At 37.5% G+C, this 72,089-nt stretch overlaps 3 protein-coding genes across 3 annotated transcripts; all 3 read right to left on the bottom strand.

Moving 5' to 3' along the window:
• Positions 1–24,141: 24,141 nt before the first annotated feature.
• On the bottom strand, positions 24,142–28,736 carry adra2b (adrenoceptor alpha 2B). The gene has a single exon (XM_067393951.1). The coding sequence runs from the start codon at positions 27,672–27,674 to the stop codon at positions 26,154–26,156; it is 1,521 nt and encodes a 506-aa protein (XP_067250052.1). The 5' UTR covers positions 27,675–28,736; the 3' UTR covers positions 24,142–26,153.
• A 5,365-nt stretch (positions 28,737–34,101) lies between these two features.
• Positions 34,102–38,065, bottom strand: dusp2 (dual specificity phosphatase 2). Its single transcript, XM_067395191.1, has 4 exons — positions 36,767–38,065; positions 35,933–36,063; positions 35,606–35,825; positions 34,102–35,512 (listed from the first exon to the last, which is right to left on the bottom strand). The coding sequence occupies exons 1-4, from the start codon at positions 37,158–37,160 to the stop codon at positions 35,259–35,261; spliced, it is 999 nt and encodes a 332-aa protein (XP_067251292.1). The 5' UTR covers positions 37,161–38,065; the 3' UTR covers positions 34,102–35,258.
• Positions 38,066–52,690: 14,625 nt separating this feature from the next.
• On the bottom strand, positions 52,691–62,569 carry LOC137026560 (izumo sperm-egg fusion protein 1). Its single transcript, XM_067393949.1, has 9 exons — positions 62,074–62,569; positions 61,549–61,623; positions 61,281–61,364; positions 61,157–61,177; positions 55,976–56,065; positions 55,755–55,873; positions 54,686–54,839; positions 54,427–54,592; positions 52,691–53,043 (listed from the first exon to the last, which is right to left on the bottom strand). Exons 1-9 carry the CDS (start codon positions 62,294–62,296, stop codon positions 52,947–52,949), a joined length of 1,029 nt encoding a protein of 342 aa, XP_067250050.1. The 5' UTR covers positions 62,297–62,569; the 3' UTR covers positions 52,691–52,946.
• Between the last annotated feature and the right edge of the window lie 9,520 nt (positions 62,570–72,089).

Here is a 72,089-nt window from a genome sequence, read left to right as displayed (position 1 = left end):
TTTGGTTCCAAATTTTTATCAGTTTTACTGGTAGTGCACTGTATGAAGAATTTTTGGGTATATTATGTCACAATTTACTTTATTTTGCTATCCTCACTTACATAAATTAACTATAGTGTCCTACACCCACTAGTAAAAATGTCTGAATAATTTATAAATAAAACCGACCATGGGGTGAACAGTAGCTCATTATCATTTAAAGGGACATGCACCGAAACGGCTTGCTGTGAACAGAGCTGTTTTTGACAAGGTAAAAAGTTTTTTTTTACACAACCATTAAGAATTTTTAATCAAAGTATGTTATAGACTTTTCATGAAGACCCTAAAGAATCATACTAACTTGTGGAAAATTGGCAGCCGATGTCCCCCGAGTCCATAAGTTGCACTTCGGCTGACCCGAGTTCAAATCCCGTTCAAATTCCACTTCATTACCTATCGTATTAGCAAAAATAAATGTATAAAAAAGAAAAGTACATTTTTATCAATATATTAATCTACATTAATATAATTAATTTACTTTAATTTGTATTTTGCTTTGTTTTTTTTTTGCTATTTTATTATTATTTATTTTATATATAGACAATTAAAATAGAAACATGCAAAACCGAAGCATTTTCACTGGTGGTCTCAGATGTTTGGGCCACACTGTATGTAATAAAGTAGGACTAATAGATTAAATCTTACAGGGGAGCTTGTGATCGGAATCACAAGCACAATAAAAAATAATTTGAAAATATCAGTTCTTGGGCAGCAGATCAGACTGTTTGCATTGGAATTTCTCCAAGTATTCTCTGCAAACTTAATGGAAAAAGTAGATACCATGTAAATTGGGTCCTTTAGGTTTTTAAATGGATTTATTTATGTTGAAATGTATTAGTATATAAGAAAGTCATCAAACAGCTGACTTTGCAGTGGCAAGTATTTGCACAGCAATACATTTTCCATTGTCTTGCTTAAAGTCTCAGTTCAGTGATCCATTAGGTTTTCTTAGTTGCACAAAAGCAAGAAAATGTTGAGGTTATTACTCATACTTGATTGACTATGGTAATTACTTTGCATGGTTGTCTAAAATCCCAAAAGCATTTACAGAAGAACAGCTGGTAAATCCAATTGATTTGGTGATGCCAAGTGTTACATTCACGAATCAAAGGTGGGACAATCCCTCTTTATCATGCTGTGGCTTAATGATAATTATCTGTCACAGTAATTTCATACTAATTACACAAGAAAATAATAATAACACTAATATAAATATGTTTAGCATATCAGTAGCCTAATAAAAGCTGATTAATTTGACATGGATTGCCATGGGGGTTGCCATGTTGAGATCACATGATCATCTGAATACTATCTCGGCAACCCCTATTATCTGACACTTTTGGTCATGGAATAATTTAATCATGGCTGACCGCTAATAAACCGTTTTTGCAGTGCTTTTGAATTATGCTACATCCACACCACTAGGTGTCAGTATACACTGTGGTGAAAATTATGTTTTTAATGTTGTTTATATGTCAATGTGGTGTTTTTAATATGCTTTAAGACAACCCATTTGCAAATTCATAAGTCAACCCCATTGCTGAGTATTTTCTCTTTAAAACTGCAGTGAAAAAAAGACAGTCTCAAACCCGCGGTTTGAAATCGTGGGTTTTTCTGACGTCACAAACCTACTTCACGTCAACGTGCCGGCAGGCTTTAGCATATCATTAACCATGACCTCTCTGAAGCAGGAGAGTCTCTACAAAATATGTCCCGGTATATTTTTCTGTTGAAATAAAAAATCGGTAGATTTGGCAATACAGCGGGTGTATGATGTATATAATGATGTTATGATGAACTATATGCCTTTCTCCATTGACGTTAAGGTGTTCAAAGCGCTTCTAAGGATACTGATTGTTAGAAGACAGCTGTCTAACTCACAAACAGGAACATGGTTTGTGTAACACATTATTAGCTGTTTAATAATGTAGTCAAGCAAAATGCTAATCATATTAATTACAGTTATGTGTCTGCCAAAAAGTGATACCATTGTGCTGCGTTTACCTTAGTAAGTTCACCGCGTGGATCTCTTGAGCTTGTGCGAGTGAGTGGAGGAACATTCAAGCTATTTTAAGGTATGAAGAATTTTATTTATTTTTTTTTTTTTCCACAAGAAAAACAATGTTTAAATGTGTCATTTTGGACTTTAAAAAAAAAAAAGTGATTTTTTTTATATTACATTATTAATCAGTAGTATTTTATATACTTTCATTGTATTTTAATATTATCAACTTTTTACTCTTGTGCAAAAAGGTCTAATTAAGTATTACATTCATTCTGGGCCAATAACACAGCAATTAGCCATTCCTGTCCACCTCCACATGAGTTGTTGGGCAGGAACATTGTCTTACTTGTATCACTTGGATGCCTCTGCATGCACACACTCATTACTTACCGTACCATCACTGAGGGAAATGTGGTAATTTGCAAACCTTTCATTTGGGTTCTTGGTAATTATGCACTATCTTCTGACTGCAGTGTGGACATTTAATGATGTGTGAATCACCATATGGTTTCACCAAGTGTTAAGTCATCATAACAGATGCTGAACACGTTGTCATCCGTCCTTCAGGATTGGAACTGTGATATTTGTTTGTGTTGTCACTTAACGTAGCGCCTCCATCACCCATCTTGTGGAACCAGCTTCGTTCTGGCCTCTTGCAGATGTCTCAGTAAAACTTGTGAAAGAAAAGTCAGTTCTTGGCTGGTCTGTGTTTGTGAATGTATTAGACTATGATTAATTAGGGCTGCTGTCATTCATGTCTTTAGCCTGGTTGCTGGGAAAGAGATAGAAGCAGGAAGTACTCTACAAAAAAAAAAAAGGCTTTGGTTTACAAAGGCAAGTAGCTCACAGGCTAGGATGTTGCTGGTTGATCTCTCGAAAGAAATTCTACACTGCAGTTGTCATTCTTCATACATGGAGAACTTCAATTGACCCTCACCATACAAACAAATCAACCCCTGCCATGTTTTGATCAACTTTGTCATCTTCACAGTTGCAACCTGGATTCTGACAGCTGCAGTGGGATGTTTTCTTGTCATTTTCTTTAAAATGGCTAAACTGCAGTTCTTCACCATATTGTACAAACATACATTAACAGAGTGAGGTATATTTTAATTATACCTTGATTAAAGTCTGGAATACACTATACAACTTTTTCCCTAATTTACAGTCTGGAGAAGTAGACACTAGTTGTTGAAAAGCAGAGCCAGTCTGCCGATTTTAGGCAGAGTTGACAGTTTTCACATTAAATAGCATATGATTGGAACAGACTCTGATTTTTTAGCTTTAGACTTTGATTCCATCCAGTTGGAGGATGTCAAACATGTATGACATTTTAAGGCTATTTTAGAACAAATTCTGTATTCATTTGTCATGTGTCTCCTAGAAACAAGACACTAGTTTCTGCATGAGTTTGCATAACTATTTACAAGGTTGGCAAGCGCATGATGCCTTTAAAAATAAAGGTCCTTTATTGGTATTTATGGTTCCATGAGGAACCTTTAACATCCATAAAACCTTTCCATTGGACAAAAAGTACTTAAATGTCCTTGATGGGACTAATTGTGAAATCACAGCTAGAAAAACATTATATTTTACATACATTGAAGACTAAAATCATTTTCCAAAATTAGTTTTCAACATCTGACCTTTGACCTTTTTTAGGGTGCCGTCATTTATAACTGACTTTGTCCCATACGTGTAAACTATTTTTGGCAAATTTGGTAAATGTCACACACATTAAAATGCATTTTCACTATCTGAAAAGGAGTGAAAAGGTCTTAGTGTTTCCAAAAAAAAAAAAACATTAAAAAGCTTTATTAACGTTCCATTTCATCTTGTGCTACTATATTTAATTTGGAATGTCAAAAACTTGACACAAATTCAGATGTATCTGTGAATCCAGGGCTGGTGGAAGCGCTGGGCAAACTGGGCAATTGCCCAGAGCGTCAGACCACTAGAGGGCGCCGCACCATGACGAGCAGGATTGACAATGTCTTTGTAGGGAGTTTGATTGACAAGTGATTTAACCAATCATAATACTGAATCCGCCACTATGTATAGTAGATTGAAAAATGGTGTGTCACTTTACTGATGTCTTTCTGCGCTTAAAATAACATTCCTTCTGATGTTCATTCATGTTTATTTGATGTTATAAATTAACTAGTTGGAAGATATGATCGGTTCACAAGCCGGTTGAACTGAGGCACTACAGAGATCTGTCACGACACATTAAAGCTGCAGTAGGTAACTTTTGTAAAAATGTATTTTTTACATATTTGTTAAACCTGTCATTATGTCCTGACAGTAGAATATGAGACAGATAATCTGTGAAAAAATCAAGCTCCTCTGGCTCCTCCCAGTGGTCCTATTGCCATATGCAGAAATACACCGCTCCCGGTAAGAACCAACCAATCAGAGTCAGGAGGAGTGTCTTAGCAGTGTCAATCAAGCTCGTGTGCGCGCTGATCACACTCCTATCATGCACAGCCATAGTGCACAGCGTGTACAGGCATTCAAATTCAAGATTACCGGTGTGCAGCAGCTTTGCTTATGGCGGACAATCAATCCAGTTTCGTACGTATAATACCCCATAAAGTGCGTATCATATGCACGCGAAAAACTCATTTTGGCGTATATATTCTACGAGATTACAAACTCGTACTATTGATACGCATTTTCGTGTGATCGGGCTCTATTAATTCATGATATGCAGTTTTAAGATTTTTTCAGGCGAGAATGTGCTGGTTTAAAGCTCAAATTTGTGGTTAATTGATAAAGATTGCGCCTTTCTGAAAATTTGATCTGATGTTGTCGGAGTTTTGAGATCCAGGCGATCACCGGACTCTCAGCGCTCATGTACCCAGCCGAGAGCAGCCTTCACTCGGCTAATCCTTCTGAGATTTGCCGCTGGCTCCGTTTTGACTGAGGGCAACGTGACGTTTCATAAATTTCTATATGGCTATTTAACTTTTGTATCATACTAAAGCGCTGATTTTGTACGCTTGACTGAATTGTTTGCTTTATTTCTTATTGTATATTTTTATACCTTTTATAATGGCTATTATTGAACATTAAAACTGACATTTAACAAAAAGAGAAGGTTGTGTTTTATGTTAAAGCCTGTTTCATTTCATTACAGTGAAGATAATCCGAGTATGCACAAATAGTATTACATTTAATATGTTTGAAATGTAAACGAAAAGAGGCAGGGTTGTTTAATATTTCGTTTTGTTATAAATATAAGCAGACATTGCAGATAATTAATCACTCGTTGCCTGAGGCTATTAATATGTTTTTGCTTGTTTCTTTAAATAAAACGAAAAGAGGCAGAGTGGTTTAATAACAATAATTTAGTTTTATTCTTGGCTAAAATATACAGAGATAACCGGAGAAGCCAGTTATTTGCGTACTGTAACATTACCGTTATATTATCTTACTAGCTATTTATTACTTATAGAAATAGTGCGTCATATAGTTACATTACATGTATTGCAAAATACGTAATGTTTTGAGGACCAAGTTTGTAGTCAAAGTATGGGAAGGCCATTGTCACTGTAAATCATATTGTTGATGTTTTGTCCGTACCAGTGAATGTGCCATAACTGTTTATCCGCCGTCATCGGTGGCCCTGCTTGCTTACTAGCCTGCGCGTTCACGGCAGGCTCCGTTGTGATGGGGGAGGAGCTGTGGAGGGAGGACTGTAGCGCAGCAGAGAGCAAGGGGGAGTGACCTGTGAGTTGTGCTTGTTCAAATTTTCAGGCTAAGTCAACGTTTTCTAAAAACTCCCTACTGCAGCTTTAAAGAGACACAAAAAAACGGTATTTATTGTTTAAATTTCTTTCAAAATCACAAAATTTGAGACTTTATTTCATATCAAAATTAACCTGCACTGTCTTGTCTGTTCATGCGTTGTCAGTGTCCTCTTTGCTCCGCAATGTATTTTTCACTCTGTGTCCTAACTACACGTGCTGCGCAATAAAATTTACAAACAAAATTTCCGTTAATCTGAGTTTTTATCCTAACTAGCCACGACGGCGACACGCGATGATTTTAGAAACGGTTTCTATTTTTCTGCAACGTCACACCTGGAACAACAACACAAAGTATGATAATGATAATCTCAGGTGCTGTTTATGTGCTTTATTTAGTAATAAAAGCATCTACTTTGACTTTGAATATAATTTTTTGTGTCTTTTATAGCCATACTGTAAGCAATGGGCAATTCTCCTCAGATCTTCAAAATAAATAAAAGGATGTTCAAACTGTCAACTCATTGTGACCAGACAAGTGAATTTTATGACAAAAATTGTTTCAGTAACTCAGTACGTATTTTTAATAATGTAAAATGGTGTAATATTCATGAATTTGATTATGTAATAATCTGTGATTGCAGAGAGAGCCCACCCATGCGCTATTCTGATTGGCTGTGATTTTTGATTGACTTTATCGCGTCTCATAGTCACGTCACGTCTGGTGTGGACATACATGTTGTTTGTCGCTGGAATATTGTCGCATCGCATCTGGTTAGGACACGTTGTGTGAGAACAATTTTCATGAGAGCAGCATGGCTTGTCAGACTTAGCAACAGTAACAAAAGGAGCAGGTATTTGCGAACGGTCAAATCTGCACCAAATCTGTCGCAACTTGGTTTATTTCAAGATAATTGAAGAGTTCGCAGCAGCCAAAGCAAGAAAGGTGATTTAAATGGTGATTCAACAACTGTATTAATTCATTACACCTGTCTTAATTTAACAGTAGGGGTCAATATGATAAATTGGCATTTTTTTTCTCTTAAAAATTTGAGCGTAGGGGGCGGCATATTCCTATTTTGCCCAAAGCCCTGGATTGTCTTCCCCCAGCCCTGACTATATTTTAGGGTTTCAAAAAGCATTAAAACATTGTTTCTTTCTTGGAATTACAAATCAGTTATTGTAACACAAGTAAAAAGACTTCTTTTTCTGTGGTCCCCACACGTAACGCGATTTTGACCTGTTTAGCCATCATTTTTGGAGCATCTCTGCTTGTCAGTGTAATGAGGCCAATAGGCAGTGGCATCTTTCCTGACCTCTGTACAATGATATTTTTTAAAAAAAAAATGGAATTTATATATATTCAAGTCTAAAATGAACGGAGCCTTGATAGCATGTGACCTGTCTCCTTCACTTGCTTGTTTCCAAAAAAAAAATGTCAAGCACATGGCAAACAAATTGATTTTAATTTTATTGGCAGAATGGGATGTCATGATGTTACTAAAACATATATTATTATTATTATTATTATTATGGTTTGGTTGAACATTATTGCAATTTTCTTAGAGTCATTTTATGTCCCATAAAGTCATGTACTGCATTCCAACCATATGTCTGACATGCAAATAATGTTACTGAAAAATTACTGTACTTAAAAGGCTAGTTCACCCAAAAATGAAAATTCTTTCCAAATCCATAAGACTTCTGTTGATCTTCGGAACACAAATGAGGATATTCTTAAGGATTTCTGTTTCTCCATTGAAAGTCTATTCACCCAAACTTCTGACGGTTCAAAACATTCATAAAGAGATCTTAAAATAAATCCATATGAATCGAGTTGTTTAATGCAAGACTTCTGAAGAGACACGATCACTTTATATGATGAATAGTTTTATTTTAGGCTTTTATTCACATTCAGTGAACAACGTTGTCCAGTCCTGTTCCGTTCACACAGTGCTGAATTTCTGAGAATGCGGTTGTGAGTCCTGAAAATTAACAGGTGTGAGTTCGGTTGAATGCGGTTGTGACTCCTATAAATAACCGTAATGCGTGTGAATGTTACAGTATTAAGGACTCAAATACGGGACAACCGTATTCCGCTGCTGTATGAACATGTCCTAAGTAAACTACACATACAAATATTATGTAACAGTGACAAATTCACATGATTTGTATTTACTCAAAGAAATTTTTGCAGCTATACTTGAATTTCTTTTGTTCATACAACTAAATTGTTATTTGTACAAATTACTCAATATAGTTGCGTGGAACTACTTGACACTGCTTTTTTAAGTAAATCCAACAATTCCGTTTTTTGAGTGTTGGGTACCTCATATTGTGTAGATATGTTGTCTTACAAAGTGTAACAAGAAATCTACTGTGTTGTTTACTTAAATGTTTTTAGGTAAATTATACACTTAAAAAGCATAGCTTTATTCAGTACTACAGTGGTTCCCAAACCTGTCCTGGAGGACCCCCAGCCCTGCACATTTTGTATGCCTCCCTCATCTATCACACCTGATTCAACTCATGAGCTCATTAGTAGAGACTGCAAGACCTGAAATTGGTGTGTCAGAAACTGTCCTCCAGGACAGTTTTGGGAAGAGTACTACATTGCTTAAGTAAAATTTACAAACAAAGAGTGAATGAAATGTGCTTGAAACAGTATTGCAAAGTAAACTTCAAATGAGTTAGCAGTAATACTAGTAGTAGTTACATTTATTAACAAAATGTAAAACTAACAAAATTCTCTTTGTTAATTTTACATAACTTAGTTAAGTAGATTTTACTTATTTATTATTTATTTATGAGTGCTAAAATTAGCAAAAGAAAAATTATGCAATTTTTTTTTTTTTTCAGTTTATATGGTATATTTCAATGGAGGAACACATCTTCATTTGTGTTCTGAAGATAAACAGTCTTATGTGTTTGGAATGACATAGGAGTGATAACTGATTTTCAATTTGGTCTAACTATCCCTTTAATAAATAATGTTTGAATCAAGAACTATTGAAGCTTTCCATATACTTTGTCCTTATTGCTTTCATTCATCTGCACATTTTTGTGTTTTCTGTCCACTCAGATCAGGCTGTCTGCACTTTGCCAGGAAAATCTTCCATCTATACAGATTAATCATCCTAATAGACAGAGGGCATCTCATACACATAATCAATTTAAAGACTTTTACATCCATCAGTACAGTCAGATGCATTTGATGTACAATTTGTTGTCCTACTGCTTTTTAAAAAAGCATGAGAGGCACAAATCCCATGTTTTTTTTTTTGTTTTTTTGTTTTTTTTTAATAAAACATAATCATAAAACACAAAATGAACCTAGCAAGTTTAACCACAGACCCAATATTTTTATCCACCCCATAGAATTAATTTGATCAGTATTTAATTTAGATTTTTATTAAATGTTTACTGAGGTTTTAAATGTTCCCATAATATGGTAGAAGTGTTGAAAAAAATTGCAAACATCATATAAGATTATTAGACAATAAATATTCAAATAATGTTATATATTATTCAGCTTGATCTACTGTGGTTGATAATTCTCTAATGATTCAGCACCTCCTGTTACTTATCATTTTGAAAAAGTGAAAACTGAAATTTTCAGTACCCGAATCTATACCTACATGTGGAGAATGTACATTATACATAATTGCGCTATGAACAATTTCCTGATCCTTCTCACTGCCATTGCATTTCATTTCCCCTCTGTTCCGAGCTTTCTCTGCTTCCAACTTCCTGTCTCTTATCCTTCATCCCAGTTTTTGTTTCTCATCTCTCTCTGTCAAGCCTCTCATCTCTCCAGATGTCTCTTTCGTCTTGACTCTCACGCTTGCCCAAAATTTCCTCATCCAACCTTTCTGATTAAGACACACACTTTCCAGATCCACCCTCCCTGCTGCTGTTGTTCACAATGGCGACAGCCATTTTGAGATTATATAAGTATATGGCACATCTACACAGCATAAATATTCATGGGTGACTCTTCTTGTGTGAGTGCATGGGAGAATCAGGCTTCTGGTAAATGATGTTCACAGCAATCTGTGCTGCTTTGGCTCTAGTTCAGGCCCTCCAAGCTACTGTTCCAGCTTTCCAGACTCACTGCTAAAAATGTAAACACGGAAATGCTGAAAATTTTGATGTTTTGCCAACAGTTTTTGCTTGTAACAGCCAACAGTTTACTTCCAAAGAATTCAAATATGACAATCAGTCACACCACTCTAAGCTGTGTTATGCTCGGCAATTAATGCATAGCAATTTATTCCCTACCCTGGGGTGCGTTTCCCGTACAACGAAGTAGCTCGCTTCACTACCATAGTACAAAGCGTCATTGAACAAATCAATTATAGCTAGCCACGACTGTTTCCCAAACCGTATTGTTGCAAACCTACGTTACGTTTCACCTACGTCGTTCAACTACATTGGTGAATGATGTCATGCAGGTGGTGGAGTAATAATCCGTTTGGGATCAAATTAATTATTTTTTGCTATAAATTATAGACATGGCATTAGAGGACTAATTCTCATTTTCCTCAGTTATTTTGCTTTGTTTCCAGATTCAATCATAGGCTCGTTCTTGCGTACCAGAGCACATACGCACATGCGCACTCTTCAAAAATGGTGCTTAAAATCTCTTGACAAACAAAAATATGTAAATGATATTTGTGTATATATTCAAAATGAAAGATACAAATTTTACTTAATGTCAGCTTGCTTATTTTTCTCAACATAACTTAAGTCCACGTCATAAAAACAAGAAACTATGGGCCCAATCACCCGACGCAAGTGTTATTTTGCTAGTTTCAGCCTGACGCAGTTATAATTTTCTCGTCCTGCGCCACGTTGTTTAAATAGCAAATGCATTTGCGCCCATTTGTGCGCCCATGGGCGTGCTGATCTGAAAACGAGGTGTGTTCAGGTGCACTGTTGGCGCATTGCTATTTTGAGACAACTGAAATAGACTGTGCCATTGATCAACTGAAACCTGGACTAAAGTCAACGGCGCAATATTTTTTTGTTATTTAAAGTGCGCGTTAGTAATATGTGCCTATAGGCGTGCATACACTCTGCTTATTACACACACACAGGGATGTGCAACAGCACACAAACATGCCAAATATTAAAAATAAAAGGATTAAAATGTAAAATATTATTATTGTATGAATAAAGATAAAAATGATTTGGTGGAATACAGCTTTAACCTTGTGCACGAGCCGATCCATTACCTTGCTAAAGAAGCGTTTAGTTTTTCCGCTTGCAAATAGCTATGTAAATAGCAAATCCACCATGGCGTGAGCGCAACTGGCTTTTAAAGGGAATGGAAGATGAGACCCTGATTGGTTTATTGCACGTTACGCCCAAAATACACCCTGTCACGGGGCAACCCTGTGATCATGTTTGGACTATGCACATACACCATATCTAACACACACATACATTGTTGCAGCATTAACATTGTCTGTTTATTGACACTGATATCATGCATATGCAGACTTGTGCAATGTTTTTGAATGTATAGTGTTTTATGTGTTTAAGATATGAGGGGGTACAATGTGCATTTGTTTGTTAGGTGTAGTGGATGTACAATGTGTTAGCATTAGCATTGCTCAATCATTGTTAGCATGAATAACCACAATACACGTGTCTGATTTTTAATTTTTTATTTAAGATGGGCTTACACAGTATAACAAATATAACTTACCTGCTTGTAAAACACCAGTGATCAAACCTGTATTGTTTTAAAAGTAGAGTATTTAAACATGGTGGATGTGCCTTCTGAATGGGAGAAACCATGTTGGGATGATGTCATAGGGGGGTTTATAATATTCCTGTAAAACAAGGTTTATCTTTGTTAAATCATTTGTTAAATTGTTATATTGTGTTATAGTGTCATTTAAATACAGATAGATGTTGTTTTATATGCATAAGTGGATAAGAAGTGCATATGTAAGAAAGTACAACTTACCTGTAGAATGGTACACTCCAGGGTGTGGCCTAGACTACAAAATGGCTGCCAGAGGTAGCACATGTTGAGTAGAGTGAAACTGAATCTAGAGGGTCAGGTTGGTTGTGTGGAGTTGAAGTGAATCAAAGCAATAGGAGCTTCTGTTCACGAAAGTTTGTTATTCAAACTACTAACTGCTGTTGTGACTACATTCCCACAAAGAACTTGTAAATATTTTTTTTCTCAACATTTATTTTTTTTTTTTGTTGTTGTTTGGTTTTTTTTTCTCTCGCTGTGGGATTTGCACTGTCTGCACAATAAATACACCTCAACTGGGATTTCCTGTCGCCATGGTCTTATTATGCCTCTGATCGCGAGTGCAATCGCTAACAGATGGTGTCAGAAGTGGGATTAAGAGGCCAAAATAGACCAAAATGCCACCCAAAACAAGAGGACAGCAGACGGTGAACTTGGATGTTGAGGATGGACAGCAAGCAGCAAGTGGAACTACAGAGGGAAGTGCGCAACCGGCTTCCGAACCTCCAGCAACCACAGAAGGGGCAGCCCTCACCGCATTAGCGGGTATGTTTCAAACTTTCTTGCAGTATCAGAAGGAGAGAGATGAGAGACAAGAAAGGGACATGGCTCGACGAGAACAACAGTTTAAAGTACTTACTCATCAGGTCACGCAGATGCAGATGGATGTTGAGCGAACCAGGTATGGAGCTACCACTGCAGGCCACTCAGCCTCTCGGGGATCAGCTCCGGTGCCACAGTTGCCGAAGCTGCAAGAGGATGATGATATTGAGCAGTACTTAACCACTTTTGAAAGAATGGCAGAAGTGTATTTGTGGCCGAAGGAGGACTGGGCTATTCATTTGATTCCTCTACTCACGGGGAAAGCGAGGAGTGCATTTGTTGCGATGTCACCAGCACTATCTTTGGACTATGATAGAGTCAAGGAAGTGATTCTCAAGAAATATGAAATCAGCGCTGAGACATATCGGCTGAGATTTCGTTCTCTCGATACACCGGTTGACGAATCCCCAATGGAATTATATGTTCGGCTGAAGGATTTATTCTCCAAATGGGTGCGACTAGAAACAAGCAGCAAAATGGACATGTTGGAGACGCTGGTACTAGAGCAGTACATGCGGGTGTTGTACCCGGAGGTAAGAACTTGGGTGAAGGAGCGAAATCCAGTAACTGCAGGAGAGGCAGCTAGCTTGGTTGAGGCCTACATCACAGCGAGGAAGGTTTCCTCTGGGACATTTCGGTATGCTGGAAGCCTACCATCTAACAGAGGTAAGTCTGTGGGGTTCGGGGGTAGTTCGTACTCTCAATTGCAAACCCAGATTATAAAACCCAACCACCCTAAACCCAAACCGCCTGTAACAATGTCAGACAAAAAGGATGTGGTTTGTTATAATTGTGCAGAACCAGGTCATACTAGTCCACATTGTCCTTTGAGAAAGCCTAAGTCGGCTCGACTATGTTATATACCGACCCCTACATTAGTGCCCAAAATAAACAACGAACCTACCGTTTCTGTATTACTAAATGGTAAGCCAGTAACAGCCTTGGTAGACACCGGTTGTGCTCAAACTTTAGTGCTGGCGCAATATGTTCCAAGAGATTCCTGGATTGAGGGTACAGTTACAGTATGTTGTGTACATGGGGATAAGTCAGAATTGCCTACTGCTGAGGTATACATTGAGATTAATGAGCAGCCGTACCTGATGAGAGTAGGAATTACTTCAACTTTACCTTATCCAGTTTTGCTAGGTACAGACATGCCTATATTAGCGGACTTGGTGCAGGAAACTGCATGGTGTGGTGTTGTTACTAGAGCACAGGCTCAAAACTTGACTCAGTTATCACAGCTCCAAGATTTTGCACAGAACACCCTTCAGGAAATGCCGTTCTTTACTGATGAGATAGTAGGTGAAACCAAGTCAAGTAAAGAAGAAAGGCTAGAAAAGAGAAGAAAATGGGTAGCCGATGTAATGAATACCTCAGAGCAGTTGAATGTTGAACTGGAAGAACCAGAAGTTGATGAATTGGACGTGAGCATATCTAATGATATAGCTAAGCTGCAGACAGAAGATGTAACATTGGCAGATTGCTTCCACAAAATTACTGAAGGGACTGCTGTGAATTTGTTGAATGCTGAAATGTTTGTGATTAAGCAAGGTCTCCTTTACAGACAGTCTAAAGAAGACGGTACACAGCTGGTGGTGCCAAAACTTTACCGCAGGGAAGTGGTTGAACTTGGTCATTCTAGTCCTTGGTCAGGTCATTTGGGGTTCATGAAGACCTTAATGAGGATAGCTAAAAGGTTCTATTGGCCTGGTATGTACAGCGAGATAAAGGATTACTGTAAAGCTTGTCCTGAATGTCAGTTGGCAACAGGCAGAACACCCAGCATAGCACCGCTTGTACCCATTCCTGCAGTCAGTATTCCATTTGAAAGAATAGGTGTTGATGTTGTGGGACCTGTGGAAAGAAGTCAGAAAGGGAACAGATTTATTTTGGTAATTTGCGATTACGCAACCAGATACCCTGAAGCTTATCCTATGAGGGAAGTTACCGCAAATCAGGTTGCAACCGCTCTTCTGCATTTCTTCTCACATGTAGGAATACCTAAAGAAATACTGACTGATCAGGGCACCAATTTTATGAGTCATACTTTACATCAGGTTTATCAATTGCTGGGTATTAAGAGAGTGCGTACTACTCCATACCACCCCCAGACTGATGGTCTTGTCGAAAGATTTAACCAAACACTGAAAAGCATGTTGAACAAGTTTGTGTCCGAGACTGGCAAAAACTGGGATAAATGGTTACCCTATCTCTTATTTGCCTATCGAGAAGTTCCTCAAGCAACTACTGGATTTTCGCCTTTCGAACTGCTGTTTGCTCATCAAGTCAGAGGTCCACTGGATGTGTTGAGAGACAGTTGGGAAGACAACAACAAGTTGCGTAAACAGAACATACTCTCGTATGTGCTTAAAATGAGAGAAAAGTTACAGCAAACTACCACCATAGCTCAAGAGAATCTGCGACAGGCACAGCTTAAACAGAAAGCTTGGTATGACAAGAAGTCTAGAGCAAGAACATTTCAACCAGGGGAGCAAGTATTGTTGCTACTTCCAACATCAGACAACAAACTTCTAGCGAAATGGCAAGGGCCATACCAGGTAAAAAGGAAAGTTGGTTCGGTGACTTATGAGATTGAAATTCCATCGAGACATCAACCTTTGCAGATCTTCCACATTAACATGCTGAAAAAGTGGCATGAACAAGCTTCCCAGCCAAAGACGACAGCAAACGCTGTTAAGGAACTGCTGGTGAGAGCGGTTCAGGAGGAGGATGAAGTGGAGGAGCAGTACTTACCTGTTCAGCAGGACGACTGTTCCTTGGATTTGCAACATTTGAATGCGGAACAGAGGGGACAACTGCTGGAGAGCATCCCTCACCAACTATTCCTGAAAACACCAGGTAAAACAGACCTTGTCCAACATCACATTTACCTAAAAGACAATAAACCAATACATCAACGTGTTTACAGAGTTCCAGAGAAATTAGTAGTCACCATGAAGCAGGAGATTGAGACAATGCTGAAAATGGAAATCATAGAACCTTCTTCCAGCGAGTGGAATAATCCCATCGTACTAGTTCCAAAGAAGGATGGAACACTGAGATTCTGCTTGGACTTCAGAAAACTCAATGCAGTGAGTAAATTTGACCCATACCCCATGCCCAGAGTTGATGACTTAATAGAAAAACTTGGTAGTGCAAAATTTCTCACGACATTGGACTTATGCAAAGGCTATTGGCAGATACCGTTAAGCTCAGACAGCAGAGAGTTGACAGCCTTTAAAACGCCTTTTGGACACTACCATTTCCGGGTCTTACCTTTCGGGCTTCACGGAGCACCTGCTACCTTTCAGAGAATGATCGATCAGATTCTCCGGGGAACTGAGAAGTTTGCAGCTGCATACCTGGATGACATAGTCATTTACAGTGAAACATGGGAGGAGCATCTACAGCATCTGACAGAGGTACTGGCAAGAATAAAATCAGCAGGACTTACCATTCGCCCGGACAAGTGTGCTATTGCCAAAAAGGAAACTATGTACCTGGGATATAAACTAGGACATGGAGTTATTCGTCCTCAACTCGGTAAGATTGAAGCCATCAAGCATGCCGAGCGACCTACTACAAAGAAGCAGGTACGATCTTTCCTGGGCCTAGCTGGATGGTATAGACGTTTCATTCCTCACTTCTCTGCAAGAGCTGTAGCTCTCACTAACCTTACAAAGAAGGATAAACCCAATAAGATTGATTGGACTACAGAGTGTGGAAGTGCTTTCAAGGATTTGAAAGATGCATTATGCAAGGAACCTGTTCTACAGAGTCCAAACTTTGGTCAGGCTTTTACAGTACAGACTGATGCTTCAGAGTTCGGTCTGGGAGCTGTACTTCTGCAAGGACAACCTGGTGAGTTGCAACCCATTGCCTACATTAGCAGGAAACTTCTTCCAAGAGAATCCAGATATTCAACGGTAGAAAAAGAATGTTTAGCTGTGAAATGGGCTTTGGATTCCTTTAGATACTATCTGTTGGGCAGAAAGTTCACCCTAGAGACTGATCATCGGGCTTTAGCTTGGCTGGGCCGCATGAGGGACGCTAATGCCCGTATTACACGTTGGTTTTTAGCTATACAACCCTTTGACTTTGAGGTGTTATATCGGACTGGTCCTGAGAACTATGCGGCTGACTTTCTCTCTAGGACACCACAGGGGGTGTCAAAGGGAAGGGGGAGGAAATGTCACGGGGCAACCCTGTGATCATGTTTGGACTATGCACATACACCATATCTAACACACACATACATTGTTGCAGCATTAACATTGTCTGTTTATTGACACTGATATCATGCATATGCAGACTTGTGCAATGTTTTTGAATGTATAGTGTTTTATGTGTTTAAGATATGAGGGGGTACAATGTGCATTTGTTTGTTAGGTGTAGTGGATGTACAATGTGTTAGCATTAGCATTGCTCAATCATTGTTAGCATGAATAACCACAATACACGTGTCTGATTTTTAATTTTTTATTTAAGATGGGCTTACACAGTATAACAAATATAACTTACCTGCTTGTAAAACACCAGTGATCAAACCTGTATTGTTTTAAAAGTAGAGTATTTAAACATGGTGGATGTGCCTTCTGAATGGGAGAAACCATGTTGGGATGATGTCATAGGGGGGTTTATAATATTCCTGTAAAACAAGGTTTATCTTTGTTAAATCATTTGTTAAATTGTTATATTGTGTTATAGTGTCATTTAAATACAGATAGATGTTGTTTTATATGCATAAGTGGATAAGAAGTGCATATGTAAGAAAGTACAACTTACCTGTAGAATGGTACACTCCAGGGTGTGGCCTAGACTACAAAATGGCTGCCAGAGGTAGCACATGTTGAGTAGAGTGAAACTGAATCTAGAGGGTCAGGTTGGTTGTGTGGAGTTGAAGTGAATCAAAGCAATAGGAGCTTCTGTTCACGAAAGTTTGTTATTCAAACTACTAACTGCTGTTGTGACTACATTCCCACAAAGAACTTGTAAATATTTTTTTTCTCAACATTTATTTTTTTTTTTGTTGTTGTTTGGGTTTTTTTTCTCTCGCTGTGGGATTTGCACTGTCTGCACAATAAATACACCTCAACTGGGATTTCCTGTCGCCATGGTCTTATTATGCCTCTGATCGCGAGTGCAATCGCTAACACACCCATTACTCATTAAGAGAATAGGGACCAGGTGCACCGACCATTTTTCTCATGGTTAAGCTAGCAAAAGTGGATTCGGACACGCCCTAAGTGCACCTGCGACGTGCGCTTAGATCTTTAAGGCTACGCCTACACTAATCCGGATATATTTGAAAACTGAGTTTTCGTCTAAAAACGCTCCGTGTCCACACTATCATTTTCAAACGTTTTCCAAAAGTTGCTCATCCACACTGAAACGTATGAAAACGCTTACATCCCCCTACTGCGCATGAGTAAAGGTTCGACCTGCGTCATTCCCGCTAGGCGTTTATTTACTTTCTGGCTCTTTGAAACTTTGAGGCAATGTCGAGGAAAGGCACTGAGTTTTTTTAAATGGACCGACAGAGTGGTGGAGTTGTTGCTGCGAGTAACACAGGAGTATAAAGTGGCCAAAGCAAGCGAGAATGTAGACTGGGAGACGTGTCTTGGCTGAATTGGTCATATGACTGCATCACATGACTAAAAATGCATCATCATATTCAAAAGCCTCCGTTTTCACAGTCCACACTACGACGCGAAGACGGCGTTTTCAAATGTATCCGCTTTGGAGAGCAAAAGCTATGTTTTCGTTGACTTAAAACGCCGTCTCAGTGTGGACGGAAGGCCAAAACGGAGAGAAAAATATACGTTTTCAAACTAAAAGTTATAGTGTGGACATGGCCTAAAATAAGGCCCTATGCATCTAACCACAGCTCTAGAGCTGTTGTTAAAACCACGCAAGTTTGCGAATGTTCATTTGAACTATGGTTTCGGTAAACACCAAATCATTGAACTATGTTAGTAACGATAGAACTTGGGATGTTAGTTGGCTAACGATGCTTTTGGGAAACACACCCCTGGTCGTTTTGTCTTACTGTGATAATTGCTGTCAGTGGCTTGTGGGTCAATTAAAATGTGACTGTACTCAATCTTAGTTGTTTCTACTATATAGTATTGTTTTAGAATTTTTGGCACCCTTGGTAAATAGGATAAAAGATGGCTGTTAAAAAAAAAATCTGCATTGTTTATCATTTTAAACTTTTATTTAAATGAAATGTTTGGGAATGTTGAAATTCACATTATAAAATAAATGTTTTTTTCTCCAAAAAGCTCTGGCCACATTTATTGGCACCCCATACTGCTTGCTGGATGTTTGAAATTGTGGGCCTATTTTTTTGCTGGAGGTCCTGGATATCTTGTTCAAATCTATCAAATACCAACAGATAAAAAATAAAAACCTGACTTTCCCTGCTAGGAATCTTATAATAGGCCGTGGGTGGATTTTCTATCAGGACAGTGATCCAAAACAAACATCAAAATCAACACAAAAATGGGTCACTGAGCACAAAATGAAGCTTCTGCCATCCCATTCCCCTGACTTGAACCCTACAGAAAATGGGTGGGGTCAACTGAAGATAAAAACATGGAGCTGGGAATCTGAAGGATCTGGAGAGATTCTGTATAAAGGAATGATCTCTGATATTTTGTCAGGTGTTTTTCAAACTCATCAGGTGAAGACTCAGACATTTTACAACCTGAACTAACCTTTAATTATGATAAAAATGTTATCTGATATTTTAAAAGACTTATTATTGACCTTGACACAGTCATGAGGGCCTTCGATATCATTTCCTGTTTTATTTTTTTATTTTTTTATTTTTCATGTTTCGGCATATTTCACATGACTGATTTTGTGAAATAAAATATAAATAAACAGTGAAGCAATTATGTTTAAATAATGTTTTTTGAGAAAAATAAATGTCAAACCACATAGTAATTTTTATATTGAACCATTTAATTTTTTTAATGAGTTAAAAAATTCATTATCATATCAGTACAGTTCACACTGATTTTTCTTTATTTTATGCAACCAGAAAAAAAAAAAAATCTTTTATATTTTTGAATAAACAAATAAAAATATGCCATTGTGCTTGATCTCCTCCACAATTAATTGATCCTTATAATTATTTATACTAAACTTTTTTGACATCCCATCAATACAGGAACTCCTTAGCCTTACAGAATTATTCAGATCGTCTGTTCTCATTTCACCTTATTTTTAAAAGTACATTTAATTGACAAGACAATCACTATTAAATCTTGTCATTTCAGTAGTAGCAAAGGCACTACCGAGGCTGAGTGCTGTCCTAAAAGAGCTATTCTCAGTGGATTATGATACAGTTGTTAGACATGATGATATGTGGTACGTGATGAGGCTGTGACTGAGCACACTTTGTATTTCCTGTTTGATTGTCTATGCCAAAAAAACAACCCCCCCATCCATTCCCAGCCATGGTCCGGCTAATCCATTTTCAAATGTAATAGTTTGCTCGCCCAAACACACGAACATAGAATTTTCATGGATGAGAATTTGGGTCAGGCTGGAGGAGAAAGGATATACTGCACTGCTGTCATATCAGAATGAAGACATTTTTTTTAACAAAATGGTCAAACTGTGAAATGTTAAATGGATTATCTCTTGGAAAGTCAGTTACAGAGAGGGTAATAAGGGACTTCCTAAGAGGAAGTTTAACTTGTTGAACTTCTTGAACTTGTCTTCTCAACTTCGTCAGTGTTATCATGTGAAGGGCATGAATTTATAATCTTAACAATGTTGCTGCTTAATATAAAAAAAAATGCCTCATTAAAGTTACAATAAAAAACACCATCAAAATTGACAGTCCTCTATTTCTGCTCAGTGTTGGCTAAACTCAGTGTTGGCTAAGTTAAGATACTAGGTACTAATTAACAGTGTAATTAGATTACAGTTCACTCTCTAAAAAGCATTGCATTACTTATTTCTAATTACTTTCGAAATTCAATATCATTCTTGACCAGTTGAACAATAGGAACATGAGGCCACTCTTTTAAAGGAACACCCCACTTTTTTGAAAATAGGCTCATTTTCCAACTCCCCTAGAGTTAAACAGTTGAGTTTTACCATTTTCGAATCCATTCAGCCGATCTCTGGGTCTGGCGGTACCACTTTTAGCATAGCTTAGCATAGTTCATTGAATCTGATTAGACTGTTAGCATCTCGCTCAAAAATGGCCAAAGAGTTTTGATATTTTCCTATTTAAAACTTGACTCTTCTGTAGTTACATTGTGTACAAAAAAATGAGCCTATTTTCAAAAAAAGTGGAGTGTTCCTTTAATTCTTTCAAATAAATATAATATTGCTTGAAGGATTAGTTCTTCTGAATGAAAATTTCCTGATAATTTACTCACCCCCATTTTATCCAATATGTCCATGTCTTTCTTTCTTCTGTCGAAAAGAAATTAAGTTTTTTTTTTTTTTTTATGAAAACATTCCAGGATTTTTCTCCTTATAGTGGACTTCAATGGCCTCCAAATGGCTGAAGGTCAAAATTACAGTTTCAGTGCAGCTTCAAAGGGCTTTAAAAGATACCAGATGAGGATTATTAAGGGTCTTATCTAGAGAAACAATCGGTCATTTAAAAAAAAAAAAAAAAAAAAAACTGTATATGCTTTATAAAACACAAAATATCACCTTGCAAGTGCTTCCACCATTCCGCTTTCCATATTCTTCAAAAAGCTTATGCTGTATGTCCTACGCCTTCCCTATACTTATGGAAAAAAACGTAACTGGCGCCGCATTCGTTCCGTGAGTAGAATAGGGAAGGCGTAGAACATACAGCATAAGCTTTTTGAAGAATACGGAAAGCGGAAGCACTTGCAAGGCGATCATTTGTGTTTATAAAGCATATTCAGTATTTCAGTATTTTTTTTAGAAAATCGCTAGATAAGCTGCACTAAAACTAATTTTGACCTTCAACCATTTGGAGTCAATTGAAGTCCACTGTAAGGAGAATAATCCTGGAATGTTTTCATCAAAAACCTTAATTTCTTTTCGACTGAAGAAAGAAGGACATGAACATCTTGTATGACATGGGGGTGAGTACATTATCAGGAAAATTGTATTTGAAAGTGGACTAATCCTTTAAATTACACTTGAACTGACCATAGTTATTTAAAGGGGGGAGGTTACATTTAAAACATACATTTTAACATTAAACATTACATTTTGTATTTTCTATAGTCTACAGTATTTAATGCAAGAAGTAAAAGTAATTAAATTACAGTAATTAATTATTTAGTAATGCATTACACCTACTGTAACACTATTATAAAGTGTTTGGTATACAACTGTTATCTAAAGATATGACTAAAATAGTAAAAGTAGTATGCAATTTCAAATTCAGATAAGTTAAATCATTTGCTCAACCAATTTGTTCAAAACACTGATTAATCAAGAAAACGTTTTTCCTGTGACTGCATGTGGAACTATTTTAGTTGGTGGAGCAAAAATAGACAAAGTAGGCTAAATGACAATATTGTGTCTGAAATGTCCTGCTGTTGTGCTATAACTCGAAAAAACAGTTACAGTGGTATTGCTTATTTATAGAGTGCAACAGTGTCGGTACTTTTTTTTTTTTTTAGTAGCATTGGAAGCATTTTTTACATTCATTATTCCCATAGGGATTTTTTAAAACTTTTGATAAAGAGTAATAAACCAACCAGCTAAACAAGGTGAATCACAAAATTACAAACTTTTATTTGAAGCAAAAACAAAAAAAAAGTATTTGAAAATCTGGTACAAAACAGTGTAATTAATGGCTTTAATGAGGGAATAAAATGAAAATGATGGATTTAAATGTAAAATATTCATTTCAGATTATATATAAAACAGTTTTTTCATGTTTATTGAAAAATATGCATATGTACAGAAATATGTACAGTAATTACTTTGAGAGCATATGGAGGTTGACTCGATTTGTTTGTTTTGTTTCTCTGATTAGTCAATATTTCTTTGCAGAATCACAAGTGATATAGTTTTTCACCAAAAATTCTGCTGAGTAATTATTTAAAAAAAAAAAAGTTGAAATAATGTGGTCTGATGGCTTTAAACAAAAGCATATACCATCATTATACTTTATATGTGACGTATATCCGAGTGAAACAGCTTTTTGAACAAGAAAAAAGGCAAGGACTTGATTTTGTCCATCGGGAATCGACTGGCTGGATGGATCATTGGATCACTGTGGTTTGCTATTGCTGTGATGTCATGTGAGTGACAGGTTGTCATCAGAGAAGAGATGTCGCTGCAAGAGGGAAGGAAAGTTATTTTGATTAAAGATTAAAAGGGCACATGAGTTTAAAAAAAAAAAAAAAAAACATGGTATGCATGGACGAATCATTTACAATAAATACTGCAATATTACATTAACAATAATTGTCAATTGTTTAAAACAATTGTTTGAACTTGTTTATTCGTCTTGCCTCAATTCCTCTTGGCTAGGAACCGTTTTTCTTTACGGAAGCTTTGCATTTAGTGAGATAAAATATTTCAGCTCGACATTTTGTGTCCAATTATTTTCTTATGTGGCAAGCAGCCATGTGATAAGCGAGAGAGTGTGGATTACTGCAAAATAAACCCCTTACATACTGTATAAATGTTTAATAGTGAGTGTTTTTTTTTTTTTATTATTATTATTATCACAAACAATGCTCTAAAAATGAAAAAACAAGGAAGTTTTCTTGTGTTTCATTCAGTCGTAAGAGTTAAAGATCTGCTTCACTGTTCTAAATACATATTTGGATTCAGAGACTAAATACGGCTCGTTTTATTTTGCAAATTGAGTGTGGGATTTGAACGCAAAGACGTGTTTGCTTGTCTTCTCACAGCCACCTCACACTGCCAGACTCTTACTCAACCACTAATTAGATTTTGTTGTTTAAAAAGTAAGTCTCAAATTTTCCAAAACTTTCCTGCATTAACCGGACTATGCGTTTGAAGTGTTTTTCCTGCAACGTTTATTTTGATTAATTGAAAGATGTTCTTAGTAGACAGCCCAATGCTTTGGGAAATATATCCTTTTCCCTTAGAAGAACATTTCTATATTTGTAGATGAATGAGTTCAATTTCTCTGCAAGTGAAATCAAAGCAATCAATAGTTCGAGGCTCTGCCAGAGCATGACCTTCTTCCAGGTAGGTTCTTAAGAAAAAGTATAGGCTATTAATCCATACAAAATTATTTACACACTTCATATGGAGACTCATCAATTATTAAATGCAGCATCTTCCTGCAATTACCAGAAATGAATCTCCGTCTCTGTTTGAGTTCTGAGTCTGCAGTCTGCCTCTTATCTTGTAAAATACATATAATATTAAACCTTTTTTTTTGTGCCTATTTTCCATTCCATCATTTTTAAAGTGCTGTCTTGATAAAAAAAAAAAAAAAAAGGCAATTAACACCAAAGAAGCTGAACCTGCATTTTAAGTATTAAACTCAGTACAGTATTAATCCCCAATCCCATTGTATTGTGTTCAGAAACATTACCATTCCTAATGCAATCATGCCTGTGAATATTAATTTTTTTAAGAAGGATTTGAAGGGTGTCAAATTGACCTTAAGGGAGACTGTTAAGGGAGTTTATCCATCCATATCAACATAAATCTGCCAAAGCACCAATTAATTCCAATACTGTACATCAAAACATTGGCCATTTGAATACAAATTTCCTCTCTATAAATTATCTATCTAGTATATTTGCATTTTAATCTGTAAAAAATAGTTAAGTTATTGTTGTCCATTCCATATGTTTGCAGATACAAAACTCATAAAAACAAGGATCTGCAGACAATTTTTAAATGCATGGTTCTCATAAAGCCCTTTCTATTAGAAACACCTAATTTTCAACGCAGTGTCCCAATGATGCCTGTCAAGATAAAAATCTGTTCATCTGTATAAAGAGCCATCGTTTTTCTCTAACAGCAATGAGTCAGTTGGCACACACAGCTCAGCGGTTTTATTTTTAAAGAGCAGTGGAAAACCAACAGCATTACACTGAAGAAAGAGGAGTCAAGGAGGCAAAAGGGATACAGTTACCAGGATCCTGTCAATCACAAAGCTTTTAAATTTGCAGCCCGAATGCAATGTCCTGACACATACAAAAAAAGTCATACCAAAATAAAAAAAGTTCAGTAGGAGGATTTTCAATTGTGTTAGCTAATACTGAACTCTTCATGTCTGTTTTCTCCTTGGGGAAAGCAAAAAAAAAAAAAAAAAAGGGAAATATATGAGGGGGAAACAATAGGAAATAGGATAAATAAATACAAAATCATTCACATAATAATTTACAGCTCTCAGCTTAGATTTGCCTCATTTGTCTCAAAGTGATTTGTTCAAAATGAACTGCAATAAAACATTTCTTTTGAAATAAACTCTGGTTTAAGAAGATACTAAATGAGTTTAGCAGCAAAACATGTAAAAGCATTGGCACGAGAAGTAGCTGAATCATAGCACTGGCGGATATGGCAAACCAGCCACATTTATCAAGCACATACATATATAGTTGAACTGGTGCCAGTGGAATCAGGGGAGGAATGTGGACTCGCACACCGTCACTTATGCAAAGAAACCTCCACGCAACAACATTCGCACACCCTCTCACACACAGCATACATTTCCAAACATACACGGCAGTCAGACACAATTCACAATTGTGCTCTGCACACACACACAGGGATCATTAGCAAAAATAAGACAATGACCAAAGAAATAGAAAGCATCACTGCTATCAGCCCTTAGTCCCAAAGTATCACCCTGCTGAATGTTCAGACATTTAGGGTGCAGTAGATCAGTGTACACCAACAAATTATCATTTGTTCTTTTATACAAATAAAAGTGCTGAACCAAGTCAGAAAGAGCGCCTCCAGTGAAATCAGGAGGTGTTTGTGTCATCTGACACAGTCACTAAAGTCATTTTTTGATGATGCAAAGAGTCTTATCATATTTTTAAAAAAGACCATTTGTCCTAATACATATCAAAAGTTCCCGTAATAAACATTTTGCTATCTTAAAGCCTATTGGCGACCAGTCCAAGACTGAAAAGACAGCTTTCTCCCATCCATGACAGGTGTTCTGTATTCACAGAGCTTTTCTGCATCAGAGCATGTTTTAAATCTCCCCAATGGCCCTGCACTAGGGGGGGGGATCTGTAACTAGAAGCCTTAACGTTCGTTTGGAGAAACTTGCGTCAGCTCATTTCATACACATTGCCCCTGGCAAGGATTTCCACTAGAGTATTTTGTGTCTTTAAGCTTTGATCCGCACAAGTAATGCTGTGTAGGCATCAGGTAGACCAATCAGCATGGAAAAGCTGTACGTAAAAATTCAGAATGGTGAAATCCTTCGAGAAATCCAAGTTTGCAGTACCACCAAGGCCTCGTGTACTTAGAAAGGCAAGATAACAGAAAAAATATACAATAACCTTCGTATTGTGCTCCATGTGCTGTGGCTTGTCCTCACAGGTGTGCGATAGTCTACATAAATTCTTTTGTTTTCTGGCTTGATTTGTCAATGTCTGAATATTTTTGGATTAGCCCCATTTATAGCACAACCTGGTCAAGATATAAAGTCATTCGAATCGCATGATGTCCTTAGTTGGGCAGCACAAAAAGCCCTTCATTTACATCGCAACAGCACCGTTATTGTGCTTCTTTTAGTCCGTGTTCTGAATAGCTTTATATTTGTTGTCTGAGGAGGCAATCCACCTCAGGAGCTTCAGAAGAATGTGCCTTTGGTGTTCTTGCAGAGAATCTTTTTGAAGGCTCTGCGGAAGTCTTTGTTGAAGATGGTGTAGATGACCGGGTTGAGGCAGCTGTTGCAGTAGCCGATCCAGAAGAAGAATTTAAAGAGCGGCTCTGGCAGGGAGCATGTCTCTGGGCACACAGCCTGTAGGCTGTACGAGAAGAAGAAGGGGAACCAGCAGATGACAAAGACACCGATTACCACTGCCAGCACAAAGGTGAAGCGTTTCTCTCGGTTCACCATTGCTTTGCGGCGTGCCGAGTTGGGCGTTCCTTCCAGCTTCATCCTCCGGGTCACCAGCTTGGCACCTTTGGCGGTGGCAATCATGTCTCTGTATTTCTGGATAGTGGCGGGGGAATGGATGCCACTCGGCGTCACGGCCGGAGTGCAAGGGACCTCTAACCCCCTCCCACCTTGCTCTGTATCCGAGTCAGAGCTCATGCTCTCTCCGTTATTGTTGTCGGGCTGTTTCTTGATCTTCTTTGCCTTCTTACCTCCTTTAGCTTTATTAGGAGCCATTTCAGATGAATTCGAAGGAGACGGGGAGGGACACGGTGTGGTTGGCGTCAAGGCTGTCGAAGGGGCTTGCAAAAGGTTGTTAGCAATCGGGTTGCTCGTCTCCTGCTGGGCGGACTCCACTTGGGACACAGCCAGAGTTGGAGGCCTAGGGTTTTTATGCAGGGAAGCGGGTGTTTCATCTCCTCTTCCATTTTGTAGACCCTCCTTGTCGAGCTTGTGCTCAGGTGTTGCGGCATTGCCTGGGACCTCTTTGCGGGGCTCCCCTGGAGGACAACGTGTGCGCTGCTTGGCAATCTGGTAGATCCTCATGTAGACTAAGATCATAATCAGACAAGGAGCAAAGAAGGAACCGATAGTAGAGTACAAGATGTACCAGCGCTCATCATTGAGCTGACATTGTGGCAGCCCACCTGAATCACCACCTTTCTTGTTCATGGAGAGTAACGGTGGAAAGGAGATGACTGCTGAGATCAGCCACACCACCAAAATTGCACATTTGATGCGTTTGTGCGTCCGCTTTGCGCCGTATGTGACGGCGCGTGAGATAGACATGTAACGGTCTAGACTGATGGCGCACAGGTGTACTATAGAGGAAGTGCAGAACAACACATCCAACGCCAGGTAAATCTCACACCATACTGAGCGGAAATACCAGTAGCCCATCAGTTCATTGGCCAGCGAAAATGGGATGATGAGGGTGGCTACCAAGATGTCTGCAGCCGCAAGGGAGACCAAGAAGAGATTCTGGGGTCCTCTTAGTGAACGGCTGGTTAAAACAGCGATGATGACCAAAATATTGCCCACGATTGTAATAAGAATCATCAACGTGATGGCTGTTGCAAAGGCAGCTGTGGCTTCTGGAGAGTATGGGGCGAGTTTTATCTTACTCTGGTTACAAGTGGGTGAAGACGTGCCTCCGGTGACATTGATGTTGTGGCCAGGCAGACCCGTGCCTGCGGAGCACGCGCTATCCATGACTGCCTATGCCCTGCCACTGAGTGTGCACGTGGACTAGTCTTCTCTATTGTAATCCGAATGTGATGAGCAATTTCGATCAGCTGTTTTTTTTGTTTGTTTTTTTTTTTTCTTCTAAGAACTTAGTAGAAGATATTTTGTTAAATATTAGATTAATATATAAACCCCCTTACGTATAAACGAATGAATACATCTCTAACTGCAGTAAATATATGGCAGCCATTGTAATGTCAGATCTGATCGAGTGTTGGTACTTTATTACTTTGCGTCACAGTAAAAACGGAATAAACGTTTGGAACAGATATGGAAACGTGCGAATTAATTTACAGGACAACAATCAAATAAATTAAATGTCAGATTAAATCGAATGAATTATAATTTACGGTTGCGATTAACTATAATTTACAAAAGAAAATGTGAGGGGAAAAAATAAAACAAAAACCGCCTAGAACCAATGCAAAAATATGAGAGCGATTAATTGCAAATATATAAAAGATGCGCAATATCGTGCTTCTGTAAATGATTTGGAAAACAGTTATTCAGTAATAACATTTTAAATATCCAAGTTACGAATAAAAATGTTGTAAATTCATAACAAGTTCTTACAAAACAAATATATTGGAATGCTTAAAGTAGGTTACCCAGATGCACAACCCTCCACGGAGCGCGAGGCTTTAAATATAAATCTCCAGAGAGAACGCAGCAGCGCGCGGCGATGTGCCAGTTTCCCCTCACAGTTTTCACAAGTTTGCAAAAGGAATTTAAGCGCAGCAACTACCCTGATAGATGACGGAGTCTGATGTAGTTGTGTCGTTGTTACATTCCTGAGTGTAGAAAGTCGGCATAATAAAGAATCAGAGGCACGCCAAATTTGTCGGGTATGTCCAAGCACTAAAAAGAAGTATGTCTGAAAACAGTTTGTCGTCCGTGTCCCTCCGTGTTTCTCCCGTTTTAGTCACAGTATCTCATTCAGCAAGTTAAATGTCTTCTACGTGCCTCGCGCATTACCTCAGTGACAGTTTTAAGTATTAGTGCGGCTCGCGCGAGCCGCTCTGGCTTCATATCTACGCAGCGGTTCTCCTCAGTACCCCAGTATAAGTGATGTCAGGACGGGCGTCATGAGGCAACTCTTCCCTCCCACTTAAAAGCCTGACCTATCCTAAAACTCTATTGACAAACAAATACAGGCTTGTAGTGAGTGCAATTAAAATAATACATTTTGGAGAGGTTAACAATCCAAACAGCTTGTGTCTATGCAAAATGGATAAAGGTAATGATTTTGATTAATGATATTTATATAACGAAGAGTACAGGTTTAATGTTGCTGTATATTCGTTTGAGAAGTTTACATTAACTCGACCACCGCAAACAGGATATATTGTAAAGCATCATGTTGTCTATGGAAAATGAAAGGTTGTTTTGCAGTTGAAGGTGTTTCTGACTACATCCAACTAAAAGCAACTCATTAAAAAGTAAGTATATAGTAAGTATACTATAGTATAGCAACAGTAAAAGCAACAGAGATCTGTTTGAAACCTTTAAAACTTTAATCACAGACTGTGCTCTCGTGCGTAAAAGGACTCGTGACAATCGAGCGCTTCCTCCGCATCGTATTCGCGCTTCATTTCGTAAAGATCAAGTGGTTTAATGTTCTCTTCAGATGATAAAGTGCAACATATACCCAATTGCAATTTACAAGCTCTCCAAGCGTATCCATTAGGATCGGTGAATTTCTGTTTCCTGAATCACCTGTATTACCGTCGTGATTTTAGCAAAGAACACAGAACGTTATGTCAAAAGGGTCGAATGAGTTGCAGTATTTCCAGTATGCAAAAATATATTAAATAAATATTTGCACGAAGCAGTATTTCGCACAGGGAGCCCTTTAGTGGAGTACTGTTTTAGATAGATAGATAGATAGATAGATAGATAGATAGATAGATAGATAGATAGATAGATAGATAGATAGATAGATAGATAGATAGATAGATAGATAGATAGATAGATAGATAGAAGAGACACTTTGTTCATTTACAAAAACTATGGTAAACTATGGTAAGCGCTGCCCCCTTATGGACAACAAAATAAAAACAGGTAGGTTCTCAGAAGAATATTTCACCATAACTTTGCAGGTATCCGATTATTTAATACGTAAATATTTTTTTCATTGATCCAGCAGGCAGTGTATTTTGCTCGATTATTTATTCATGCAAAAATCCTTCAAGTTATTGTAATGTTGTTGCAGGATGACGTTCATTTGCACGTGCGTCAATCCACAATTTTAAACCGGATTCATACTGCGTAAAGCCTGTTCTTATCGACTAAATTGCTTAGAATATATCTGAATCTTAACGGGTGTTAAAATTTCCACTGCATCTTAGGTTATTTTTCCATTAATGTCTGCATGCCATCTAAGATCATGACACTCCTGAGGATGAAGTTTCCTTTGGAAATAAGTCCTTTCAATAAGTTCATGATGTTCCATCTGGGGAGAAGTCATTTTCTTCTTAGTAGTGATAGACTGATATATCAGAGAGGCCTTTTAATTTGAATATGAATTAAATAAAAGGCCACTTAAGTATACTTAGAGTGCACTTTAATGACTGTTTCTCAACACACTTAAGTGCACTTTTAAAAAATGCACTTTAAAATAACATCAAATTAAAGTTTTACCTTAAAGGAATAGTTCACTTTAAAATGAAAATTACCCAATGAATTATTCACCCTCAAGCCATCCTAGGTGTGTATGACTTTCTTCTCTGAATCGGATTTATATGAATAATCACCCTGTCCCTGATGTTCCAAATCTTTATAATGGCAGTGCACGGAAACCACTTGTTTGAAGCTCGAAAAAAAGTGCATGCATCATAATTGTACTCCACACGGCCTTCTGAAGCGAAGCGATGCGTTTGTGTAAGAAAAATATCCATATTTACACATTATAAAGAAGAATAACTAGCTTCCGCCAGACCGCCTTCAGCTTACGGAAAAAGCGTAACTGACGTCACGTCGCGAAAATATTCGTTTAAATTAACTGCTTGTTAGTACATTTCGACAGTTGCTTCAAAGACAATAGAAGCAATTATGAAATTACAGATATAAAGATGTACTTAAGTCCTACAGTATATGTCAAAAAAAAAAAAAAAAAAAAACTAATGAAAATAATCCATTTTCATTTCATTGCAAATGCAATTAGGTGTTTGAAAACATTACTGTAGACTATATAGCCTACTATATAGCTACTTATGTAATAAGTACTTATATATATATATATATATATATATATATATATATATATATATATATATATATATATACTTTTTGGCCATTTTGAGATTATCAGCATCTGCTGATACTCTTCTAAATTTGCATAACAAAACATTAATCACTACTAAATCTCCTTTACCATTAATCTTGCACAAAAAAAACAAACAAACAAACAAACAAAACAAAACAAAAAACATTATATAACACTTAATTTTAGCATTTACTCTTCCTTTCGAATGCCATGGGTAAAGCATGCAGGGAAATAGAAATCCCAGTCCAGTTTCAGTTAAACTTAAGTTAGTCTAAATTAAAAGAAATGTGTTCATACAACTCAAAACAATGAAACAGTTTATGTTCAGTTTACTTGAAATATGTCAGTGCTGTGAACTCAAAAGAAAAAGAAAGTTCTAAATACTCATAGCAGTTAATTTAACTGAACTGATTTGTTCAATTTAAGTTTGTCCTACCAATTAAGTATTTTGAGCGTTAGGGTTCACAGTGTAATCATGTTGGCTGATCCTCTTGTATCAGTTCAAAATCTGCAGACGGCCTTGTAACGGACATTATAATTTGAGTAGCTAAACAATGTATAAAAAAGCTAGTTTAATTAGATCCTTTTAATCTATTAGCTTATGACTTATGATGTATATCACAGTCCATTTTATGTCAGAAAGGTTTTGTAAGTTTGTTTAAAAGAGAGAAGAAGGAGATTATGAATGTGTCATGCTTCTATTGATAATTCTGCAGTTTCTGATAGCAATGAAAGCAATAGCATGCCGAGCAGCATTAAGGAGAGTTATTTGAAGCAACCTCGATTCCAAACAACAAAAGCAAACCCACTGTGACTTTATATCATGTTCCTGCTGTTATGAGCAAGATGATGGCGTGAAAGTTCACAAACAGAATTAACCCCGGACAACATGCGGATTTTCCAATTCACTTAGCTGACAAAGCACACTGGAGCTGACAAGACTGCAAATATTCCCATAGCTGTTGTAAGCATTATTTAAATTATTTATTTAGGTGCTGCTGTCAGAATAATGGCGTCAAATGAAAAGTGCGGATATGATTTCAGTCGCTGTTTAATAGCTCTAACAGCCTAAATATTGGGTAATATTTAATTCAGAACTTTAGTGAGCCCCTCAATGGCACTGAAACGTAACCAAACTGTTAAGGCTGCATCCAATTAAAATTTCGATTTAAAACTGCAACAGTAGGCAAATAAGTTAAAACTTTTGGCAGATAGCATCGCACCAGAGCTGTTAGTCTCAGAAGATGTTCTGAGTGTGAGAGTTAACGCATGACCCTACCAGTGTTTTCATCACAGGATCTGTCTCACATGGGCAACCGCAATTTGTTTTTAATTTTTCACCTTAAAGGGATAGTTCACCCAAAAAAATGAACATTTTGTCATCACTTACTCACCCTTAAGCTGTTTCAAACCTGTATGAGTTTCTTTCTTCTGCTGAACACAAAAGGAGATATTTTAAAGAGTGTTGGTAATCATTCAACACATTTATCACAACACATTATTTGGAGGATGACCTCAAAAGACGTTGGTAGAATCTGTCAGTGAGTAAGAATGATTGATTTGATTAAAAAGATAAAAAGAAAACTACATTCAGTGCTGCGTCAAACTAATTAATCCATCATTTTATTTACATATTAAAATGAGTGGAAGGTTGGTAATCAGACAGTTGGCAGTAGCCATTGACTTCCATTGAAATTCAATGGTGTCAACTGTCAACATTCTTTAAAATATCTTCTTTTGTGTTCAGCAGAAGAAAAAGATACTCATACAGGTTTGGAACAACATGAGGATGAGTAAATAATGACAAAACTTTCATTTTGGGTGAACTATCCTGTTTAGAACCATTCTGGCAGAAATCTAAACTAATCAATGTTTTCCATGCCCAGTGCTCACAATGAAAGAGCTGTAGATGCTGATGGCTGTAGGCAGTGATGACCTTCTGTAGCACAATCACCCCACAAGCTCTTTGATTTTTTTTTTATCTCTATCTCTATCTCTATCTCTGATTTGCTGATGAATCCCACACAACTGGAGCCTATCCAGGGTCTGGGGTCACAGGCGATGAAACACCCTGAATTGTGGCTCACACACAGACACATTCACAGATAATTAGTGACTCCAACTGACATATGCTGCATGTCTTTGGAATGTGGGGAAACCAAAGCACCCATAGGAAACCCACACAGACACGGCGAAAACATGCAAACTCCACACAGGGACTCAAACCGGCGACCAATAATAATAATTGCCACTTTTCTCAGTAGCCCCTCACTGCAGAACATACAAGATCCAGTGGGCGGAGACAGGTAGGTTAAGTGATATGTAAAGGGGAGGAGTTGGATCCAGATCCAGGAGGTGAAGATGGGTAGGTTTAGATCCAGAGGGCGGTGTCGGGTAGGTTTAGGGATATGTTAAGTGAGAGGAGTTGGATCTAGATCCAACCCCGCCCTCTGGATCTCATGTTCTGCAGTGAGGACCATCTCACTTTCTTGTATTAATTCTTGACTGTCAACGCCTTTTACTTTGAACAATCAGCAGATGGCGCTGTGGTAAAAGATTTCCACTTCTTGTATCTTGTGTTAAAACCAACAATCCAAAAAGTGGTAATTTCCCATAATAATATATATATATATATATATATTTTTAAGATTAGCAAAGCAGTGAATGTACAGTATGTCAATAAATATTGTGCAACAATGTGAAATAAACTAAGAAATCTGCAATGTTATCAAACATTTGGGGCCAGTAAGATTTGTTTTTAAGAAACTGCAACTTATTTTAGCAAGTACTCCTTAAATTTATTAAGATGGAAGATTTATATTTCAAATAATTGCTGTTCTTTTGAACTTTCTATTAGTAATGTATTACAGTTTCCACAAAAATATTAAGCAACTGTTTTCAAATTTGATAATAATAAGAATAAATGTTTCTTGAGCAGCAAATCAGCATATTAGAATGATTTCTGAAGAATCATGTGACACTGAAAACTGGAGTAATGATACTGAACATTCAGCTTTGCCAGCAGAGGAATATATTATATATAAAAAATATACATTCAAATTAAATTAAAAAAAAAAAAGTTCATATTTCACAGTATTGCTCTTTTTACTGCAATTTTGATCAAAACAATATTGCCATGGTAAGCATAAGTCTTCAAAAGCATAAAAAATATGATGTGCAATTCTCATAATTGTAAATTGTGCATGTAATATTTCTCATATGTAGAATTTCTGATTATTTAGAAATAAGGGGGTCAGAATCTGTCAGTGAGTAAGAATGATTGATTAAAAAGATAAAAGGAAAACAAAATTCAGTTCTGCATTAAACAAATGAATCCATCATTTTATTTACATATTAAAATGAGTGAACGTAGCTTACAAAAGATCTTAACAAAACAAATATAATTTAAAGTGCATCGCTTGAATGAAAATAGATAAATAAATATTCACAAAAACAGGAAATAACACTTCATAAAAAAATAAAATACTTTAGCAAGTGGCTTTAGTGCCTTTATCTATCGCAACACAATTTAACTTAAAATGACCTAAGATCACAGTTTATCAGGTCTTTGCCCTTTAAAACTTGTCTGAGACTGACAATTTCACTAACTTCATGGAAAAACTTGACATTTACCACACAGAAGACTAACCACATGTCACAGCCATATATGGTCACAGCATCAGTCACTGCAGTCAAATGGAACATTGACTGATGCAACATCATTTCAGATGATCTGCAGACATACATCCTAAACATATACTATTGCTGAAGGCCAAATGAGAATGCTGTAGTAGACTATATTACTCTTAGAGGATTGGCAGGACAGAAGTTGTTCGTCTGTTTCATCAATATCTCAGATAAAAGTTATCTTGGGTTGATGTTATAAGATCACAATAGTAGTCAAGTACACAGTGTCACAATGACATGTGACTATTACATTTTCCATGAGGGCTATTGGGTGTAGCGGTGTGTCAGCGACACCACTGTCATTCGGAAACGACAACTATTTATAGTTTGTATTGCCATAAACAATCAAGAACAGGTAGTCAGTTGATGCCGTCTATAGCTTTACCCAAACAAGTTGAGTTATTGCCATGATGTTAGTTTAAAGGGTGGTTGATCTCCTTATTAAGAATCTGTCAGTTTGTACACCCATAGCATCAAACAAAAACTTCCTTTAAGCACCTTTGTAGATTTGTCTATGAGGTCAAAGCTGCAACCAGTATATCTGAAAGTTAGTGGGGCCAGTTCAAGATTTCTTGACTGATACTGTCCGTACGCTGATACTAAAACGCAGTGCCACTGTTTTCTCTGTCTAGCACAGAATATGGACACAAAACGTCCGTCTCGAATTGCAGAAGTTGGCCCATGAAAGCTAGATTGGGTGAGATGACTTGTCGGCGGCGTTTTACAAAGTCAAAGGCCTCGTCCAGACGGACACGTCGAGCGTGTATGAGGTACGCCAGGCAGATGGTGGCTGACCGGGAGATTCCTGCTTGACAGTGGACCAGCACTCGCCCGCCACTCTCTTTTATCGAATCTGCAGATGCAATGAAGGTGAGAGTTAGTTTTTAGCTCATCTTTATTTTTCTGAAAGATTCAGAAATCTCTTTTTACTGTGAGGAAGACTTACCAATAAAGTGGATGGCCTCTGGAAAGAGCACACGTATGTCTGCGGCCAGACTGTCCTCCACCTTCAGAGTTTTGTACTGAAGTTCCTCCTCAAACAGGTTCGGACAGGAAGAGGATACATTGAGCACAGCTGTGATCCCACATCTCTCCAGAGTCTCACGTCTGGATGAGTGATGGGCACTGCCCAGGAAGAGGAAGGGGAGGATTTCAACTGGACCACCCTGGGAATCAAAAAAGATCAAAATCAATGAGTATATTCCAGAGATATTGTGTGATATTTAAAGTCATTGGATAATTCATTATGATTGTGAGATTCCTAATAACCAACCTGATCATAGAGAGGAGTCTTTCTTCCGGACACAACGGGCTCTGGTTCATTGAGAGAAGGATAATTTGAGCACATGACAGGAGTGCTAAAGCAGAGCTCTGGATAAAGTGCAAAGAACCCGTCAAATCCACCTAGAAATGGTCAAAGAAAACATTTTTGGTTAGTTTTGCACATTTCATTTTATGGGTTTGACAAATAGAGCAAGCAAACATCTCCACAATTTTAATAGTGCATCACCAAATTCCTTTTTTTGATTAGAAATAACCTTTGATTAAAATGTAAAACACTAAAATAATGTCAATTTCTACCTTTTAATATTATATGTATTTATTCATTAATTTTTCAGTTAATTTTTACTTGAATAAAACAGTTCATTCAGATGTTATTCATTTTTATGTTAGCCTACCTGACAAAACATTTTTACAGTGCAACATTTTACCATTTGCAAATATATATGAGCTATTTTTGTTTAATTTTCGTTGATATAAGTTAATATAGTCATTTTAAATCATATCATTCCAGTTAATTAAACTGTTACCACATTTTTTAAAGTTAGGCTACTTTCCAAACAATGTAAATGTATTTACAATATAAATAAATATATAGAAATATAAAATATAGCAATTTAGAACTAAATTATGGTATTCTTAAAAAGAATGACAACATGTAAGTCAGGTTGAGTCACATTAAATCATATTGTTCCAGTTCATTTAGATGAAGCTTTTTGGGTTTCCCGCCGAACAATTTTTTAGTGTATAAAATGAATATTTTTTCTCAGCAATTGAACTAAATTTAAGTATTCTCCAAAAACAATTCTAGTTTTGTGAAGTTTACCTTGTAAGAAGCAGATGTGCGTCGAGGCAGACTGGACCTCTAACTGAAGGGCACTGATCAGGAGACTGGCCAGACTCTCGCTCTTCAAATCCCTGACTGACCGACTGTTTTCATCCAGGACCACCACCGGAGAGAAGTCCCCGTTCCGCAGCTGGGCCAGGAGCGCCTTGTCGGCCACCAACCACTCCAGAGACACCACGGAGCTCTTGGATCTCCGTCTCAGCATGGAATTCCAGTTGACGTTGCGGGACTCGAGGATGTGCGTTCGGGAGAAGGAAAGGAAAGGCCGACAGTCCAACACGATGCATCCCCCAGAGGCGAAGAGCTCAGAGGGAGTCCGCAAAATATGAACTAACTCACTACCTGAGATCTCGAGAGGGTCGCCGATACCCATGACCTCTCCAGACAAACAACAGTCGTGAGTAGAAACGGATATTCTTCACAGCATCAACAACAGCGCGTTCAGTATGGGAACGTATTTTTTGTCCACTGGAAATTAAGTACTATAAACAATAACAAAAATAGATGACACAAAACAGTATTATTGTGTCCGTAGAGGTGTGTTTTCACAGTATTATTACTTTAAAATGAACTTCGAATAATTTACTCTTTAACTGTAAATATATAATCTTCGTCTGTATTTCGTCAAAGCTTAGTTTTAAAGTCCTTTATTTGTCAGCAGATGTGATTCTACAGAACAGGCGGGGTTGGAAACAGTATTTGTATCAAGTCTCCTCCGCCACAGCCACGCCTTCGTTTTCCACATAAGGAACAGACGTCACGCACGGAAGCACCATATATGGCCCGTTGTCGTAGACCGACATTCCAAATATGGGTCTTGACGCGCTCTACGCTCTTTTCCCACCGGCACGTGGTCGTTGGGGTTACCCGTGTTTTTTATGTTGTGACGTGCAGTACCATAGGGCCTTACAACCGCAACACTTTGGCACACGGTCTATTATGAGTCGACACCTGTGTGGTGGCTTGAGGGCTTTGGGCAAGTTCACAAGTGTTAGATCGTTAAATCAGGAAAATCAAACCACGCGCCGAGGGCGATGATGTTATTTTTCATGGTTGACCGTACCCATGTAATTTTGTGTGGGTAAAATACACTGTGCTGCAACTTTCCACACCAGGTGTACAGTTTCAGTGGGTGATGCAAGCTGTCAGGAGAGAATAATAGACATAAAAGATGCCAAGAATAGCAAAAAAAAAAAAAAAACACACACATAATATAATTTATAAACAATGTGTGCTTTACATAGGCAGAATAAAGAAACATTGTAATAAAGAAATCTAAGTTTAAGAATGTAATAAATATGGAATGAAAATGTTTATTAAAAACAATAAAATTAGGTCAATTAATAAAATATCTTTTTTTTTTTTTTTTTAATTGTTTTATTTGAAATAATGCATTCCAGAGTTCATTGGAGTACAGTGTTGTACTGATATATTTTCATTATATGAATATGAATCTGACATCTGCACTTAGCATGTTTGGAATGAACCTTACACATATCTATAGTTGACATAAGATTTATTAGGATTGTATGCAACAAGCATATTTGCAATGTATTTAGGTGTAAACATAATAATAGTATTTTCTAAATGTAGTTACTGTGAAACATATCACAACATATCAACCTGATATATTCATGTCAAGTATAATTTTTTGAGCTATTAAAATGGCTCTGGGCTCAAACATGAGGGTTATAAGGATACAAAATATATTAACGTTTCAATAAAAAGTGTCATTGCATTGATTTTTTTTTTTTTTTTTAATGTGTTGCCTCACAGAATAGACAGTATTTCACAACATGGTAATTTTTTTTTTTTTTTTTTTGTTGCATTCAACTCGGCTTGGAATCACAAAGCATAACTAAAACCAGATGTTTATTAAACATGGGATTGCATACAGTATTTAGGACCTTGGTAATCGAATGATGTTTTTTTTTTTTTAAATAGAAACTTAGATCAATTCTATATGTGACTGGAAAGACACAAAGATAAACAGATCAATCCCAAATGTACGCCTATTTTTACAATTAAGAACAAACAACACAGTGGCAGACATCAAGGAGCAGGTTGTTCTCTGGATGCTTGAATGACTCTAATAGCACGGCCTCCCACACATCCACCTTATTGTGGTTGTCCAGGACTCAGTGTCTAGCCAGCATGTCCTTAATGCACATCCACACAGAAGCAGCTTGTAATTGTGAATGAAATGATGTGCAGTGGAGAAATAGGCCATGGAAAGTGGAAAAACAACATAAACTCTGAATACAGGATTATGTTTGGAATTAAACAGCCCAAGGGTCTGGATAATCTTTAACAGCAATCTGTAATCTGAGGTCACATTCACAAACCCTGCATTCAGACTTTTTTTTTTTTTTTTCATTACAAGTATTTGGAGCAGTGGTTCTAAAACTCTCCGTACTCTCTTTGTATACTCATACCTGCAAAGTCAAAAGAGGTGAAAAGGGTGACATGTTTCCAATAGAAATTATTGTAGGGGGGTCTGGGGGCATCGTCCTCCAGGAGAAAAGTTTTGTGATTTTAACATGTAAACAAGCATTCTGGTGCACTCTGACAAGAAAATAAATGGAAAAAACATCAACATTTGCTTCAAGTAAAAAAAATAAAAATAATAATAATTAAATAATAAAAAATTCATTGACCCAAATTTCACAACTGGATTCGATTTTGATTCAGAAGCTTGCGAATTGATTTCGATTTGATTAGCTTTTATTCAATGTTGATTAATTTGGGGCCTATCAGGTACAGTGTGGCAAATTTCCTCAAAGAAAAAAATATCTCTCAACTAATGCTGTAAACTATATACAGGGAACTACAGTTGGTACATCATTATAATATTAAAGGTTAAAGGTGCCCTAGATTCAAAATTTGAATTTACCTCGGCATAGTTGAATAACAAGAGTTCAGTACATGGAAATGACATACAGTGAGTCTCAAACACCATTGTTTCCTCCTTCTTATATAAATCTCATTTGTTTAAAAGACCTCCGAAGAACAGGCGAATCTCAACATAACACTGACTGTTACATAACAGTCGGATCATTAATATGTGCGCCCCCAATATTTGCATATGCCAGCCAATGTTCCCAACATTATGAAAGGCATTAGACAAGGCACAGCTGTGCACAGCTGAATCATCAGACTAGGTAAGCAAGCAAGAACAACAGCGAAAAATGGCAGATGGAGCAATAATAACTGACATGATCCATGATATCATGATATTTTTAGTGATATTTGTAAATTGTCTTTCTAAATGTTTCGTTAGCATGTTGCTAATGTACTGTTAAATGTGGTTAAAGTTACCATCTTTTCTTACTGTATTCACAGAGACAAGAGCCGTCGCTATTTTCATTTTTAAACACTTGCAGTCTGTATAATGCATAGACACAACTTCATTCTTTATAAATCTCTCCAACAGTGTAGCATTAGCCGTTAGCCACAGAGCACAGCCTCAAACTCATTCAGAATCAATGTAAACATCAAAATAAACACTGTACTTACGCGATTAGACATGCTGCATGACGAACACTTTGTAAAGATCCATTTTGAGGGTTATATTAGCTGTTTGAACTTTTTTATGTTGTTTAAGGCAAGTGCGAGCTCTTGGGGCGTAAAGCACGAGATTTAAAGGGCCGCACACCCTGAATCGGCTAATTTCTAATTATGCCCCAAAATATGCAGTTAAAAAAATGAATTAAAAAAAGTCTATGGGGTATTTTGAGCTGAAACTTCACAGACACATTCAGGGAACACCTTACACTTATATTACATCTTTTAAAAAAAAGTTCTAGGGCACCTTTAAAATTATTTATATGATTTGTAAGCTACTTACATATAAATTACACATAAGTGCGTTTTTATAACAAAATTATAATACATTTTAAATGACAATTATGTTTCTACTTGCTTTTTATATAGGCTTGAACATTTAAATGATGGCTGCCATAAAACGGATTTATGTGTTCAATATTGAAGCACATGTTATATAAATACAATGAATATGCAATAGCCTATAGTGCATATATTTAGCAAAATGCTCCTCTCTAAGTTCATTTTTGTAGCTGACTAGTTTTTGAACATTGAATGGTTTTTCTGAGGTAAATGTGACGGTAAATGTGACATTTTTACAAGATGTTTTATTGACGCCTTTCCACAGTTGAAACGTTGACAATACGGATTTCGTTAAGTTGTATTATATCTTTCAACATACCTGAGGATGTTCATTTATGTTTATTTTGTGTTGTCAGTTCAAGCAGAGCACTAGAAAGAAGCGCTACAGCGATCTGTCATGCAACAGAGCACCTAAAAAGATCGCAACACTCTGAGTTTTCAACTAAAAACGGAAAACTTTTTATGCGTTTTGGCCGTTCATTTACACGACAATGCCGTTTTGGTGACCTGAAAACACAAACTTTTGAAAATGGGTTTCAAATTGCAAGTTTTTGAAAATTCAAAAAATTCAATTTGATTCCGTGCAAACACAAAAAAACGCGAATCTGTGAAAACGATGACACCATCCACATTCGCATTACATGTTCAGTCTATAGTTTTCATCGCCATCTAATGGCCTGTCAGCAGAATACACCGTTTTTAGTCATTTGCATGGATTCGTATGTTAATGGGGGATTTTTTTGACAACGGTGTTGTCTGTACACGGAAAACTCAAAGGAAAAACGTCTCCATTTTAACCATATCAATGTTGTGTAAATGTACCCTGCGAGACGTCTGGTCTCACTCCACTCAGTCTATGGGAAAGTAGCTCATTTTCGATTCTCGTGAGGTTTATTGTGCTTGCAATTTGCAATTCCTCATATTTTGAGTCAAAACTGTGAATTTTGCCAAAAAACGACTAGTTTGCAGGTATGACTACTTCTCTTGCAACGTTAAAGATATTAAGGAATCAATTAGGAAGCATCATTTCCATTCTCAGATACAGTATGTGATTCACAGACACACACACCCTCCCTCAGTAGTGTTTGTTGTCATTTAAAAGATATAAATTGTGAGCTAAGACTTGTGGGAGATGTTCCACACCATAAAGAGAAAAGAATGAGGGTGAATTTACACTTTATTTCCAATTACTGACAACATTTTATAGGACTTAAGGATTTCACATACTTTAAAATGCTTTATTTGGAATTTTACAGTGAAATGAATTCATACTAGGCAATTTTCTGCCATTACACAAGAAACTGCTGTAGATATAACAAATAATTGTAATACTATGTGGGATAATAGCGATTAGCGTTCACTTTGCCTGGGAACTTTTTTATTATTTCATTGATTTTCTCCTAGCCAGCTCAATAGTGTTACAGAACACAGTTGGTTAGTATGTAGAGAAAATAACACAAGCTTATTAATTTACATATTAATTTGTTTGTAATTTGTGCTTTATGATCTCACACATTCTTCCTAGTTAAGCAAGGACAACTTCATCACAGAGGTGTACAAATAATTGCTTGTTTAATATGTATAATGTAGTATCTCATGTTTGTTTTACAAAATCTGTTTATGATTAGCATGATAAATGGTTTTGTTTTGTTTGTTTTTTTATGAGAAAACAGGTGCATACAAGATTGAGTATTAAGTCTGATCACAACTTGTAATCTACTATGTGGCAATGTTAACATTATACAATACAGATATTGTTAAAAACCGTTGAGGGTGGTTGGGGATTCTTAGTGCTGTTTTGGTGAGCTGAGTCTGGTGAACTATTAGTATGACTCAACCAGGAGTGAAACTTGGGTTAGGGTTAGTAGAATAAATAGACATGTTTTCGCAAAGTTACTTATAGTTAGTAGAATGTCTAATGATGTTATCAAAAAAGTCATGCTTGGAATGTAAATGCAACATCACACCATTATAAATATATGCATGGCATTACTGTAAGACAGATCATCATCAATCATTCTACATCACAGACATTTTCTGCTCCTGTTCAAACTGCAGTCATAGAACACAGTTGCCATTTCCTGTAATCAATTGTAGAACCACTACTGTAAAAACTACCATGAAAGTACAGCAACAAGTAGTCAGGAATAAGATGTAAATTCAAATGAAAGTACAGAAACTAGTAGCAAGGAATAAAGTGTTCACCCTTTTTTTTTTTTTTTTTAATGGCGTGGAACATCTCCCACAAATCTGAGCTCAGATTTTATTTATTTTAAATGACAACAACAAACATATGGCACTACTGAGGGAGTATCTGTGAGTCACATACTGTATCTGAGAATGGAAATAATGCTTCTTAATCGATACGTCCTATCAAATGTGATGCATCACAAGAATACAGTCTTATGCTATTACTAAAAAAAAAAACCCATATGATAACTAAAAACGTCTGTGGTCAACCAAACCAACATGACTTAAAATGACATCATTATGCCTCATGCTGACAAGAAGAATTATTCTTAACTCTCATGTTCTGTTTTTATATCTGGTGTCCCAGAAATCACATTGATGTATGTGTGTATATTAATAGTTATATTCATTTTGAAACTCAATTCTTATTTTTCTTTCTTTCTTTTTTTATTGTTTCTCAGATCTCATTATTGAAGCTTAAACCGCCTGGTTTATCTTGGGACTTGTTTTGGGTCAATTTAAAAACAACAATAACACTTTGTAATAAGGCCCCATTAGTTAACATTAGCAAATGCATTAAAGCAGAACTAAGTAACTTTTTTTACCTTCATAAATAGTTTTCTAAGTCCTTACGATGGTTAATTGACTTGTAGTGGTGTGTTTGAGGCGAGCACTAACCCCCTCTGGCACGTCTACGCCAGAATACAGCACTTGCAACTTGAGCTGCAGCGACCCGATACAATCTCGCCTCATGTTCACGTTCACGCGAGAGTGACAAAATGCTTTACGGTAATTCAAAAACAATGTATATATTATGACTTTATAAGACAATTTTGAAAATTACCCACCTCCATCGAGTGTACTGTATTTGCAAATTACCCACCTACTCTTTCTTGTACTGTATTTGCAAAACTAATGCACTGGCGAGTGTTGTAGTCGTTGTAGTCCAGAGCTGCGCTTGGAGTATTTATGACCGTGTCATTCACTGAAGGAAACTGTAGGGGGAGTTTCGTGAATCTTGCTTAGTTCTGCTTTAAAGGCACAATATGTAAGATTTTCAGATTAAAATATCCAAAAACCACTAGAACAATGTTATATATTTTGTTGACTTGTGTACTTACATTATCCCAAATCTTTCCAAGAATGTTTAAATCCAGAGAAATAAGTAGTTTTAACCATGACCATGGCAGATGGAGCAATAATAACTGACATGATTCATGATAACATGATATTTTTAGTGATATTTGTAAATTGTCTTTCTAAATGTTTCGTTAGTATGTTGCTAATGTACTGTTAAATGTGGTTAAAGTTACCATCGTTTCTTACTGTATTCACAGAGACAAGAGCCGTCGCTATTTTCATTTTTAAACGCTTGTAGTCTGTATAATTCATAAACACAACGTCATTCTTTATAAATCTCTCCAACAGTGTAGCATTAGCCGTTAGCCACGGAGCACAGCCTCAAACTCAGTAAGAATCAATGTAAACATCCAAATAAACACTGAACTTACACGATTAGACATGCTGCATGACAAACACTTTGTAAAAGGATATATCCGCGTTATCCTCGATTTCCTCGATTTCCGATTTCTGGTTCCTCGATTTTGTAGAAACCATGTAAACACCAAAGACATTTTAATATATTATGTGTTATATTACAGAGGTGAGCAACATTCATCAACAGAAAACTAATCATGTTATATAGCTCAACATAGTAAGTTGTATTGTTTATCTTCGGTTTTCTTGATTTACCGCGAGTACCATGTTTTACCATGCCTACTATCGATCTAGTTTACTGCAGTGTGCATTAAGTGTCTCATAGTAGCTGCCGAATGAAAAGCTCATGTGTTGTGCTCGTCTCTCATTAGCAATCACTCCAGCGGCCTCTGTGAAAACTACATAATGTTCCTTTACCATTAACTAACAATGAGCAATACATTTGTTATAATAAAAATACAATGTTCATTGTTAGTTCATGTTAACTCAGGTACATTAAATAATATTAACAGATACAACTTTTGATTTTAATAATGTATTGGTAAATGTTGATATTAACATAAATTAAGACTAATAAATAAGTATTTTTCACTGTTAGTTTGTTCATTTATGTAGTTAACAAATGTAATCTACAACTAAAACTGCAAATGATAAACCAATGGCAGATGTGTATCTCAGTGTGTACATTAGTCACAGAATTTTATCATAATTTTGCAATTTTATTACCTGTATTATTTATTGTTTTATCTCCAGACTCCCAGAGACCTAAACTATAGTAATGTCATCTTTGAAACCGGTTATTCAATATAAATTTTGATTTTAATTAGTTATTAAAAGATTAGGAAATGTTGTATCATATCATTTTATGTTGTCATAATCCTGAAACCCAAAACAGAAACATGAGGGTTAAACAGAAACATCAATGTTTTAATGAAAAGTATCTTTGAATTGATTAAAATGATTTATTATCCACCAAAATATACACCCTTTCATAATATTGTAATATTTCACTTTCCCTGAAATAACTCAGCCTATAATCACAAAGCAAAACTAAAAGCAAAGGAAGAGGAGGAGGATCCTCCCATGCACTGTGTTTAAAGAGCAGCTAACTTCAGCTCTGTCCTCCTTTCTCATTCACTCCCTCAGTCTTGAATTTCCCTTCACTCACTCTGTTTCTCCCCCGTCTTTTTCCCCTACAATTTCTCCCACAGCTGTGGCCACTCTTCCATCCCACACTCCTCTTCCTGTTAAGTTTAAGAATTTGAAGTTTTATGTTCAGGCTTGCCTCATATTAATCTGTCAGTGCATGTCTTTACTCGTCAAATAGTTGGTTTGTGATATAACACCATCTATCTATTTATCTATATCATTCCTGCATGCCAGTTTTTTTTATATCATTCAGTGAATCCTGTATATACACCTGTTGCATTAAGTGTATATATGTGTGTGTGTGCGTGTATTTATCATTCATTAAACTATATGTGGCTTTGTAAGGGTGCCAGGATGAGTGTGCAAACTGCGTTTCAGTTATTGTTGCAAGGGGGGTGTTGTGGGCTGAGGTTAATGTAACGAACCATGTAGAGTCACAACTTCCTGTTTAAGACGGCAGAGAAATACAACCGTCCCTTGCTACTATAGCAAGAAAATAGGGCCTGTCAACTAATTAAACAATACAAAATGGTGATGACTGTTAATGAAGCATTGCATAGATGTTAACTCTGGCATATTTATTAAATTTGAGTTAATTTTTAATTCAATTCTAATTTGATTAAATTAAAAATTGTATACACTAAAAAGTAAATTATTATTTAAATATTTGATACTTTAATAATTGGTAGATAAATTGTAATATTACAGTTCGTTTTTTGAATAATGGACTGTTTGCTGTTGATACATTGATACAGAAAAAAAAAAGACTAATAAGCCTACTATTACTGTCTTGATCACAAATTGCAAATGTAGATACAACTAGATTAAAAAGTTTAAAGACAAACTTTAAGTTGGCTTGAAAAAGCCTAGCTAGAAAGTTTGAAGTAGTTTTAGAAGTTTGAAGTTTGAAAGTTTGAAGTTTGAAAGTTTGAAGTTTGAAAGTTTGAAGTTTGAAAGTTTTAGCTTAGTAGTTTTGATAGATAACTTGTTGCTATGCAGTTGCTAGGGTACTCAGGGTGGTTTCTAGGGTGTTGCTAGGGTATTCTGAGTGGTTGCTAAGGTGTTGCTATGCAGTTGCTAAGTTGTTTTGGGTGGTTGCTATGAGATAGATCATATTAGTTAGATAGATAGATAGATAGATAGATAGATAGATAGATAGATAGATAGATAGATAGATAGATAGATAGATAGATAGATAGATAGATAGATAGATAGATAGATAGATAGATAGATAGAGAGGTTTATGAGTTTCAATGGATTAGAAACAGTACATAGAATGGCACTTGAGTCTAATTGAGTTTGAGTCTAATGGGCTTCCGTAGTTTAAATTTGAATTTTGACAGTTGGAATTTGAAAGTCTTGGCTCATTTGAACATTCCGTCAATGAAAGTCAATGGGATTTTTCCGAGCTTTAATAGTCATTTTTAGGAAAACCATAAGTTGGATCAGTTAGAAAAGATATAGCACACCAAGTCAGAACAGTCTGATGGTCTGATCCGAGTTTGGAGTATGTAGAGTTAAAGCTCTAGGAGGAGTTAGAGTTGTAAATTTTAGTCTCAGAAGAAAATAGCATAACAGTAAGTTGGCTTTTTTTGTGACGAGCAGGGCGGGCAAGAGCCGTGAGGGAACGGCGCGAGGCCGGTGACGCGAGTGTTAACGATCTTCATTCCTCGAATCTCTCACGGAGGAGCTCCGGAAGCATAAAAGGAAGAGCGACGACAGTAAAGGATGAGAGAGGACCAGGCCTGGACTTCATTTTATGTTTTATTATGTTTGTGTGGCCGGCAGACGTCCGCCAGGGTACTTTCGTTTTGTATTTGTTTATTTTGAATTAAAGTTTTGTTGAACGTTTGCAGGTTCCCGCCTCCTTCTTCCTTATCTACGAACTTTGTTACAAATAATATTGTTGTTTTTTTGAGAGACACCCCCTCCACGTATGTTTAATCAAGCTGTTTGCTGCTGTCTTTGTCTTAAAGTTGATGAGTAATCCTGTGAAAATCAATACTTACTTGAGTTAATTTCAACTTACTCTATATGTACATTTTGTTCCAGAGAAAACAACCAACCTGTTCAAGCAATAAATAAGATAGTTAGCTGCGTTAAAAAAAAAAAAAAGTTTTGAAAGAACTGGTGTTTACTTTTGCAGCGCTTCCTGCCTCCCGTGATGTCACTTGTCTCAATAAAACAGTAGGAAAATTCAGAAAGTCTTAGATGAACAATAACTGAAAGCATCAAAGCCAGTCACAACTGAGCAGAACTTTCAAAACAGATAATTTCCTATGACATAAGGACTTTCCCCAGAATCCCCAGTGACATGAAAATATTAAGATATTATAAACATTAACACCATGATTTTCTGTAGAGCTGCTTTGAAACAATGTGTATTGTGAAAAGCGCTGTACTGCACAAATAAAATTGACCAATATTATGTATGATATATGTATGATCTGAAGTACACAATAAGAGAACTCCATCAACCAATTCATGCCGAACAACATAATACTGTAACTAAAAAAAAACTGAAAAATAGTCCCATCATCAATCAACTGTAAAGAAGGCATTCTAAACAGGAAGTCTGAAAGTCTCAGTTACCAAAGGGGAACTTCATATGAAAACAGTTTTCAGCGTACACTTCTTTGGTCAGAAGAGCGGATTATCCCTGGGATTATTCAGTTGGCAGGGGGAAAATAATTCTAGAAAAACATTGTAATCCAACAGATTTACCTCTCACACTTTATCTTTCATTCCTCCCACGTGTCTACCCAACCAAAACGTGTCATTCATTCATCTGAAACGTGTCTTCCTTTTTTCATACTCCAGTGAATGGATCTCTTTTCATTTACAAAGGGTGAGCATGTGAACTCAGTCTGTAATTAAATAACATATGACAGCACCTGGTGGACAGATAACAAGATAACAATGCAAATGACATTAACCACTGAGATAAACCCAAAATAAATCACCCATGAAAATCTACCTCCAGAGCTTGTCCCTGAGTATGTCACATGACTTCATGTCAAATCATGATGTCACCATTTTCTAGATGAGCTTTTGCCGAATTGATGGCTTTTACTTCTCCTTTTTTTTTTCCTTTCACTTTTGGCCCTTAAAATTCATATAAACTCATATTTATATGTATAAAATGTAAATATTAAAATAAATTTTAAAAATGCACTACTGCAAAATGCCATCCCAAAGCCAGGAAAAAAAGTTAATATTCAGATATATATATAAGAAGTGTTCGAAATCGACCCCTACACCCTCATTCACTATTCTCTACATTACTCCACTAATATAGTCCACTTGAAGGAGTGAATGAAAACAAGGGAGTTAATACAGACAGTGAGTGTGCTGGAAGGGCTGACGCTTTTGTATAGTTTATGCTTGCTGTTTAATAATCATTTGAAACTTAGCAAACTAGCAGCTCCAGTAGTACTGAAAAGATGTATATTGAACCCTGTCATGGAAACTAGCATGAATAAACAATTAAATAATCAGTCGAATAGGAATTTACACCTGTAAGATATTGCAGTGTACAAACATTGGAAACAGCGGTTTGGAAAATGGATGGATGGATGATTCAGCTGTGGGCATCTTCTGGCGAGTCGCGGGAATTAATTCAGCACAACCCTCACAGTGCATTATGGGTAGTCTCTAAGTGTAAATGAGTTGTATACTCGTCATTGCTGTGCATTATGGGATCAAATGGGCTCACCAAAATTGGACGATAGAAGATTTGAAAAATATTGTCTGGTCGAATGAGTCTTTGAGATTGAGATTTCTGTATTTCAAATCGAATGAGATTTCTGCTGCGACCTTCAGATGGTAGGGTCAGAATTTGGCATATACAACATGAAAACATGGATCCACCCTGACTTATATCAATGGTTCAGTCTGGTAGTGTAATGGTGTATATATACCATTCAAAATGATAAGTAAAATTGTGAAATGTTATTACAATTTAAAAGACAGTGATGTATTTTATGTGTATTGTGAATGTGTTTGGCGACTGAGTCGCTGAGAGGTTTCAGGAAGCGAAGAAACAAGTGGGGACGTTCCAAAGTATCTCCCTTCACTGAACTCAGGTCTCAGGGGCTGCTAGGCGGGAGCAGTCCCAGCCGTCTATGAGCTCTTCGTATTGGGCGCAGCAGAAACAGAGTGTCGCCTGTGGTGTCAGACCTCTGAGCGCAGGCCCCTCCGGGGGGAAATGGATTACACCTCTTCATACGGTGCTTGCGTTCCCTCAGTGCCCTCAGCTGACTACTTTGAAATACACAGTAGTAAAATACACAGGATTCAGTTTGGTTCTCATCTGCTTCAGTTCAACGGGATCCTGCCAACAGTGGTAGGCCCCGAGCAGGCTCTGGTAATGGAACAAGAAGTCATAGCTCTCTTGGAGATGGAGGCCATAGAACATGTTGCTCATCCAGAGAGAGAGAGTCCAAGTTCATTCCAAAAAAGGATGGGGGGTTGTATCAAATTCAAGGTCTGCGCCAGCTGAATTGCATGTTAAAAACAAGTTCAAGTTAAAACTAATTGTGACTCTAATCAGATCCGATGACTGTTTATTTACAATAGATCTCCAGGACAGATACGTCCACATATCTATCCTTCCTCAGCACAGTAAGTTCCTTAGGTTTGCTTTCAGGGGCAAAGCTTACTAGTATCAGGTTCCTTTCAGCCAAGCCTTGTCACCCCACACCTTCACGAACTGCATAGATGCAGCTCTTGGTCCTGTAATGTGTATGCTGTGTTTCTTTGTTTTTGGTTCTCCCCTGTGACCTAGTTTCCTAGCGTGTCTAATTAGTCATTGTGTTCACCTGTTATGTCAATCATCTTGTTAGTTCTCCTGATTTTTTTAAACCCTATGTTCTCCCTTATTCTCTGTCCATTCCCATAAACGTATCAGTGTGAATTGTATGCAGGTTGGTATTTCCTGAGTTTATGTTGTTAAAGTTTCCTTGATCCATTCCTCATTGTGCAATTTCTACAACACCACGCTACGTGACAGAAGAACCCAAAACAGCATGGCCTCACCTGCTGTACCACTGTTATGCCTTGAGCAGGAGCAGCAAAGCCTCTAAGCCCACACTAGTGGATTTCTCTATCTGACAAGCCTAACGGACCTCCCTTATCGCTTCCTGTGTACTTTCTGTTTGGCAAGTTTTAATGAGCGCACAAATGCTTGTCTGCCTAGTGTGGGTCATCGGGGCACATCCCATACACCATCTGCCCCACTGAGGACAAACTCACTGGCCCCGACCTGTCATCCACCACCAGCAAGCGACCCGACTATGATGTTGTACGAGCCCACCGCAGACCATGGAGAATGGCCTGCCACGATCAACGATCCTGATGCATCAGAAAGGACAGGAGAGGACATCGCCCTAGAGCCTGTGTCAGCCCCTAAGAGTGTCTGACCGAGTGCGTGAGCCGGCAACACCTTGGATTGCAGAGGGAGTTTTAAAGGAACTCAAGGGTTTGGAGGATAGCCACGCCCACACTCCCACCGCTGTGTGAGTATGAGTTGGCCTCTGGAAGCTACTTTGAGGAGTTGAAAGACATTGTTGAGGAGGATTTAATTTTGTTAAAGTAATTATTTCCGACTCCACTGTATCTCCAGCATTTCCTGTTACTCCAGTGCCCCCTGTATCTCAAGTTTACAGTTTGCCCACTAAGCTTCCACTACCCCATGGACTGTATTATGCCATGTTCCAGGCAACCCATAACCCATGTTTTTCCAACCTTATACCCGTGAAAGTGCACTGGAATGGCAATCAAACCGGTGACTTCCCACCCGTGAACTCGTACTAGATCGATGTACTACCAGTTCTGCACTCTGACGTCACATAGCCTGCGAAACAACAATGGAAGCCCCTACGGATGCAGTGTTTATGCAAGTGCACGGTAAAATAACATAAAATAAAAGGTATAACCGATTCTCTTGCCTTATGCGCCATTTTTCCTCTTCCGTTTTCCTCAAATAAGCAAGGAGTAAGCACCTTTGGTGATAGAAATGATTGTAAATGAGCATAAGCCCCATATGGTTCGCCATGCTGGTTTGTTTACATTCAGGCAGTTTGGCATGACTTGCCTGGAATGCTACAAAGTCGTGACTTATGGACTCAAAAACTTGAACTATTAGGTTCAACAGACGGTTTTTGTTTTTTTGCTCCACGCCCTCCTCCAGAGCCCCCTCCCTCTTCAGTTAGACTATTTACAGCCCAAGGACACGCCTTTTTGGGAGGGGGCGTTCTGTAATGTGTATGCCAGGGATGGACAACTCCGGTCCTGGAGGGCCAGTGTCCAGCAGAGTTTAGCTCCAACCCTAATCAAACACACCTGAACCAGCTAATCAAGGTCTTTAGGATTAGTAGAAAGTTATAGGCAAGTGAGTTATCAGGGATGGAGATAAACTCTGCAGGACACTGGCCCTCCAGGACCGGAGTTGTCCATCTCTGGTGTATGCTGTGTTTCGACTGCAAATTAACATGCTACTGCATTTCTCTCCAACACGGTAGGAAATAAAATGAAATGTGGAGCATTTAAGATGATTGAGAGGCCAGTTTACGGGGACAGGATGCGTGTCAAGGTGCGACAGAGAGCAAAGACGCAATTGAATGATGTGATAGTATGTCCCAAATCTTGTCTACTCTTTTGCTACACACTCAAAACTATGTAGTTTTTGTTCATAAAAGTGTACATACCTTTAGGGCATAGTATAAGTAGGCAAATTGGGACGCAGCATTTGTTTTTGGTTCTCCCCTGTGACCCAGTTATCCTAGTGTGTCTAATTAGTCATTATGTTAACCTGTTTTATCAATCATCTTGATAGTTCTCCCTCATTCTGTCTGTTCTCGTCAAGTGTATGCAAGTTGGTATCTTCTGAATTTGTTATTAAAGTTTATTTCCTTGATCCATTCCTCATGCGATTTTACATTACCACACTACGGGATAGCTCCATTGTGACTCCAGGTCATTTGCGTACTGGACTATATCAACAATTGTTTGATTCTGGCTCAATCAGAGCAAATGGCTGTTTAGCATCGAGATGCCGCAACTACCACTTTGATGCTTCACAAAGTTCATAAATAGATTGTAAAACTAATCCATATGAATTAAGCAGTTTATTTATTTATATGCTAATTTGCTGCTAAAAAACACATATCATAAATGTTGCTGCTTAACACTCTTGTGAAAACTGTGGAACATTTCTTTTCAGAACTCTTTTCAGAAGCCCTGAATAAATTATGTATCTCCTAGTCACAGGCAACATTATATGATGAAGCAATTCATACTTGAGTATTATCGCAAGTTTATGATTTTCCTTTGAATGTTCATATTGAGACACTCCAAGCTCAACAATCTTTTGGGTATGTATAGTCATTTATTCATGTATCTCTTTGGATCGCATCCCTCATTCTGTCACAGTCACCAGCTCAATGTTTTCTGCATCCTCCCCCTCTCCTTCTCTCCTGCTGTCTCTCTCCTCCTTCTGGCGCTTCATGGTCACTCTGTCAGAGGGACACAAAGCACGATGACAGAATGGATGAAAACAAAGTGTGCTTCCTTCCTAATGTTGTCTCTCTGAACAAAATCAGCAGGATGCTGTGACAGATCACCCACTGTTATTCTTTCTTCCTCCCCATTCTCTCTCTCCCTGCATGTGCCAACCCTCATGCAGTTCAGCTCATCCATGTCTCTTGCAGAATCTGCAAGATGTTTATCAGGTTTTTTTTTTTTTTTTTTTTTTTTTTTTTTTAACACTACCATTCAAAAGTTTGGGGTCAGTCATTTTTATTATTATTATTATTCAGCAAGGAGAGAATTTAATCAAAAACATTAACAAATCTTAGAGAACACAAAGTTTTGAATGGTAGTATATTTTATATATCTTATATTAAAAAAAAAAAAAAAAAAGTTCTACAGCAATATCTTACAGATTCTGCAAGGGTGAGCAAAGCCTGGATGTCGTATACACTAAAAACAGGAATTCAAAGGATCACAATTTTAAAAAAATCTAATCAAAGAGGAAATAGTAAAAATATGTTTTATAGGAATTTTGATGAAAAACCTGTGGAATTCTGCAGAATGTGTTTAAATGTTAAAATTAGTATATACACCACTATAGTAGAAAGCATAATCAAATCCACAATCATTTTATATTTTCAGTTTTAGTATTGGTTATTTTAAGTGCTTTTGTCATTTATATTAGTTTTTAAATATTTCTATTGAGCTTTTACTAATATTTCAGTTTACGTTTTAGTAGCCTACTTCAACTTAAACTTATTTCATTTCAGCTATTTGCCAAGGCAACATTTGTAATTTTCATTAGTTTTTCCACCTTTTGTTTATTTCATATTTTAATTCAGCTTTATTTAAATAATTTGTAATAGTTTTAGTTAGGTTTTAGTTAGCAGTAACAACACTGCCCACAATATTTTATAAACAAACAATGACAGGAAATCATCTGATATGTGTGGGTACAGATTCCATGTGGGCCTGATTATATCTAACTTACGTTTTCCAAAATATCAAAGTTTAATGCAAACATAAACTAATATCACTTAATCTAAGCATATATGAAATGAAATTTGACTGCTTCTATAGTCAAATACTGCTGCTACTATACAGTAATAGCAACATACTGTACGTAAAGAAATATGCAAAGCAAGTAGACACTTATTATTAACAATCTGTATGTGTTTTGTGAACATTTTTTCTATGAAATGTCTCTCAGAAGTGTTGGTTTGATCAAAAATGGCTTACTCATTTTTTCTTTCGGATCTTTATTTTTTGGGCCCATTTGTTATTCAACCCCCCCCAAAAAAATATTACAAAGCCTCTTTTTAATATGCCCAAACTGCTGTGCAACCAACCATCCTGTTATGACATACCTGAGGTACACTATGATGACAAGGCTGCCTGTGATGCTGAGTACCATCAGTAAAATCAGTATAATGATGAAACTGCTCTTATGAGGACGAGGTGTGGCATCATAACCCGAGGGCAGTGACGGCAACATCGCAATCAGTCTAGGGGTTGTGGATGGTGGTTGGTTGACTGAGGGAAAGAGATGAGAGGAGGGCAAAACTAAAATATACTAGACCACAATGAGTTGCACATTCAAAAATAAGCAATATAAACCCTGCCTACCTTTCAGTTTGAAATACATGCGTGACAGCACAGTACCCTTTTGATCCTGTAGGAGGCAGCGGTAGGTGCCTTCCTCATTGATTGTCAGCTGATTGAGTACAATTTTAGACTCCTCTGTCACCACCAGCACTTCATACTCCCCATCATGTGGCAGCTTGCAATGAATAATAAACTCATTTTAGTCTAAATTAAAAATTCAAGTCACAATCAGTATAATCTGGTCCGGGGATCTCTGGAAAGATCACTACTAAAACTGTAACATATTAACCTAAAAGATAAACATTTAAAGTAGGCTAGTTGCTACACTACAACCTGTATTGAAGCTACTTAATGGGTCATTACCTTCTTAAACATTACTGTAAAATTATATATAATATAACTAGTACTGGAAAAAATAAGCTTCTGCCAGACCGCCTTCCTTATTCAATGTTTAAAACTCTCGCAGTTCAAAAAGCTTGCACTACGTCCTATGCCTTCCCTATTCAACTTACGGAAAAAGTGTAAATGACGTGACGCCAGTTTACACATTCTTCGTAAATTGAATATAGAAGGCATTCTGGCACAAGCTAGATATTTTACTTCATAACTTGTTAAATAACTTGCTTCAGAAGGCCTTTATTAACCCCCCGGAGCCGTGTGGAGTACACCTTTATGATGGATGGATGTGGATGGAAGCAATGTCTTCAGCTCATACTCGTGACCCCTGTTCACTGCCATTATAAAGCTCGGATGCGTCAGGATATTTATTAATATACCTCAGATTGTGTTAATCAGAAAGAAGAAAGTCATATACACCTATGGCTTGAGGGTAAGTAAAGCTTGGGCTAATTTTTAAATTTGAAAGTGAACTAATCCTTTAAATGCAAACTTGGATGGTGTTTAAGAGTCCAAACACATTACATTCAGTTTGCATATGCTTTTTAAAGTCTTAATTCCGTAAAATAAGTACTAAAAAGTATGTTAGGTGTACTTCTTTTTTACAAGAGTTGTCTGAAATGGTTTTCAAAATGGCTTCAAGATTTTTGAAACCTGCAAATGAATTTAAATGTGTCTGTCTGTGTGCATGTACATTCTTTTCTTCAGGATGCCAGGAGTAATGGTACTCGGTCTGTCCAATGACAAGAGCGTGCCAAGGCAGGAAACAGTCCAGCACCACCTCCTCTCCTTCATCCGCCTCAAGATGATGCTCTGATAGAAACAAAATGAGAGAAAGGCAAAATAGAAGTGTGATGTGTTAATATAGACCGTTAAAGCCATTGGGGTGTGTATATCCGTGGGTGTTTGTCTCACCTCCACAGTCTAGTGGAGGAGTGGCTGACAGACATGTAAAAAGCCCATACTGACAGGAAGTGCAGTTCATCACTCTCTGATACAATAGCCCTGTAAAAAAACAATCATCCACACACCCAGTGAGCAATATAACATGTATCATCATAATCCATATACTCAGTGTCCCGTGACACATACAGAACACGCTCGCCAGTCAAAGATTTGAACACACTTGACTCAATTTACGTCTCTCAGGAAAATCCTGTTGATTAAAAGCTTAAAGAGGACCAATTATACCCTTTTATAAAGTCTTGATCTTGTTATTGGGGTCTGCTAGAATTGGTTTTCAAGGTTGAATATTCAAAAAGCACATTATTTTGTCACATATTGTACATTGTTGTAGCACCTCTCTTCCCAGTCTGTCAGTAACGCTCTGGGGTGTGTTTCCCATACAACGACATAACTCACTGCTTAAAGATGCAGTATGTAATATTTTCTGCCCACTAGAGGTCGCTACAGGCCTATTCAAAACAAATGCGTAGCTTGATGAAGCCAAGTTTGAGCGAAGAATCTTGGGGCATGTGGTCTTTACCTCTACGGACGGTGGAAAAGAAATGGGATCATACTCGGGAAGAAATCATATTCATGGATGTGATTATTAATGTGATTATTAACGTTACTGTAGTATGAAGCAAAGCAGGACCAAGTGTTGTGGGAGCTGAATGAGGCCGCTGGAGCGATTGCGCAACACACGCCTCACGAGCAGCGAAACTTTTATTATGACACAGTCGCCGGCGCCGCTTCCGCTTTTCCGGTCATGAGTCTGAGGTAACACAGCACTGTTTATCATCATGAATTAGATACATTTATGTGTGCTGAAAATGATGTTATAGAGTTACTCTGTGCGTTCGCTCGGCAGCTGCTGTGAGACACTTGCACACTGTAGTAAGATTTTAGATCGATTTTAGAATATCATAGTAAATGCTGGATGGCTTGTGTTGATAAATGCCATGAATTCATTTTAAAATGTATTGTATGATGAAGAAAATTTTGTATTACTATCACTAAAAATAAAGCTGCATCTGATTATGCTACGTTAGCTACTTGACAAAATAGTGTTTTTCTCTGTGGCATGGTAAAGCATGATACCAGCAAAAAATCAAGAAAATTAGATTTAAACAATGACTAAACGTGTTGAGCTATATAACAATAATTATTTTTCTGTCTATAAATATATCAAAACAGTTGTTCACTTGTCCATTAAAAAGTGTAATGTATTAAAGCGTCTTTGGTGTTTGCATGGTTTCTACAAAATAAAACCGGAAACCGAGGGTAACACGGGTATGACGCAATTGACAGGCCACTCCTCACGTGTCCCGGAGCCTTGGTTATAATTGCAGTTTTCTCATGATTTACAAATAGCTGGGAACATTTGGGTTATTGTAAGTACTCAAGTGAACAAAATATATAACACTGGTATAGTGGTTTTTGGATATTTTACTGCAAAAATCTCACATATTGCACCTTTAACCACCATAGTACAATGTATCGTTGAAAAAAATCAACTGACTGTTTGCCAAAACCACAAATGTTGCAAATTTGTCGTTCAACTATGTTAGTGATGTCACGCATGTGGTGGAGTTATAATTTCTTTTAATTCATCAGTTTGGGACCGATTAATGCTAGACTGGCATCTGTGGACTAACTATAATTTTTCTAATTATTTTGCTTTATTTCCAGATTCAATCATGCGCACTCTTCAAAAACGGTGCTTCAAATCTCTTGACAAACTAAAAGACGAAAATTACTTTTGTGTATATATTCAAAATGAAAGTTAAAGATTTACTGAATGTCAGCTTGCTTATTTTGCTCAAGATAAGGATTTAAAGGTGCCCTAGAATTAAAAATTGAATTTATATTGGCATAGTTAAATAACAAGAGTTCAGTACATAGAAATGACATACAGTGAGTCTCAAACTCCATTGTTTCCTCCTTCTTATATAAATCTCATTTGTTTAAAAGACCTCTGAAGAACAGGCAAATCTCAACATAACACCGACTGTTACGTAACAGTCGGGGTGTACGTCCCCAATATTTGTATATGCCAGCTCATGTTCAAAGCATTAGACAAGGGCAGAACATCTGGATGTGCACAGCTGGATCATCAGACTAGGTAAGCAAGCAAGGACAATATAGCGAAAAATGGCAGATGGAGCAATAATAACTGACATGATCCATGATAACATATTTTTAGTGATATTTGTAAACTGTCTTTCTAAATGTTTAGTTTGCATGTTGCTAATGTACTGTTAAATGTGGTTAAAGTTACCATTGTTTCTTATTGTATTCATGGAGACAAGACGTCGTTATTTTCATTTATAAACAACTTCATTCTTTATAAATCTCTCCAACAGTGTAGCATTAGCCATTAGCCACGGAGCACAGCCTCAAATTCATTCAGAATCAAATGTAAACATCCAAATAAATACAATACTCACATAATCCGACGCACGCATGCAGTATGCATGACGAACACTTTGTAAAGATCCATTTTGAGGGTTATATTAGCAGTGTAAACCTTGTTTATGCACTGTTTAAGGCAAGTGCGAGCTCCATGGGCGGGGAGCATGAGCATTTAAAGGGGCCGCAACATGAATCGACGCATTTCTAATTAGGCCCCAAAATGGGCAGTTAAAAAAATCTATGGGGTATTTTGAGCTGAAACTTCACAGACACATTCAGGGGACACCTTAGACTTATATTACATCTTGTAAAAAAACGTTCAAAGTCCATGTGTCACACAAACAAGAAACTATGCTTCTAACCACAGCTCGAGAGCTGTCGTTCCAACCACACAAGTGTGCGATGCTGTTTGCGAATGCTTGTTGAAACTATGGTTTCAGGAAACACAGACTCGTTGAACTATGCTGATAACAACGGAACTTGCGATTGTCGGCCCTGTCCCAAATGGCGCACTTCATGTGGACTTTCGGTCTCGTGGACTTAAATTGCACGTGCTGGCCGAGTCTACGAGTCTGTAGGCCGTCCCATTCAGCATTTTAACGCAGGCTCCGCGCACTTTAAATACCCAGGAATCCTTGCGAAATGCCAATCAGACAACGGATGGGAGGAGATTTCGCTCAAGAGCAATTGATGACATGGCTGAGAAGAAAATATTTAAGTGTAGGTATCATTACGGTTTTTATGACCTAGGTATACATTTTACCATCTGTTACCTACAGTTTATACAAACATTATGGTCATCGACCAGTGGTTGATATCTCAAACATAATAATATTCATCTGAAACTCACTCACATGTTTATTATGTGTTAAAATTGTAATCTTAGTTCAATTGAAACATTATGTATTATTACAACTGTGTACATTCTTTAAATAAGCATGTATATATTGTCTAATGCCCAGGTGGCATAAGCAAAAGCAGGCTGTGTAGTTGACATGGAGATAATATTTTGCAAAAGAAAAGAAACCTATTCTTGATGCTAAATATTATCCCCGAACCTGCAGCTCCTGTCAAAAAACAACCAGACCGTTATTTCCGGCGTGCCGATCAAGTCTGTTCCAAAAATACCTCTCAATGCGCCCTCGTGGACTTGCGCCAAGGGCCCTATAGGTCTGCACTACATGACGTCACCAAAGTGTGGACTCTGAGGAAGTCCACAAGTCCGGAGTATGCCATTTGGGACAGGGCCATAGTTAGCTAACGATGCTTTCAGGAAACGCACCCCTGTTTAGTTCCGGTCTCAGTGACACCCGTCCTTCTAAAAAAAAGTTCAATGGGCTCTGATTGGTCAGCTGGACCAGTGTGTTGTGATTGGTCAACCACTTCAAGCGTGATTCAGAAATGTCACGCTCCTTACAATAACCGCAAATTTCAACCAAGCGTGCCGCACAAGTCCAGCAAAGTGAAGCCAAAGCGTCTCGATCACCCCCAGGTGGCTGGATTTATTCTGGGTCTTCAAGAGGAGATTGGAGCTTTAAAGCTGCTGTCCATATAATGTTTTGTAATTCAGGTGGTACTGGTGGGTTTTCGCGGGAAATTCGAGCATGTCGCCATTTGTCTTTGCGTCATTACGTCACGTCTGTTTACATAAAGAACGAGTCCTAGCTAACTAGGCTAACTATCGCATATGAGGTGGATCATTTATAGACTTTTCTCACAGCAGCTGCAATAATTAAACTTATCATTTGGATGGCGGATTGTGTGGTATGACAAATTAACATTAGAGTTAAGACTGTACAGAAATTGATCTACAGATAACACTAATACACACTAAATACACAGTCACGCAATGCTGATGTTATTAACATTAACAATTTGAGAACAAAGCATTACAACAATTTGCACGGTTTGACATGATATGAACTAAGCGATCGTTAGATTTAATCACTAATGGTAGCGCGATTTATTGTAATGTTTTTTCCCCCTCAGTTGGTCAGAACAAAAGTGGCAGACATGTTACTAACCTGTTCAGATGACATTTTCCGGTGAAAATTCTTATATTATACAGTATCAACACCGGTGCGGTGACTGACAGCAAACTTTAGATTCATCCGCGCTGAGGAGTCGTGCCAAGGCACAACCCACATAAAGTTGATAATTCCGCAAATAACTGCAATTGCCGGTTTCAAACAGATGGTGACAAAGAGGCAAAACATACGGACTGCAGCTTTAACTTTAATTTCTACATTTCCAGAACTGTTTTGAACATTGCCCCTTTTTGCGTATGCCTTGGGTGGGAATTATTTAAATGAGGATTAATGTAACATGTGCGTTCCTTAAGACTGCAATTGAGGCTTTTTAGGGAGTTTAGAAACAGTGCTTACTGATATAGAGATTAACTCCCTTTGGAGTGATTTTGAGTTTTGTAACTTTGCAGACCTTCTTCATTTTCAAACAGCACCATAACACATAAAGAAAGTCAAAAATGTGTAAAAGAAAGTGTAAAGATCTGTAATCCAGGCGGAAGCTGACTATATAGAACCAGGAGATTCTGTTTTTGGTCACCACATAATTTCAGTTCTTTCATTTCTGTTATGTCTTAGTTTTGATGACTTTATTATTAGTATTAGTAGTATAAAATGTGCAAATAGTGAAAAAGAATGTGTTGTGTACAAAATTTTGACTGATTACGTTAGGATTTTCAGAACAATAAGTACAGGTACCTCAAATTATACTTACCACATTTATTTGGACACAGACCTTTGGAAAATAATGAGAAAAAAAAAATAGTGAGAACATGTTCTGACATATCATATTGCTTTATATAAACATTTACTGAATGCCCATTGCCCACCTATCCTACCTTGGGCAATGAAAATCTCCAAATGTTTCTGAAGGATTCTCTTTCCTTTCTCCACTATAGTAATCATATCCCACTGAACAGAACCTACACAAGAATAACACAGAATATTTTTTTTTTTTTTTTTTTTTTTTTTTCATGGTTTCATATATAAAGCATCTTAATTTTTCTTCATTGGTTTTGCTCTAACATGAAAACGTTGATATTTCCTCCTTATAAAATGGATGGCTGCTCTTTTGGAAGTACATAATCTGCATCCACAAGCTCTCACCTGTGCTGTCTTCTTTCCAGTGCCTCTTGAATTCACTCTGATATTCAGTTCGTGCACGATAGAGTGTTGTAGGATCTAAAGCAAACATCACAGCACTCAACATCATCATTTATTTACTAATAGGCCTATAATTTGAAGACAACAGAAATTTGGCAAATCTTGCATGTATTACCAGTCAAAGGTTTCGACAAACCTAAGTTTTATAATTAAAACTTATGCAGATATGAATGCCTATCTAACATAAAAGTAGCTGAACGGTCCAGGAACGGTTCCATTTGTGTTTCCACTTGAGCTTGATACGGCACGGTGAAAAGAAATATCTGATAATCCTCCATAACGCGGTCACTGTCTATTTACATCTCATATCATAAGTAAACCGTTGCGTTACCAAGGCAACGACTGTAGCTTTTGCATTTCATGACAAACAGCGGCCATTATCAGCTCTATGGTGGAAAATGAAACCCTAACCGTACCAGCTGGCCCGGATCGGCACGGAATGAACGGATATGATATGAGTAGTAGTACCTATGACACCACGAAATGATGTGCGGCTGGTCTCCCGGTAGTTGACGTAAGCGTGCTCAATGATTTGCTTCAGTTCAATTTGATCACGGACAGTGATTCCTTTAACTGAAGACAGGAAATCTTCATGCACATAACGAAACACCGGGTCACACTGCAGACAGGACCTTACCCTGGGGAATGAACCCAGAATCAAAAGCCAGCCGAAGAGAAACGCAAAAGCCATTTTGTAAAGCTAGTGAGCTGTAGGCCTTCAAATTATAAAAGTGAATCTTTGGCATTCTTTAATTAGTGTCACTTCAGAGCCAAACACATGATGTCATCATCATTCTGACTTCAATAGCAAAAATGCTTTTACTATATGAAGACAAAGGGAGTTCAAATGCCAAAAAAACATTTTTATTAAATATTAGTGATTTTGCCTTTGAATTAGCATAACATTTTGTAATGACACTTGGTTTCATTTTGTCACAGTTTTTTACATTGGTTAACTACATTTGTTAATATGAACTAATTAACAATACTTCTAGGTACCTAAATGTTAATCTAAAACATTTACTAAAACATATTTAAAATCAAAGGTAGTGAACTAACATGAACATTTTTAACTAAAATTAAAGTGTAATAAATGCTGCAAAAATATATTGCTCATCATGCAAGTTATTGCATAGTTAACAAATGAAAATGAAAAAAAAAAAAGTACAAAAGCTATCACTGTGGTACCCTTAAAGGTGCCCTAGAATTGAAAATTGAATTTACCTCAATATAGTTAAATAATTAGAGTTCTACATGGAAATGACATACCGTGAATCATTGTTTCCTCCTTCTTATGTAAATTTGATTTGTGCAAAAGAACTCTGAAGGACAGGCGAATCTCAACATAACACCAACTGTGACGCAACAGTCAGGATCATTAATATGTACGCAGATATAGTTTAAATATATATATTATATATATATATATATATATATATATATATATATATATATATATATATATATATAAACTATATCTGCGTACATATTAATGATCCTGACTGTTGCATCACAGTTGGTGTTATGTTGAGATTCTAATAATCTAAATCTGCGATTCTAATAATCTAAAGGGGGGGGGGTACTCTGTGTTCGGGATGATTACCGAGCTCGGAGCCCTCTCCCCGGACAGCACGCCAAATACGTTTACCAATTAATTTACCTGACTTACCTGTCAACTTGTGAAATATATATATATATACATAGGGGGAGTATGGGGAGACCGGGGGCAAATGTAACAGGGGCAATTGTAACATCTCAAATTACTCCAATCAGAAACTAGACAGAACCATGAAACTCATTGTGCATGTGCTCTGAGATCCCTCTCTGCATGCCAAAGGACAAACTTCTAAATTATACATGGTAAAGTTTTTCTACAAAGACTAATTTTTGAGGTATAAAGGTTTTTTTTTCCATATATATATATATATATACAGTTCTGTCTGGTTCTCGAATCTGATTGGCTGATAGCCATGCGATATTTCAGTGATAACAGCACTCCTACTGCCTTTTCACCGTTTGTATCACTCCGCTTGAAGTGACCGTCATGGCGGCCGATCAAATCAACCGTAATTTTTACAAATACTACTTCTTGTACCACGAACTGTAGTTTTAATAGTTTTTTAGGCGCGAATGTAGTTGTTTAGACCTGAAATATGTGACTCATATTATAATAACAGAGCCTATTTTACAATTTGTTTTGACGTTTTTGGAGATGCGAGCCCGAGTGTGTCAGCGGCCGTTCAGTGTTTCTGTAACCGCCGAGAACAGCTTCATCTCGGCCAGTGCCTCTGGGATTTGCTGCTGGCTCTTATAGTGGTTAAACATGAGACATAATTCAATTTAAGTACATAGAACGGGCAATCTTTGGTCTTATTAATCTATTATTTGTTCCAGAGCAAGTCGAATTGTGCTATATTAAATTTGATAATAATAAACGTTACGTTACATCCTTATATAGCACATTGGCTACAACTAGACGGGAAATATCAGACTCTTCTCCGCTTCAAATATGTAAAACATTAAACTTTATAAACGTATGTTTTTTTGAGTAAAGAAAACGCTTTACAATTTTTTTTTCAAACATCAGATCTTTATTTACCTTTGCATTGCACAGGGATATCCAAACTGCGTGCGCACTTCATTCACGAGGTGAGGCGGATTAATGAGGCTTGATTGACAGTTTGAGGATCAAATGGAGTTAGGAGGTTTTGTCACAAGCTCTTTAAAATCCTTTTCATTCGTTAAATATTTGTAAAACCCACATACCAACGTAAATGGTGACCTATTTTTTTTTAATAACTAGTGCTTTATGTTTGACTGAACTGTGCTTATATGTTGTTCAATAAATATTATTTTATATAAATATGTCCATTAAGTAATATGGATTGTGAACATTACATTAATATGCCATTAGATGGCGGCAACACTTTACAGGAGAAGTGAGTCACAGGAGACTTTTAAATTGAAAGGAACTTTGCAAAAGGAAGTTGTTTTAGCGATGTGGTGTTATGGATGGAAAAAACAAGACAAAAAAAAGAACAAATACAAAGATCGCTTACCTCAGCGGACATTCAAACGGACTTGTATAAAGGATGTAATATTATGGACATCGACTTGATGAATGAATGTAATGCAATATACCAGACACAGGTAATAGCCTACTCTCTCTCTCTCTCTCTCTAATACTGTAGAAAATTCAATGTGTTTCAATGAAGCGACTCATCGTTCCTTCGTTACTAGTTCTAAAGTGACGTTTTAGTCCAACTGTCGATTTGAGATTTGAATCCGTGGCGGAAGAAAGTAGTGCTGCACAAAAGAGGGTTTTAAAGACACTCCGTTGTTGTTCTTATTTATTTACACACTCGTGCTGTCGAACTGTTGTATAAAAGCAATATCACACTCGTAGCCTTGCGATATGGCTGTATATCAGCACGCTGTGATTACCTACGGCACTCGGCCTGCGGCCTCGTGCCTACGGACGAATCACAGCGTGCTGATATACAGCCATATCGCACGGCTACGAGTGTGATATTGCTCATATATATATTCCATATATATATTTACACAATATATAATTATATCTAATTATTGCCTCTCTCTCAAGTACTGAGAATGAATTATAAACAGGTGGTAATGGCTGTTAGCTGTTTAAGCTGGAGATAACATGGTGAAAACAAAACTGTTTTTGTGCCTAGATGTTCTAGTGCACAGAGATCTGTAATGTCTGCCTGACGGCAGAAGTGGAAACAGGTTGTGGCCAGGGTGAGAGATTTCTGTGATGATGTTTCTTCACTCTGGAGTTGAAGGTTGGGCAGATGCACACCAATTATCCTTTCAGCTGTTCTAGCAGTCCTTTGCAGTCTTTTTATATCTGATTTGCTGGCTGAACCAAACCAGTATAGAAGTGCACAGAACCGACTCAATAACAGCCGAGTGTCATCTGCGCCTGTGGCAGGTTGAACTTTTTCAGTTGATGAAGAAAGTACTTAAACTCTGTTGGGCCTTTTTCACAATGTGATTGTCCCACTTCAGGTCCTGAGAGATGTTAGTGCCCAGAAACCTGAATGACTGTTAGGTTAAAGTTAAGGTTAGTAGAATAAGTTGTCATACTTGCAAAGTCACTTATAGTCAGTAGAATCTCTGTTGGGGGAGCATCAACATCAAGTGTTAGCAAACATTGAAGGGTTGGTTGATTATGATTTCTCTTTTTTAACTTTAGGTAGTGTGTAATGTAGCTGTTTGAGCATAAACAACATCTGCAAATGTTACATTCACGCCTTTCCTGTACTCCAGTTTGGCAGTTCCCATGATCCTCCTTGTTTGCACACCAGTTCTCACTTCCCTCATCAGCTTCCCACCTTTCCTGGATCCCTGGCACCTGTTCCTCGTCATCAGCACACCCTTTAAGCACTCCCTGTCTGTTCTTGTTGTTATGTAATCTTAGTTGGTATTGTGTGTTTATTTGACTCACTTGATTATTGAATTTCTTTGTAGAAGTTCTGATTCTGCTTCATGCCTGCTGCACTACACCAACTCTGTAGCAGCAAAGTTACAATGGGAATTTTCTTTTAAAGAACTCTCTGTTTAAAGGACTTAAGGCCATGTTGGGCTGCTTTAGAGAAGAGGAGGAGTTGTTGCAGTAGACTGCTTCACAAACAATGGTCAATTAAACACTGGATTTGCACAAAAGATTAACATGACGGCACATGCTAGTCGATAAGTTGAATCAACTGCACAGCAACTACATAAATGTATCATCTAACCATTCAGAAACATCCAAATGCATTCTGAAACTTGTAACTTCCTGAGTTGCTCCTGACTCCGCTTTGAACAATGTAAGACTGAACATCGTTACTGACAATCGTCATTGTGGCTGCGTGAGATTCTCCAGCTTTGTTGTTGTTTTGCAACCGAAGCACAAACTGTTAAAGCTCCCCCCTCTTCTTGAAAGGTGGCCAGAAACAGCAGCTCATTTGCATTTAAAGGAACACACACAAAAATTGTGTGTTTTTGCTCACAGCCAAATAGGGGCAAATTTGATAAGCTATAATAAATGATCTGTGGGGTATTTTGAGCTGAAACCTCACAGACACATTCTGTAATCTAGTAACAGGGGCATTATAGGTCCCCTTTAAAAAGACAGTCTACTAATACTCTAACAAGAATTAGTTTACATGATGCAAAGTTTCAAGACAAAAATGTTTCACGAAAAATTTAATGCAGAGGGTTCAGGCTACTTCCTCTAGATCAGAGATTTGATGTCAGAGTACATCATCACAGTAAGTTAGCCCACTCGGTGGTTAACCATGACAGCGGCGGGCCGTCCCACCCCAGCACAGGCCTGCTGTAGGTGACAGCTGCAAGATCCGTTCGCTTCGTTCATGACGTGTGATGACTATGTAGGTGTGATGACAATGAACATGAGCACATTGGAAAGTTTCCATATACGTAAACCATCGAATTACACAGTAAGAAACACAAAGCACACACTAGTCACGCAAGTGTATTCGCAAAGACAATTAACTCAGGCATATGCACATTGAACATCTATGCAAAATATAATTCAAACCATAAAATAATTTAGGATTTTGAAAAATGTAAAACACAAAAACTTTGAAGAAGACATTAAAGTATGTCACACAAATAAGAGTCAACATCAGTCTATATCAATATAATATTGCCACCCACTGGTATATATATATATACATATATATATATATAATATTTTTTTTTTTTTTTTTTTTTTCACTGCAATCAAGCAATTCATATTTTGAATTGAAAGGTATATAAAGGTAAAAGCACCATTTTAACCAAGAAGATAAGATTTATAAAAGAATAAAAGGTTATAAGCAGGAAAAGATGTAGTTACCTGAATACCCTGGGTATAAGTTCATCATAGAGTCGCCATAGGCCTATATGTTCAGAAGATAATTTGTGTGTTCATTTAAATAAGTGCATAATTTGTGCAAATCTTCATCTTTGCACATTTACTTAAACTGACCCCTTTCACGTTCATGAAATACACAAAACTGTAAAAAGTTGTCTAAAGTGGACTATCAAAATAAAGCATTACCATTGCTAGAACTTGTGCATAAACCAAAACAACAGTTTATGGTGTTTTTACAGTCTTTACAACCGTTTTACAACTTTTACTGTGAAAACAATATGAGACAGACTCAAGAACAAACAATGACACTGAAGAAAAAACATTCTCACACACCCTTCGGGAAACCATAATCATTGTGGCACCACACCTAAAATAATAAAATTTTTGTGCCCAGTCTTCAGTGTCCAGCCAAGTGTTTTCAGAAGAACTCTGCTCTCTGATGGCAGGATGTATCATGCTTTTGAAGATCCAAACAAGTGTTAAAGGTACAGTCACCCTTTAAAGGTATACACTCACCTTTTAAAGGTTAAAAAAAGCAGAACAATTGGAAAGCCCCTCTCAGTGGTTGCATTTAAGTGGGATGACTGGAATGAAATGTGACTCTAATTCACTTTTACTTACTCAGATCCCTTTTTGCTTTGTAAAACCATCTCGTTATTCAGCATTTGAAAGATTTATACCATTAAAATAGCATTTCAACATTTCTTGAAGTATTGTATAGTTTGATAAACTAATAAATAATATATCTCAATTTTGAAATCATTAGGATTTTTAATGCTTGTGATATTAACAGTCCATGACAATTCTGGTGGTTTGAGATTCATAAAGTCATGTGAGAATTTCATCTCTGAACTGAAATGAATCAACATTGAACTGACTCAAAGTAAACAACAATACTGTTGTTTTCTGTAGAGCTGCTAATAATTGAATTGAACACATTTAATAATTGCTGAACTTTACAAAGTTTTTGACCTGAACTGAATCAACACCAAACTGACTTTACAGCAGAATTTGAATGTAATAATGAAGTTTACATCATTTATCAGTTTATCACTGTGAAACTGCTTTAACACAATCTGTATTGCATAAAGCACTATATAACAGGTGACTTGACTTTAAAAATAGTTATTTGGTACCTGATGTATGTTCATCTATTCATCAGCTGACATACTGTATAAGTTCAGTGAGTTTATGCATTTATACAACAAGCCCAGTAAAAATAACCCCTTTCATAAGATTTTCAGAATGATCATGTATCAGCTTATGTTTCCTGTTCCTATGGCAACAGGCACTCTGTCCTGAGTATCCGTATTATCAGTCATACACCACAAACTGATAACACTAATCTTAATTAATTGGATTCTCAAGGACAGGGCAGGTAATCATTCACAAGTATATGGGATTATATGTCTTATATTAAAAGACAAGATACTGTACGTTACAGAAGATAATAGGAAACATGTTTAGTTAGTTTCAGAATTTTCATAATAAATATGGACAAAGCTGACAATAAAATAGTTTTCAAAATTGTTTTCAATGCATCAAAATGAAAATAAAATTTGATTTTCAAAGGTTTATTATAAAAACGGATTATTTTTTTTTCCCCCAAAATGCAATAAATCCATGACACTTTTTATTTTTTTTACCAAAATGCAATTAATCCATTAATATAAAGGTTATTTTTAATTTTGAAAATACACAACAAAGTAACTTGATTCACATATATGACATCCTCTGAAATTTGTCATATATATAATCTGGCGCCACCGCACGGTTAAAATAAAAACATTTACCGAGTACATTGGTATTAAAAACAGCTTTTAAAAACTGTTCATGATTCAGTTTTGGGGACCGTGACAGAAGTTTGATGCTGTCGTGGAACAAGCAACAGTGAGTGCCTCATCAGGGAGACCTCATGCAGGTGCAGGGGGAGGAGCGGACTGGAATGGAGGTCTCAAGGGCGGATCCATGAGCCATGGCGGGTCTGGGACCGAGGGCGGCCATGGCGGGTCTGGGGCCGAGGGCGGCCATGGCGGGTCTGGGGCCGAGGGCGGCCATGGTGGAGGCAGGACTGACGACACCTGCGCGGTGATTGACTGAGGTGGACCAGGTAGAAAAGGAGACCAGGGTGCAGCCAAAATGGTGTCAAGCCCAGGCGGCGCTGAGGGTCCGGCGGGACATGCCGACGGCTCAGACGACCGAGGCGCAGACGGGGTTCCAGAAGGCCGCAGAGGAGCCAGAACGACAGATGACCAAGGTGGAGCAGGAGGGAGAGAGGAAGCCAACGGAGCCAGAGGGACGGAGGGATGAGGCGAAGCCGGAGGAATGTAGTCCTGGTCGAGGAGGTGGAGTCCTGGTCGAGGAGGCTGGAGGTGGAAACCTAGGAACCACTGGCCACGTGGTAGCTGTGAACTGAGGGTGAGCAAATGGGCTGACAGGAAGCAGCGGAGATGATGCATGGAGGCAGATGGAAGGAGGTGGGAAAGGGAGGCAGGGAGGGGACACAGACTCAGCTGGAGCTACTAGCTCGGCGGCGGCTTGAGCAGAGGGCTCGGCGGAGACTGGAGCTGCTGGCTCGGAGAGGGCTGGAGCTGCTGGCTCAGCGGAGGGCTGGAGCTACTGGAGATGCTGGCTCTTTGGCAGCTACTGGGGATGTTGGCTCGGCAGAGACTGGAGCTGACTCTCGTCGGCAGCAGCAGAGGGCTCGGCGGCTTGAAGAGGGGTCCAGTCCATCCCCTCAAACACTATTAAATCCCCCACAGGAACTGGACTGGGCTCAGTGGGGATTGGAGTGGCTTGCTCGGCGGTAGAGACTGGAGCGGGTTTGAGACTGGCCGGCTTTTTCCTCCTCTTCTTTGGTCACCTGGACCCAGCGGAGGTATGTGGGTTCAGCAGGACACAGGGGAACAATTCACTGGAGGGGCATGTGGAGGAAGCCAGAGCTTGACAAACTGGCCAGGCCGCCCGTGTTTCGGGGAGGACTGGACAAGATTTGCACTTATAATCCTGAACCTCTTCAACAACGAATTTGGAGTCATTTAAATACAAGCTTAAATTAATAGTATCGTTTAAGGAAACATAATCGTCAGGTTCATTAGAACGGATAGTGCTCTCGTCCAGTCCGTCCAGAAACAGGGCGATTAAACAAGCATCTGACCAGTTTGTCAAATAAGCCAACTCAACAAACTCCTCCACATACCTCTCCAGCGAACGTCCAAACTGCAACAGCCCGATGAGCCGATCCGCTGCCGACATAGGAGGCACGGGAGGAGCAGGAACCTCGGTGAGGAAAAACAAACCCATACTAGTTGTGGATATCCGGCAGTTAGGTCTGTCCGTCTGTTACGGTGTATGGTGGTAGAGATGAGGCATACACAGAAATCCACAATGTAGGGTTATTTAATAGCACGACGGAGAGATAAACACACAATACATGTTATACTAACAATAGGACAGACAAGGAGTGAAGGGAGTGAGTCCATATATAAAGGCAGTGATGATGAGGGAGTCCAGGTGCAGGTGATCTGTGATGATGGGGAGAAGACGAGGGAAGTGAGTGCAGGTGTGGAGAACAGGAGGATTATGGGAAATGGAGTCCGGGATACACAGGAACTGTGACAGTCGGGTGTATTCAGAGCACTGCCATTACTGTTTACAGTGAGTGGAATGGTGCGCTGTGATTGGTTGAGCGGATATATCGCGTTCTGCAGATAAAGGAATAAAGGAGACTGGCGTTTGTCGCGTTTTGGAAAAAATAAAAAATAAAAATAAATAAATAAATATATATATATATATATATATATATATATATATATATATATATATATATATATATATATATATATACAGCTATGGAAAAAATTAAGAGACCACTCCAAGTTCAGAAATCAATGTTAAGTGATCTCTTAATTTTTTCCATAGCTGTATATATATTATTTGGAATATATTATTTATATTATTTGGAATTTTGCTACAATCTTACCCCCATAATTTTGGATCAGTCATGCTCCTTAAACACAGTCTGACACAGACAGCTGATTGCACTAAAAAACCCCACAATCATCATGCTTTCAGTCCATTTCAAGTTTGATTTTGACGTGACATAAAGCGGTGACTAACTGTGATCTATTTACTTACTTTTCAATTCATCTTCCGATTGACGGCATCATTTGTTCATTCAAACTGACGCACGGAACGCGCTCGTCAATGAGAAGCGGGATTTATCTATGGGGGTAGGATTGTAGCAAAATTCTAAATAAATAGATTATGATCCACAAAAAATATAATGATGTTCACAAAAAATAATCGTATCCACAAATGAATAGAATGAGATCCCCAACTATATGTTAGGAGTTTCACACACAAAAAAAAATCACAAATAAATAAAATGAGATTTGCTAATAAAAAACATATTCACGAATATGTTTTTATATCACAAGCACAACTCTGCCTGCATTTATTTGTGAATCACCACTTGTACATTTGTGAATTGCTTTCTGTGCATTTGTGGATCGCTGCATGAATTTTGCTACAATCCTACCCCCATACAAAATATCCTAGGTTGACAATTAAAAAGAAAAAACGCAATAAACAAATA

Source organism: Chanodichthys erythropterus, chromosome 9 (assembly GCF_024489055.1).
Source record: "Chanodichthys erythropterus isolate Z2021 chromosome 9, ASM2448905v1, whole genome shotgun sequence".
In the NCBI taxonomy this organism is placed as follows: domain Eukaryota; kingdom Metazoa; phylum Chordata; class Actinopteri; order Cypriniformes; family Xenocyprididae; genus Chanodichthys; species Chanodichthys erythropterus.
Note: the sequence above shows the minus strand (reverse complement) of the source record. Positions and strands in the feature narration are given on the sequence as shown.

Coding starts and splice junctions, on each gene's coding strand:
- adra2b (XM_067393951.1), bottom strand. CDS start 27,674: ATGGATAGCGCGTGCTCCGCAGGCACGGGTCTGCCTGGCCACAACATC.
- LOC137026560 (XM_067393949.1), bottom strand. CDS start 62,296: ATGGCTTTTGCGTTTCTCTTCGGCTGGCTTTTGATTCTGGGTTCATTC. Junction 54,840..55,754: donor GGCATCCTGAAGAAAAGAAT/GTACATGCACAC, acceptor ATTCATTGCAAG/CTGCCACATGATGGGGAGTA. Junction 54,593..54,685: donor CATGTATTTCAAACTGAAAG/GTAGGCAGGGTT, acceptor TCTTTCCCTCAG/TCAACCAACCACCATCCACA.
- dusp2 (XM_067395191.1), bottom strand. CDS start 37,160: ATGGGTATCGGCGACCCTCTCGAGATCTCAGGTAGTGAGTTAGTTCAT. Junction 36,064..36,766: donor GCACATCTGCTTCTTACAAG/GTAAACTTCACA, acceptor GACCATTTCTAG/GTGGATTTGACGGGTTCTTT. Junction 35,513..35,605: donor AGAGGCCATCCACTTTATTG/GTAAGTCTTCCT, acceptor TTGCATCTGCAG/ATTCGATAAAAGAGAGTGGC.